This window comes from Heptranchias perlo, chromosome 27, assembly GCF_035084215.1.
Source record: "Heptranchias perlo isolate sHepPer1 chromosome 27, sHepPer1.hap1, whole genome shotgun sequence".
NCBI classification, from domain to species: domain Eukaryota; kingdom Metazoa; phylum Chordata; class Chondrichthyes; order Hexanchiformes; family Hexanchidae; genus Heptranchias; species Heptranchias perlo.
In genome coordinates, this window is record NC_090351.1 from 28,705,589 (window position 1) to 28,777,677 (window position 72,089).

A 72,089-nucleotide genomic window follows, 5' to 3' on the forward strand; every position below is an offset into this window, starting at 1 on the left:
CAACCATTTAGAGCCTTCCCGCCCTTGTATACCGAGGGGCTGCAATCAGGGAAAAACCCCCCTCGGGCAAAATGTAAAATTCAAATATCTGTAATGTACCTGTAATGAATCTGTAATCAATAATCTGTATTGAGTATAATGCAATGAGACACCCCAGAATGTCATGAACTGTAATTATGTACAATGTGTTCATTGAACTGTACTTGATGTAACCTGCAAATTGTATAATCTGTCTTGTGTAGGTTTGGAATGTGATATGACAACTGTATTGTATGTTTTGCTGCAAATTTTATGAATAAACTATATTTTTTGAAAAAAAATCTAACCAAATAGCATGTCATGCCCAACACAGCTGTGCTTTTATTATGTCAATGCTGTTTGACTTACATAATTCAGCAACTTGCAATTGTTAACCTGTTCTTGCCATGTGATATGCAAGATGGATCTCAGGTAGTGCAGGTGAAGCTAGTTGGGCTCGCAACCAAATTAATAACATACACAGAAATCTTTAGCTTACATTTTTATCCAATCTTTGGATTGTCTCCTGACCCAGCTGCTGACAACTCACTTCTTCTCCTCAACTCAATCCACAAGCACATCAATAACTGCTCCCTCCGCTCAGGCATTGTTCCCCCGGCTTGCAAAACGACTCTCCTCATCCCCTCTTTAAAAAGATCCTGAACCCCCTCATAATCTCCAATTATTGACCCATTTCTAACCTCTCTTTAAATACCTTCAACCTGATTTCCACCTGCCCACAATACTGAGACTGTCCTGGTCCTACGTGATCAAGGTCAACGATATCCTGTGTAACTTCAATCATAACACATTATCTTTCCTGCTCCATGACCTTTGATACAGTCAACCACTCCATTTTCTTCACTCCGATTCCTCCATGGCCAAACTCTGTAGCCCACATTTTCATGGTTCTATTCCACCTATCCCAATATAGCCTGTACATCGCCTGCAATAGATTTTTCTCCCATGCTTATTCTGGTGTGCCCAAGGTTCCAACCTTGACCCCCACCTGTTCTTTGTATACATGCTGCCTTTGAGAAACATTATCCATAAGCATATATAACTATACCCAGTTTTACTGTGTGCCCGCACCCCCCGCACGGAGGACGTGGAACTAATGACAGGTTGTGATATTTGGTGTGCATACCCCTCAACAGAACAGTTCTGTTGAAGGGTATACAACTAAAACGTCATAAACCTGCCTTTTCTCTATAGATGCAGAGGGATCTAAAGTTCTATTTATAAACATAGAAATGTTCCCATGAAGGAAAAATGTATTGACTTTACAGTATTCTTGACTTGGACTTAAATTTAATTTTTCACGTGGGTGCTTCATAGTATTTTAATGCCAACTTCTTTAGACAGAGCATTCCTATGCTAGAAGGAATTTTTGTACATGCACTGCCTGTAGCAAAAGTAAGAGTCAGTTTTGTGCAGAGCTCAACTGCTTTAGTGCCAAACAACTGAGCAAGACAGTCAGTGTAGAACAACTTTTAATGGAAAATGAGTATAGCACCCCCTGTTGTTCATTTTCCATAACCTTATATTATGTTTACTATTTTTGGTGCCAAATTCTATTCAGGGTTTGCATCTGATGCTATTTTACAAGTGACTGCACTTCAAAAGTACTTCAATGGCTGTAAATCGCTTTAGAACGTCCTGAGGTCATGAAATGCATGATATAAATGTAAGTCTTTCTTTTTATGGGTTTTCTGCATTACAACTTAACATTTGTTTAACACTGTAGAAAGTAGGATTTGACCTGAGAAAAAAAGCATTTATTAAATTAATGTTATCTTAATTTTCATTTATAATTGTCATGGTTCTAAACATATTTATCACAAACTAAAAAAAGCCCTTTCTAGTTCAAGTTTCCTGAAACTTACAGCTACTTTATCTTTCTTACAGTGGCTCATTGAACACATGTCTACGCACGCACAATGTTACAGAACCTTCTCAATAAACCTGTAATTTTACTTGTCATATTAAATAATTATTTTTATACCTTTTACAAATAATAGCAGCATTGTTCCATAGTGATGACATTACAATGCCTCAATCTTCAATCAAGATAAGTTTGATTGTAATTAAGTTTCAACTTATTGAGCCCATAAGATTTATCTCAAACAAAAATCTTGGAATTCAGAAGATATCCCTACACCATTCAATCTATACTCTTGTTTATATCACCCTAACTTAGTCATATCACAGACCCCAAGCACACATACATAGATATTACCTAAACGATCTTGTATGGCAGAATTTGGGCTTTATTTACTTCAACTTGGAGAATACTTTGTCTAAACTCCCTCCCAGGCTTTAGAACAGTCAATTTTGGTGTACAGCTTGAAGTCAAAAGAAGATATTCTTAAAGCAAAGGCTGTGAGCAAGGACTATTCTAATTAAAGGTTTTAATTAGAATAATTACCTTGTTGAATGCCTGCAAGGTCAGCAGTTGCAAGTTAGAGGATTCAGGGAAGTTGTGTGCACCATGTTATTATTAGCTTGTGACCTTTATGACATCTGTCCAGGTTTGTCATGAGCTGATCAAGTTTTCTTTTGTGGAGCTGCAGAAGCAATTTTTTTTGTGCTGCTGATTCTCCACAATGCTTATGGTCAGGATGTTGCTATGGTTACAGCTGGCATTCACTGATGGTGAGTGCGAACACACAGCTGTTGGGTTTATTTTTAAACTGCAGGCCACTTGCAGTTGGATTACTTTCGCATACATGGAATGAATTCCTTATTCAACATACACAATATGTTTTGGGCCACATATGTTGTATACTGTGGAATTTCTTTCCCTTTAAGAAGTACGTTCTGATGACACAACAGCTTCCTCACAATGCCATAAATAAATTTAACTGCCTTTACTTACTCATAACTTCAATGCAGTTAACATTGACTCTTAAATAATTTTACCAGTTTGTCTAAATGTGGTCTTCTGCAATAGAATAAAATTGGTATTAAAAATGTTTCCCACTGTGACCCTGTATTTTAGCAATCAACTTTATACAAAGTTAGTCCAGTTTTCAATTACAGCACAAGCTTTTCATACCCACTGTACGATTAATAATTCAGAAAGATCAAGATGCCAGTTAAAATTTTAAACAGCTACAAGCTTATTCTCAACTTTCAGTAATATGATTTACATAAACATTTCTAGTCTTCAAACTGTGGTCTATAAATACCAATGGCCCAAAGTTCTCAAAATTGTCAGTTTTGTCTTGACAATAGCATTTCTTGCTTGGCCAGAGGTAGTAAATTCTTAAAGTAATGCCCAGTAGTTCAGTAATTAAACTTGGTATTAAATTCTTTGATGCAAAAGAACTGCTTTATAATGAAATATTACCTGCCATAGCAAAGTTTCTTTACAGCATGAGTCACCTGAATGACTAATCCAGATGGTGATTTGTTGAATTTCATTATAACTGTCCAACAATGTTCCACCGCACCAGATAACTTTCATCACTGCAATCACGATAGTTGAATTATCAGCAACATATACTTTTATTTTTGCATATTCTAATCATCCCAATTACTTTTTTTTCCCCTGCTAACCTACGTATTGTAGGTACAATAAAACCATATGGAGGTCATGATTAAATGCAGACTCTGTGTGTGTGTGTGTGTGTGTTGGACGGGGGGGGGGAAGGTGGGGAAGAGTTGTTTACTGCACCACAGATTCTGAAACCAGAAGATTTATCATGCTAAGTTGCACTGAAAATATTCTCCCTATTATGAGGCTGGATAAAGACCTGTTGCTAAATCTTCAGGTCCTCTGCAGTCTTACCCATCAGCAATATTTTAAAAAATAGATCAGCTTCTCTATACTCAATGTTCACAATGGAGGAATAAAAGGAATGGAATCATGGAGACACCCAGCCTGATTTTTTTGGGTGTGTAAAATTGAATCTAGTTAATTAACAGATTCACATCAAAGAAAGCAGATAAGGCAGAAAAAAAGTGACAAATCAGCACAGGAGACTCTCACATACCTCCCAGCAGCTGGATTATATGATACTGTATAAATGCAAGTGAAAAACAAACCAAACATGCCCAATCAGCTCCAGTTTGATCTCCACCTAATTGTCAGCCACAGCTCAGTGGTAGCACTCTTCACCTCGGAGTCAGAAGGTTGTGGGTTCAAGTATCACTCTAGAGACCTGAGCACAGAGTACCGTCGGGTACGGTAGCATAGTGGTTATGTTACTGGGCCTGGACTAAAATCCAGAGTCATGAGTTTAAATCCCGCCACGGCAGCTGGCGATTTTAAATTCAATTAATTAAATTCAATTAATTAAATAAAAATCTGGAATTAAAATACTAGTATCAGTAATGATGGCCATGAAACTACCGGATTGTCGTAAAAACCCAATCTGGTTCACTAATGTCCTTTAGGGAAGGAAGCCTGCCGCCCTTACCCGGTCTGGCCTACATGTGACTCCAGACCCACAGCAATGTGGTTGATTCTTAATTGCCCTCTGAAATGGCCTAGCAAGCCACTCAGTTGTAAAATCTCGCTACGAAAAGTCATAATAAGAATAAAACCGGACGGACCACCCGGCATCGGACCACTAGGCACCGGACACGACAACGGCAAAACACCAAGCCCAGTCGACCCTGCAAGGTCCTCCTTACTAACATCTGGGGACTTGTGCCAAAATTGGGAGAGCTGTCCCACAGACTAGTCAAGCAACAGCCTGACATAGCCATACTCACAGAATCATATCTTTCAGCCAACGTCCCAGACTCTTCCATCACCATCCCTGGGTATGTCCTGTCCCACCGGCAGGACAGACCGACCAGAGGTGGCGGTACAGTGATATACAGTCAGGAGGGAGTGGCCCTGGGAGTCCTCAACATTGACTCTGGACCCCATGAAATCTCATGGCATCAGGTCAAACATGGGCAAGGAAACCTCCTGCTGATTACCACCTACCGTCCTCCCTCAGCTGATGAATCAGTCCTCCTCCATGTTGAACACCACTTGGAGGAAGCACTGAGGGTAGCAAGGGCACAAAATGTACTCTGGGTGGGGGACTTCAATGTCCATCACCAAGAGTGGCTCGGCAGCACCACTACTGACCGAGCTGGCCGAGTCCTGAAGGACATAGCTGCTAGACTGGGCCTGCGGCAGGTGGTGAGCGAACCAACACGAGGGAAAAACTTACTTGACCTCGTCCTCACCAATCTACCTGTCGCAAATGCATCTGTCCATGACAGTATTGGTAGGAGTGACCACCGCACAGTCCTCGTGGAGATGAAATCCCGTCTTCGCACTGAGGACACCATCCAACGTGTTGTGTGGCACTACCACCGTGCTAAATGGGATAGATTCAGAACAGATCTAGCAGCTCAAAACTGGGCATCCATGAGGTGCTGTGGGCCATCAGCAGCAGCAAAATTGTATTCCAGCACAATCTGTAACCTCATGGCCCGGCATATTCCTCACTCTACCATTACCAACAAGCCAGGGGATCAACCCTGGTTCAATGAGGAGTGTAGAAGAGCATGCCAGGAGCAGCACCAGGCGTACCTAAAAATGAGGTGCCAACCTGGTGGAGCTACAACTCAGGACTACATGCATGCTAAACAGCGGAAGCAACATGCTATAGACAGAGCTAAGCGATTCCACAACCAACGGATCAGATCAAAGCTCTGCAGTCCTGCCACATCCAGTCGTGAATGGTGGTGGACAATTAAACAACTAACGGGAGGAGGAGGCTCTGCAAACATCCCCATTCTCAATGATGGCGGAGTCCAGCACGTGAGTGCAAAAGACAAGGCTAAAGCGTTTGCAACCATCTTCAGCCAGAAGTGCCGAGTGGATAATCCATCTCAGCCTCCTCACGATATCCCCACCATCACGGAAGCCAATCTTCGGCCAATTCGATTCACTCCACGTGATATCAAGAAACGGCTGAGTGCACTGGATACAGCAAAGGCTATGGGCCCCGACAACATCCCAGCTGTAGTGCTGAAGACTTGTGCTCCAGAACTAGCTGCGCCTCTAGCCAAGCTGTTCCAGTACAGCTACAACACTGGCATCCACCCGACAATGTGGAAAATTGCCCAGGTATGTCCTGTCCACAAAAAGCAGGACAAATCCAATCCGGCCAATTACCGCCCCATCAGTCTACTCTCAATCATCAGCAAAGTGATGGAAGGTGTCGTCGACAGTGCTATCAAGCGGCACTTACTCACCAATACCCTGCTCACCGATGCTCAGTTTGGGTTCCGCCAGGACCACTCGGCTCCAGACCTCATTACAGCCTTGGTCCAAACATGGACAAAAGAGCTGAATTCCAGAGGTGAGGTGAGAGTGACTGCCCTTGACATCAAGGTAGCATTTGACCGAGTGTGGCACCAAGGAGCCCTAGTAAAATTGAAGTCAATGGGAATCAGGGGGAAAACTCTCCAGTGGCTGGAGTCATACCTGGCACAAAGGAAGATGGTAGTGGTTGTTGGAGGCCAGTCATCTCAGCCCCAGGGCATTGCTGCAGGAGTTCCTCAGGGCAGTGTCCTAGGCCCAACCATCTTCAGTTGCTTCATCAATGACCTTCCCTCCATCATAAGGTCAGAAATGGGGATGTTCGCTGATGACTGCACAATGTTCAGTTCCATTCGCAACCCCTCAGATAATGAAGCAGTCAGAGCCTGCATGCAGCAAGACCTGGACAACATCCAGGCTTGGGCTCGTAAGTGGCAAGTAACATTTGCGCCAGATAAGTGCCAGGCAATGACCATCTCCAACAAGAGAGAGTCTAACCACCTCCCCTTGACATTCAACAGCATTACCATCGCCGAATCCCCCACCATCAACATCCTGGGGGTCACCATTGACCAGAAACTAAACTGGACCAGCCATATAAATACTGTGGCTACGAGAGCAGGTCAGAGGCTGGGTATTCTGCGGCGAGTGACTCACCTCCTGACTCCCCAAAGCCTTTCCACTATCTACAAGGCACAAGTCAGGAGTGTGATGGAATACTCTCCACTTGCCTGGATGAGTGCAGCTCCAACAACACTCAAGAAGCTCGACACCATCCAAGATAAAGCAGCCCGCTTGATTGGCATCCCATCCACCACCCTAAACATTCACTCCCTGCACCACCGGCGCACTGTGGCTGCAGTGTGCACCATCCACAGGATGCACTGCAGCAACTCGCCAAGGCTTCTTCGACAGCACCTCCCAAACCCGCGACCTCTACCACCTAGAAGGACAAGGGCAGCAGGCGCATGGGAACAACAGCACCTGCACGTTCCCCTCCAAGTCACACACCATCCCGACTTGGAAATATATCGCCGTTCCTTCATTGTCGCTGGGTCAAAATCCTGGAACTCCCTTCCTAACAGCATTGTGGGAGAACCGTCACCACACGGACTGCAGCGGTTCAAGAAGGCGGCTCACCACCACCTTCTCGAGGGCAATTAGGGATGGGCAATAAATGCCGGCCTTGCCAGTGACGCCCACATCCCGTGAACGAATAAAAAAAAACATAATCTCGGGTGACACTCAAGTGAAATACTACGGAAGTGCTGCACTGTCGGAGGTGCCGTTTTTCAGATGAAACGTTAAACCGAGGCCCCATTTGCCCTCTCAGGTGAAAGTAAAAGGTCTCAAAGAAGAGCAGGGGAGTTCTCCCTGGTGTCTTGGCCAATCATTATTCCTCAACTAGCAGCAGAAAAACAGATTATCTGGTTATTATCTCATTGTTGTTTGTGTGACCCTGCTGTGTGCAAATTGGTTGTCGTGTTTCCTACAAGCGACTACACTTCAAAAGTACTTAATTGGCTGTAAAGCACTTTGGGATGTCCTGAGGTTATGAAAGGCACTTACATAAATGCAAATTCTTTCTTTCTAATCTCAACTGATCATTCTTTTCTTTGTGATGTTTGTGTTCATTTTTGCTAACTGTATTCTTTCTAAGGTTCTCCATTTCGTAGAGGTATTCACTACGGATAGTGATACCTAAACATATAATGAGCATCAAGGTCATTATCACAACACTATTTTTATTAACCCACAACTACTCCGCCTCTGTATAAAAAGGATAGTTAAAAAAGCAGCATCTTCAATAGTGTGAACATAATAAACAATAAAAGCTTCATGCGTAGTGTAAATAAAATATGCGGGATAGTGATGAAGGAATAAACTTGTGATGTGCTGATAACATGGGACCTATGGTGGTATTTTTGTTTCATGGGTCACTGGTTTCTGAAACAACCTCAATAAATCAGCAATTAGCTCAGTGCATCATCACACCAAGACCTTTTTCAAAGATATTGCTAAATTTATCTCAATCCAACTGCCATTAAAGATTACCTAAAGGAGTTGTGTGTATTTTGTCATACAACTTGTGTTATACCAGGACTCCTAATGTGAATGGATCCGATGGACAGATACCAGTGTATTTACATAAGCACCAGGGATATTACGAGTGACTCTCTAAAATGAATCTATAGATTCATTCTAATAGAAGCAATAATTTTACAAATTACTTCCAGTTCATGCCCATGTGTAAAAGGGAAGCCCATTTTTAGATTCGGTCACATTGGTGGACCAGTGCTGTTTGATCCACACCATTGGCTTTTGCTAATTATGTGGTTCTACTGCTTTAATTTTGAGCCCTGTAATACACATGCTTGCATAATACAGCAGGATAGTTCCTTAAAACAATCTAAGAAAGTATACAGAATATATGTAAAAACTGACAAATTTATATCATGTTTTTAAAACCTTTTTTTAATCCTTTTCTTGCTCACCCTAAACATAATGTGAAACATGAAATGTAAATTACATAGTAGCGGGGATCAAAATTCACAGTAATCCAGTAGCTCCAGGCTACTAAAATGTTTCTCAAGCCACTAAATCATGAATATCAGAAGTCCAGTTGGCTACCCATTTCTAATGCACGACAATCTATTGAACACTCATTCCCATTTCTACAAGCCAAAAAAAAGACATCTTGATTATCTTACTAATACTCTGCTCTGTGGTAAGACACAGAGCAGAACTAAGTGGGTGCACACATGTTCTTAGATCTTGATTGGGGTGGGGGGGGAGGAAACAGAAATTTGGAGTGTTATGAATGATTCCCCCCCACTTTCTCTACCACTGCAGATATTTCTACTTTTAGACACTTGGGTTTCCCAATGATACCCCTGTGCGATTACTCCTCAACTCGGTGCAGTTTCGAAGATGTAACACGGTTATAGAAAAAGGTACAAAAGAAGGATTTTGAATATTACATCTTCTTCTTCTCACGGTGTGTCTATGTCCTTATCTAAGCTGATCGTGTGGTGTAGAACCTGATGGTCCCAGCCTGCTGTACTGAGTAGAGCAGAATTCAGAGGTGACCAGCATACACTACGAACAAAGTCCTTGTGCGATTTATCCCGAAACCTAAAAATAATTAAAACAAAGGATCAATTCTCACGTTCTACTTAATTTATGGACAAACACAAGAATCTTTTGTTGCTGCCAGTTAAAGACTATAATTTCAATCACTTACACTTCTGTGAGGTTGGTGTCAACAACAGCCAGCGTACAGTCCTCACTGACTGAAGCCAAAAGGGGAGAGCTATAAAATAAAATGTGAAACATCACTCACTATCAGACAAAAGGGATCCCCTTTTTCTCTCAAGACTTTAGCTGATGAGTAACCCTATGTGTATTTAACATCCTCTGCAAGCTTTGATAAATATTTTCTGTCAAAGGTCTGGAACAATAATTTTCTGTGGATTTATAAAGTGAAAGATTAAATAAATTGGTCTAATAGCACATTAATTATTTTAGCAGGAGAACACTCACCATTATTTAGGAGGAAAACTGCAGGCTTAAGGGATATTACTATAAGCCAAGTATTTACTATTTTGATTTACTCACACCTTGCTTTAACTTAGATGAGGAGAGAAAAGCCAGTGGCTCAGTTTTCACCATGACTGGTAATTCAGCAAAATGTGGCAATATCTTCTGACATCTGCTCTCCCAAATAAATTGAACAAAAATGACTTCAGCTTTGCTCTTGTGCTGCACAAATCAGACCAAAGTACTGATTCAATAAGTCCCATAGATTGTTGTGATGCTTCTATTATTCGTTAAGACAAAAACTGACAACCACAGATAAAGGGCAAAGAGGGGGAGGAACTCCTGAAAGAGGTGACCAGCATACACTAAAGAAAGTTCTTTTGAACTTTCTGGAACAGTGTGTTTCCAGCCCAACCAGAAAGGAAACAGAGCTGGACCTAGTTCTGGGGAATGAAGTGGGGCAGGTGGAGCATGTTTCAGTGGGAGAGCATTTGGGGAACAGTGATCATATCATTTGGTTTAGAATAGTTATGGAAAAGGACAAGGAACAAACAAACGTGAAAATGTTTAACAGGAGGAGGGCTAATTTCAGCGAGTTAAAAAGGGATCTTGCCCTTGGAATCAAAAATTGGTAGGCAAAACAGTAATTGAACAATGGAAGGCCTTCAAGGAGGAGTTGGTTCGGGTACAGAGTAGACACATCCCTACGACAGGGAAAGGAAAGGCATCCAAAGCTAGAGAGATTAAAATGAAACAGAAAAAGGAGGCTTATGACGAATGTAAAATTCATAATAAAGTAGAGAACCAGGCTGAATATAGAAAGTACAGAGGAGATCTTAAAATGGGAAAATGAGGGGCAAAGAAAGATGTGAGAATAGCGGCTAACATAAAAATCTTTTATAAACATATAAATAGTAAAAGGGTAGTCAAAGGACGGGTGGGACCGATTAGGGACAAAAAAAATCTTCTTGTGGAGGCAGAGGGCATGGCTGAGGTACTAAATGAATACGTCACATCCGTTCACTAAAGAGGATGCTGCCATTGTAGCAGTAAAGGAGGAGATAGTAGTGGTATTGGATAGGATAAAAATAGATAAAGAGGTATTTAAAAGATTGGCAGTACTCAAAGTAGAAAAGTCACCCAGTCCAGATGGGATGCATCCTCTGTTGATGAGGGAAATAAGGGTGGAAATTACGGCGGCTCTGGCCACAATCTTCCAATACTCCTTATGGGGATGGTGCCATAGGATTGCAAATGTTACAACCCTGTTCAAAAAAGGGGAGAGGAATAAACCAGACAATTACAGGACAGTCAGCCTAACATCGGTGATGGAGAAACTTTTAGAGACAATAATCCGGGACAAAATTAATTGGCATTTGGAAAAGTATGGACTAATAAATGAAAGTCAGCACAGATTTGTTAAAGGAAAATCATGTTTGACTAACATGATTGAGTTCTTCGATGAAGTAACTGATAGGGTTGATGAGGGTAGTTTGGTTGATGTTGTGTATATGGATTTTCAAAAGGCATTTGCTGAAGCACCACATAATAGACTTGTTAGCAAAATTAAAGCCCATGGGATTAAAGGGACAGTGGTAGCGTGGATACAAAATTGGCTAAGGGACAGAAAGCAGACAGCAGTGGTGAAAGGTTGTTTTTCAGACTGGAGGGAAGTATACAGTGGTGTTCCCTAGGGGTCAGTATTAGGACCACTGCTCTTTTTGATATAGAGGGTATAATTTGAAAGTTTGCGGGTATAATTTCAAAGTTTGCAGACAATACAAAACTTGAAAATGTAGTGATCAATGTGGATGATAGTAACAGACTTCAGGAGGACACAGACAGATTGGTGAAATGGGCAGACACATTGTGATGCATTTTGTAGGAGAAATATCAACGGGATTAGACAAAGTCAACATGGATTTATGAAAGGGAAATCGTGTTTGACAAACCTACTGGAGTTTTTTTTGAGGATGTAACTGGTAGAAAAGATAAAGGAGAACCAGTGTATGTGGTGTATTTGGATTTTCAGAAGGCCTTTGATAAAGTCCCACATAAGAGGTTAGTGTGCAAAATTAAAGCACATGGGATGGGAGGTAATATACTGGCATGGATCGAAAATTGGTGAACAGACAGGAAACAGAGAGGAGGAATAAATGGATCTTTTTCGGGGTGGCAGGCAGTGACTAGTGGGGTACCACAGGGATCAATGCTTGGGCCCCAGCTATTCACAATATAGATCAATGATTTGGATGAGGGAACCAAATGTAATATTTCCAAGCTTGCTGACGACACAAAACTAGGTGGGATTGTGAGTTGTGAGGAGGATGCAAAGAGGCTTCCAGGCGATTTAGACAAGTTGAGTGAGTGGACAAATACATGGCAGATGCAGATGAAGTTATCCACTTTGGAAGGAAAAACAGAAAGGCAGGGTATTATTTAAATGGTGATGGATTGGGAAATGTTGATGTACAAAGGGACCTGGGTGTCCTTGTATACCAGTCACTGAAAGCAAACAAGCAGGTGCAGCAAGCAGTTAGGAAGGCAAATGGTCTGCTGGCCTTCATTACAAGGGGATTTGAGTACAGGAGCAGGGATGTCTTACTGCAGTTATACAGGGCCTTAGTGAGACCACACCTGGAGTATTGTGTGCAGATTCGGTCTTCTTACCTAAGAAAGGATATAGTTGCCATAGAGGGAGTGCAGCGAAGGTTCACCAGACTGATTCTTGGGATGGCAGGACTGTCGTATGAGAAGAGATTGGGTCGACTAGCCTGTATTCACTTGAGTTTAGAAGAATGAGAGGGGATCTCATTGAAACATATAAAATTCTGACAGGGCTAGACAGACTGGATGCAGGGAGGATGTTTCTCCTGGCTGGGGGGGTGTCTAGAACGAGGGATCACAGTCTCAGGATACAGGGTAGAACATTTAGGACTGAGATGAGGAGAAATTTCTTCACTCAAAGGGTGGTGAACCTGTGGAATTCTCTACCACAGAAGGCTGTGGAGGCCAAGTCACTGAATATATTTAAGAAGGAGATAGATAGATTTCTAGACACAGAAGGCACTAAGGGGAGAGAGTGGGAATATGGTATTGAGATAGAGGATCAGCCATGATCATATTGAATAGTGGAACAGGCTCAAAGGGCCGAATGGCCTACTCCTGCATCTATTTTCTATGTTTCTAATGAGGACAGGCAATATAAACTAAATGGTACAATTTTAAAGGAGGTGCAGGAACAGAGACGCCTGGGGGTGCACATACATATATCTTTGAAGGTGGCAGGACAAGTTGAGAAGGCTGTTAAAAAAAGCATATGGGATCCTGGGCTTTATTAATAGAGGCATAGAGTTCAAAAGCAAGGATGTTATGCTAAACTGCTATAAAACACTGGTTAGGCCAGTGCTATAAAACCCTGGTTAGGCTGAAGTATTGTGTTCAATTCTGGGAACCACACTTTAGGAAGGCCTTGGAGAAGGTACAGAAGAGATTTACTAGAACGGTACCAGGGATGAAGGACTTCAGTTATGTGGAGAGATCGGAGAAGCTGGGTTTTTTCTCCTTAGAATAGAGAAGGTTAAGGGGAAATTTGACAGAGGTGTTCAAAATCATGAGCAGTTTTGACAGAGTAAATAAGGAGGCGTGGCAGAAGGGTTGGTAATCAGAGGACACAAATTTAAGGTGATCGGCAAAAGAGCCAGAGGCGACATGAGGAAACAGTTTTTTATGCAGTAAGTTGTAATGATCTGGAATGCACTGCCTGAAAGGGTGGTGGAAGCAGATTTAATAGTAACTTCCAAAAGGGAATTGGATAAATACTTGAAGGGAAAAAATTTACAGGGATATGGGGAAAGAACAGGGGAATGGGACTAAATGGATAGCTCTTTCAAAGTGCCAGCACAGGCATGATGGGTTGAATGGCCTTCTCCTGTGCTGTACCTACTATGATACTATGTGAATTATTACCAGTTATTTTAAGAGCCTGTTATCTTCCAGGTGGACCCCTTATAACAGGGATTATTCTCTCTTAAAATAAACAAAATTTCTTGACACTAATCGGCTCCAGCCATCCTTTCACTAGCGGTCACTGGCGCAGTAATGTTCATGCGTTATGAATCTATTACACTTATGTTGTCAATGAGCTATCCAATATTTATCAAAGTAGCCGTTAGGTTACCTGTGTGAGGAAAACTGCAGCCCAGTAACACTCCGTGAATGCACCGCAGATGTCTGGATGGAATCAGCCTGATTCTGTAAGCTTTTTACACCGACGATTCCATTTTCAGATCCTGTTAAATTAACATAATATAGATTTAGAGCAGCAACTAACAGAACTAAAGAGTTGCGTTCTAATTAGTCCCCATCTTGTTATCTACACAGTGTAAAACTAAAATGGGGTGTTAAAATACGCTGGTCAACATGTACTTTATTTTTCTTTTTTTTTTAGTTGCGCAACAAACAAGGGTCTTTTATAATAAATAAACATAAGGGTGTATATAGTATTACAAAGCAGAACAGCCTATTACCATTAACTTCCTTTACATATTAAATTATGAGTTCCATTAAATATAGAAGCAAAGTGATTTATATTAATCAACTATAAACCGGACTACATTCTAATGGAAATCAGTGCATGATGATGCAGATTAAAAACTCACGTCTAAAACATGAATGACTCAATGAGATACTATAATGGCAGATTATTGCAGAAAAAAACTGATCACTTTACAAGCTGATATTACCCCAATTAAATCAAGTTTCAACTGTGGTAATTCAACTCTCCGGAGAGATTAAAGAGAGTGAAGGAGAGTGTAAATTCTGGGAGGTCTTTGGAAACTACAGGCTTGATGGTCTGAGTGGCCGTTTTTGTTCCATATTTTCTTGTATTCTCAAAATTAGCCTTTTAAAAATAGTTTTGAACATGGATTTGTTTCTTCTCATAAATGCAATAAGAACTCATTCAATTACATAATTTAGTGAATTAACACACTATAAAACAAATTCCATGTCAGTTACAAAGTCACAAAAATAACACAACAATGAAGAATGAAAATATAAAGTGAACAATTTAAACAGAAATGCACATCTTCATCAGCGAATAGCAATAATGAATTTAACAGTGTGTGTTCACAGAGAGTCAAGTACATCAGGGTCAGTTTACCAGTAGCTTCTCCCCTTTGTTAAATTTCACCCCAAAAGCTTACCTTTTTGATTGCCTAACTGACAAAGGTTGATGTTGAAAAGAAATAAACAAGCACAAACAGTAGATTCAGAATCACATTACCAAAAGCAATGACTTGGTCTTTCTGCGAATGCCACGTAACGGTGGTAGGAGAACAGCACAATAATCCCGTTTCTGAAACCAGATTGAACATTTAGCAAAACATACAACTGTCACGAACTGTAATAACAGTTAAACTTAGAATATAACAGAACTCCTCTTCCCTGTGTTGAAATCAGCCTTCTATCTGATTCATTCCTTCCAAGGACATCAGAACTGAGAAACTCCATACCTTTTTCACTCTTCCTTTCTTTTCAAAACCCAAGCTTGAAATTAACTAATCAGTACTTCCCAACTTATCCTCCTTCTCCTTTAATTTGTACCATAAACATTGGCCTTTTCTCAAGGATCTCAATAATAAAGTAACAACCTGCAAATCGAAGACCTGCTTAAATCAGTGTCTCTATATTTTATTTAGAATCAAACTTGTCTAGTCCCAATCTATTCATGATGAGAGATTATGGATATTAACCAAGTATCTCACAATAGTGTAACGAACTATATTATAGTCAATCTCCACTTCAGTTGAGGAAAACAGTACAGCTATTATTTTATCCAACTACGGAATTCTGCAATTTCTGCAGTCCTGATAGTTTGTATTAATGGCTTCCGAATTGCAAATATTAGTAACCAGGGATGGAGGAGGCATTTTCAAGTTTCTACATACATGACCTAGATACTACAACATCCCAGCCTGTCCTTTAGACAGTACGGACTAACATGAAATGCAGATATCAAGCCTGGAAGTAGAAATTACTATTGATCAAACACAGTCATCACTAAATGGAGGCAAGATACACACCAATCCGCAAGGCTGGTTTGGAATTTCTTCTGTCCCATAGTAAAAGTCTCCTGTCCTGAAAGAGGAAAATCAGTTGAAAAAGAGGGAATGTTTTATTTAAAGTACTTGCTGAGTTATATCTCAATTGGCAGATAGGGTTCAACTAAAGCAGGGGTACACAAATAGCAGACCAGAATTCAAACCTCCAGTGTTACAGGTTTTATTAGTTGAACATCCAAAAGTTTCAATCCATAACACAATCTTTTTATTTGTATTTATGTTTTTAAATTTATTTTATTTACTAAGCATAGCTTCAAGTACTAAATAACATAATGAACTTTTTACTTGGTGGGTTATTAGATGCCATTACTATATAATTCTACTGTACAATGTCTATGGATCTCAAATAGAATCTCTTAGCAGGCAATCAGACAATTTGTTTTTTGATACAGGAGTTGACATGCAAACTTAAACCAGACATTAAATCAGAAAATAGAGTCATAACTCAGTTTGTATTAGCCCTCATCATGTTAGAGCAGCATAACATATTTCTGTCCAGCACTTATACTGTTGGCTGTTACATCTCAACAGATATGACAGCATACATTACCAAAATGCCAATTAAACTATTATAGCCTGCTTATAATTCCCATCCAAAAGCAGTTATGATTCAGAATCTCAACTCATACTGCTTATGTTTTCACACTAACTTATATTTTAAGTACCAAAGTGGGATTTTAGCAAAGTTAAAAATGCAGACATAAGCACAAAATTAAGCTACAACTTTTGCCAAAACACAGTGGCAAAATTTCTCCCTTTTGAACAGGAACACTCAATGACCAAAATTCTTTTTAAAGCCATGTTTTATGTATTGCCTCAATATACACTCATATTGACCAGGAGGATCCCAAGTCCACACTGAGTTACATATGTCAGCCATGACACCAGTGAGTACACTAATATTGGCCTCAGCTTTCCAGGTCTGAGGAGGGGAGGGAGGATGAAATAATCTAGGGTGCTCACTTCTGAGTGCTACCGAGCAATCCGTACTAGTGAGAGGGAACTAATTAAATGTTTGTGAAGAGGCAGGCTGGTTGGACAAGGACAGATTCATGCTCAGCTTTGATATCTATCATGATTAAATGAGCTGCCAAAACTTAGTCTTTGCTTACACACAAAGAATGGCCAGATGCTTGAGGTACCAGAAGGCTACCAATGCCAGAAATCATACTACAGTTCGAGTCACTGCTTCAGGAGAGGAGAAAACAAAAGGAACCTGGGAACAGGAGTAGGCATTCAGCCCCTCGAGCCTGTTCCGCCATTCTATTAGATCTGTACCTCAACTCCATTTACCCGCCTTTGCTCCATGTCCCTTGATACTCTTACTAACATAATTCTATCGATCTGTGTCTAGAAAATTTCAATTGACCCACAATCCACACTCTTTTGGGGGAAGAGAGTTCCAGATTTCCACTACCCTTTGTATGCAAAAGTACTCTCTGATTTCACTCCTAAATAGTCCAGCTCTAAATTTAGGATTATGCCCCTAGTTCTGAATTCTCCCACCAGAGGAAATATTTTCTATGTATCTACTCTACTGAATCCTTTGATCATTTTAAAGACCTGAATTAGATCACCCCTCAATTTTCTAAACTCAAGGGAATACAAACCACGTTTAACCCTTTAATTCCCAGTATCATGTTGGTGAATCTGCACTGTACCCCCTCCAAGGCCAATGTATCCTTTCTGAGGTGTGGTGCCCAAAATTGAATGCTGTACTCCAGTTGGGATCTGACTAAGGCTCTGTACAACTGAAGCATAGCTTCCTCACTTTTGTATTCCAACCCCCTTAAGTTTGTGTAAGTTCTCTCTTTTAGCTTGATACAGTTTCTTATTTTGTTTGTTGACCATGATTGCTTAATTACACAAGTGGAGCCTTTGCCTTGTTGGGGTATGTACTGGTTTTGTACAGTATCAAATAGTTCTTTAAATACTTCTCACTCTTGGTTTGTAGGTTTACCCATTAATAGTTCAGCCCAATTTATTGTAGTCAATTCATTGCTCATCTCTTAAATTTAAAACCTTGGTTTGTGATTTTCCCTTCTTCCTCAAACCTAATATCACATTTAATCATATTATGACACTATCTGCAAAGTAGTGGGGGGGTCAGGGTAAATACAATAACTTGTCTGTGCACATTCTCTGTCATGAGCACATTGCTGGCTGCAATTTCTTCTAAGCGATGTACAGAAGATATGATTAAATTCACTCAGCATCCATGCTGGAAGACAGAAATATCATTTTTTTCTGCACAGTGGGAGCCTACATGGACAATTACAATCCCAAATGTGCACCTGTGAGTGCAGAGGGGAAGATCGGGCCCCATGAGTTATAAAGTTTGTTGTATAGATTTATACAACATAACAAAATTTGAATGCTCCAAAAAACATTCCATACTTAATATGTTGTTCTTGTTTTAAGGGAACATTTCTACTTGACTAGTAGGCAGATTGACTTTAGTTAATACTTTTAATTTTACCTGAGCACAAGACAGGAAGAGATTCTCATTGGTGGGGCAGGCAGATACACACGTCACAGAGCCTGAATGAGCTGTATTTAGAAACCAGTCAATAATCAGTTAATAGGCAATGAACAATTGTACTAATCTTACCGAAATCAGGAAATACTTTATATATTTTTGTTGGGTACATTATCCAGCAAATTATGCTTTTATCATGCACTGACAATTGTGCATGATTAATATGTCTTTTGTCTGATGGGCTTTGCAAAGTCTGATATATAATTAACACACTCACTTTTGTTTTGTGCATTTCATTTATAGTGTCACACAGATACAACATGTTACCTATCATAGAGATATCAGCAATACTCAAAAATACTACTCAATATTCAAATACAAGTTCAAGAACTGCTTCAGAGCGACAGAATTGCTCATGCCATACGTGCTACCCCTCACCTTGATAAGAGTTCAGCACTGTCTTCTGTTCTAGGTCCCAAACCTTCACACTAATAAAACAAAGGTCATGGTTACTACAGGTAAGCTAAAACTTAAAGTATATCCAGACTATCTTCAATGTTTAATGTCAGTCACATTCAAATTTTCATGCTTAAATGGAAGGAATAAAAGTTAATCATAGCAAATTATACAAGAGACCTTTTTAAACTTACTGGCTTACCTATTATAGTCTTGTGTACTGTGAAATAAAGACTGTAAAATATCATGCTGGTTCTCATTCTACTGTAGATTTCTGAATCTACACATTGATTTGTTATGCACGTGTAGTAACAAGATTCCACAAAGTTAATGCTGCGAATGCATATTATATTTATATAAAGTTTGATTTCTCTTAAGTAATGCAATATGCAAGACCATTGCATCATCAACTACTTGCTCCAAAAAAAGACGAGTGCTAATGGATTTAAGCACTTATTTTATATAAAAACAGGAAAGGAGCTGGGATCAGTGAAAATTTCAAGCCCCAAGCATTCTTCATTCATGTGAGACCCACAAACAAAGTGTGATAGTGAGGGACAACTGTAGCAGCAAGATACATGTTGAGAAAACAAGGTTAGATGCTGTGAGAAGGGTGATATCACAAACCTGCAATCTAGACTGCCGCTAACCGCCTGTGTTTCACCAGAGAGCACACTCACTTTAGTAACAATATCATCGTGTTCATATTTACAGAACTTGTTCACCATCAGTGCCTCACTCTCAGCCACCTCCCACAATTCTACAGCACCTGCAGAAAGAGTAAAAAACAGGAACATTAAATGAAGACTAAACTTCTAACAGATGGCTCAAACTGCATGATATTTGGGGTATTAAACATCATGTAATACCCCAAAGTGGCTTTCTATGTTAAATGCAATAGTGTTTACTCACTATAATAACATAATCCTGAAACAAAACACGATATAAAACTCTCAAGTCCGCTTAATTGTCTGCGCACTCCTGAAAAACTCCTTTCTACAGTTTACCAGCCATAAGATTTCCATATCTCTGCCACAAAACTCAATCAAATTAGAATCATTTTTGGAAAGCATATGAATACTTATGGCCAATCAACGAAAATGACACTGATTATGGTTAAAATTATTGCACAAACACTTAGATTTGTGAGGAAATATAACTTGTAAACCAAAAATTATATTTTTCAGAGCTCAATTAATCAGACCTTTTGTTTTAGTATCTATAGGTTTACACTGAAATCATGTAGAGCAAGCAGCGTGTGCAAAAATTAAGTCAATACCATTTTTTAAAAAAGGCATTACTGTTCTATTGGCTAATTTACCAAAACGACAACTTGCATTTATATAGTGCCGTTAATGTAGTAAAATGTCCCAAGGTGCTACACTCACAGGAGCATTATCAAACAAAATGTGACACCGAGCCACATACGGAGATATTAAGACAAGTCCTAATGTGGCTCTTAGACTTGATCTAAGAGGTAGGTTTTAAGGAGTGTCTTAAAGGAGGAGAGATAGGTGAAGAGGCAGAGAGGGTTAGGGAGGGAATTCCAGAGCTTAGGGCATGGCTGCCAATGGTGGAGTGATGAAAATCTGGGATGCGCAAGACACCAGAACTGGAGGAGTGCATAGATCTCGGTGGGTTGTAGAGCTGGAGGAGGTTAGAGAGATAGGTAGAGGCGAGGCCATGGAGCGATTTGAAAACAAGGATGCGGATTTTAAAATCAAGGTAGAGGCGAGGCCATGGAGCGATTTGAAAACAAGGATGCGGATTTTAAAATCAAGACGTTGCCGGAATGGGAGCCAACATAAGTCAACGAGCACAGAGGTGATAGGTGAACGGGACTTGGTGCGAGTTAGGATATGGGCAGCAGAGTTTTGGATGAGCTTAATGAAGGGTGGCAGATGGGAGGCCGGTCAGGAGAGCATTAGAAGAGTTAAAACTAGCGGTAACAAAGGCATGGTGAGGGTTTCAGCAGCAGACGAGCTGAGGAAGGAGCGGAGACGGGCAATGTTACGGAGGTGGAAATAGGCGGTCTTGGTGATGGAGTGGATATGTGGTTGGAAGCTCATCTCAGGGTCAAATAGGCTGCCAAGATTGCGAACGGTCTGGTTCAGTCTCAGATAGTGGCCAGGGAGAGGGATGGACTCGGTGGCTAGATAAGTTTGTGGCGGGGACCGAAGACAATGGCTTCATATACATGTAAATTTTAAATATTTTCTTCACTTTCTAGAAAAAATGGGTTATTAACAAATTTGTATTCTCTTGCATGACTTGTGTTTCAAATTTGTGGATTTGCATGCTAGATATTTAATTAAGAGGTAGACTGTGTATTTTGACCAATAGATCAAATGGGAAAAGTTTCTGGGATATAATCAACAGCATGCATCCTTCGATCTGAAAGAAATATTGCTTCAGTTCGAAAGTTGCCTGCTGTTGATCGATAACATCTGTTGTCCAAATATGTCTTGAGTGTGTAAGTATGTCTGGATGATGTAAATCACCAGACAAAAATGCAGTAACGTGATATATATACCGTGCGTACTAGAATTCAAACAGGAATCGTTGCTTTTCTGTTTGTGAAACCATCTCAAAGCCTTCTCATGTGCTAATTGGATAGCATGAGTCATTTGATTTGGCCTCAGATTTCCCACAACAAATGGTTAAAATTAATAGGTTAAAAATTGTAGTTCTTTTGGTTGACTTGTTTCCCCCCCCAGAAATTGTGCTTCATGATCAAATGAAAAACTCTTTCACCCCAGTCTGAGCGTTACATTACTATACAATACATTATGTCCTTAAAGAAAGTATTATATGAAGACGAGAACTACAGAATTTACTGCTTTTACGAAAGGTAATTGACCAATAATAGAATTTTCCATTTTATGTCTGATTATGTAAATCACCAGTGACATCCCATGACTGCAGCGGTGTCAAGACTGAAACCATGAAGTTGGGCTCGGCAGCACTAATCTTCTCACAGCCGGCTCCCTCTGTTCCTCTCGATTACTGCTTATCCCTCAGTATCTCCATTCCACCATTGCAGGCTATTGTGCCCCTGATTTCTGGAACTTTCTTCAACGCCACTTTGTCTTGCTGTCTTTCTCCATGCCTTCAAAGGCCTCCTAAAGATTTATCTCCTCCACTATACATTTGGTCTCCTTTCCCACTATCCCCACATCCTTTACTTTCTGCTGTGTTCACGTCTCTCGTGTGTAAAGAATTCAGAAGTTATTTCATCTGAGCAAAACTATATAAATGTAAATTATTTATATATTCTACCTGCACCCGCTTTGTACCTGCATCTCTAGAGTTCTCTATTCCTCCACTCTGTTAAGAAGCTTAACACTGCAGGAAAGGGTACAGCAAAGAGTCATTATTATACTATGAATGAAACATCACAGCTAGAAGAAAGGCTAAAAAAAAAAGGGGCTAAGGGAGATCTAATAGAGGTTTTCAAGATTATGAAAGGCTTTCACAGGATAAATGGTGAAAGATTGTTTCCATTGGTTGTCAAATTGGTAACTAGGGGCAATAAACTCAGGATTATCACTAAAAGATTGCAGTGGAAAGTTAGAAGCCTTTTTTTATATAAGGTTAGAACATGGAATAATTTGCCACAAATGGCTATTGAGGCAAAGACGATAATATCATTTACAATGCAATTGGGTAAAAATTGAAAAGGAAGAAGATAAAATGCAACAGGGAAGGGCAGAGAAATTGGATTACGCTAGACAGCACCAGTTGAAGTACCAGCACTGGTAGAAGCCCCAAGAGCCAAATGGTCTCTTGTGCTATCATTTCCATTACTCAATAAAGTACTTAAAATCCAGCCTTACCAGAATCAGATGCTACAAGGATTTCTCTGTCAGAAACCCAACATGTATCCACCACCCCTGCCTGTGTCTGGACACCAACCGTGCAGAACCCTTCATTAGGAGCCTTGAGTGGGTCTTTGAACAACCAGATAGAGCCCAGCCAACTGCGCCCAGATAATGTAGAGGCTCCAAGTAACAGAGCTCCATCTGTAATCAAAAACAGATAAAGCAATTTAATTAGGTCTGAGAATCAAAAGCATATCTGGCAATTACTGTGCTGCAAAAACAAATGCATGAATAATGAAACAAAAATATTAAGTGCTGTAAATACAAAGATTAGTTCACATATGGAAAGGGAAAAAGACAAATTAATGTTTGAGGCGCAACACTTGTTCACAACTAAAGACTGAGTGGGGGGTGGGGGGAGGTGGGCGGAGGGGGAGGGGGAGGGGGAGGGGGGAGCTGAAAGAGGGAACAGGTGCTGCAATCACAGTGAAAAAGTAATGGATTCAACGACCTGCAAAATTCTAAATAGAAAGCTGTTAGGTGGAATAAAAGATCAGCTCGGTAAAAGATCATGCAAATCACAAAGTTGTTAAAAAGACCCGAGAGAGGTCCACGCAATGAAAAATGCAAGAAAATGGAAAGAGCAAAAAAGATGCAGGAAGTCTGAAATGAAAATAGAAAATTGACAGAAAGATGCAGTAGGCTCACCAGAAATGAAAAAACACGGTTAACAACCAGTGCACATATCCCTTACAAGAATTGTGTTCTGACTAAGGTCTATACTTGAATGTCAACCTGCACCTTGGTGGCGGCGGGGGGGAAACGAGACATAGAATTTGAAATTACTAAAGCCAGCCTTCACAAGATAGATTAGACCAGAAGGCTGCAAGATGAGATAGTGTTCCTGAAGCTTGCACTGAGCCTGGTTGGTACAGTGTAGGAGGCCAAAGATGGAGAAATAAGAATGAGGATGGGAGGGGGAGTGAAAGTGACAAGTTACAGGGAAGTCAGCATCAAACTTACAGAAGACACCATCCACTGTTAACCCTAAACTCAGATAACTTAGCAGACAGACAATGAAACCTGGGACTTTTCTGATTTATATCGCTCGGTACAACAGCACAGAACACTTTAATCACTAGGCCAGGATGTGTACAGGAACTGTACATACAGCAATATATACATATATTTTGAGTTCATAAGCTGTTAACTATAGGCTAGTGATTGCTTGTTTCACTTCATGTCAAACAATTACTAGCATGGTAAATTCCTTTCATTCATCATTGCACAGATGCTGCATAAAGTATATCCTAGCTTGTAAAGTAATTTTAATGAACTTTACTAAACATTTTTTTCTGAATTATCCAATCACTACAAATCTTTATACTCAACATTTAAAAAGTTAATTTAAAGACCATGATGTCAGGTGGCAGGGATTGCTGACTGTTACTGCATTTAGAAAGAAATCATCACATTCCTGATCAAGCAGGGAATAGACGGATGCAATTTCAGTGGATTAGCATCGAGACAGGTGAAAATAGTATGTGGGATTTCTGTGCGGTCCCTGAATGTTCACTAATTCTCCTGCATCCCAAAATCAGTGCTTAGTCCCCGGTTAAAACCCACAAAAAGTATGTCATCGATTCCTTTCACTATCCATCAATGGTGAGCGCTCCACAAATTAAGCAAACATTTTCCGAACAAACACTGGGATGAAACATTTCCATCTGAAGTCTGACAGCATAACCCCTGAAATAAGAGCAAGTGAGAGTTAGAGGGTGCTAAGAAACAAAATGAATCAGAGGGGGCTGAATGATCTTTTCTCGTCTTAAATACAAAAAATGTAACTTGAGAGCAAATCACTTTTTGTGACTGAAAAGTGATATTACGTTGAAGTCAAAAGAGTTCCACAAAAAGGTGAAACTTTAAAGCTAATAAACGGTGCAGATTATTCATTTTGTCAAAAATGCGAGGTTTTATTTTGGTGCAGTCGAGACCCACTGACTTAAAATGATCTGATCAAATCTCAGTCAGTCAGTCAGTCGTACCCACCCCTCCCCCTCCGATTTGGGGCGGTCGGCGCAGTAGTCGCAGCAGCAAAATTTTACTTTTCTTAAACGCAGTTAAGATCAGCATCTTATTTTCTAAAGAGCCAGGGAGATTCTGTCCCCCCACCCCCGGCGTTACCTTTCCGGTAGTGAAGCGAGTCCAGGTACCTCTCCATGCAGGCGGGCGCATTGGGCGGGATATCCCAGCGATTGTCCATCACCGGCGGCGCTTCTCTTCTCTTCTGTCTCCGAAACGCCGCGCCGGCTCCGCGTGCTTCCGCTCGAGCCGCTTCACCCCTGACCCCCGCGCGCTCAGCCCCTCGCGAGACCTTGCCGCGCTTGCCCGGTGTGCTTTGCGCTCGTCACCCTCCCTCCCCTTTCGATCGTAGCCATTTTGGGCTAGAGGTCGGCGGTAGAGGGAGTTAAAGCCGCCGGGAATCTTTCTCCCCTTTCCACTCCATCTCGTTACAGGACCGGGATAATTAACAGTAACAACAACAAAAAAGAGAGGCGCGCATAGGACCCGAGAACATGCTGTCCCGCGTCGTGCTCGCCTCGGGTAAGGGAGAACCTGTGGGGTAGGGAGGAGGAGGAGGAGAGAACACTGGCTGGTTTGGTTAGACAAGGACATGGAGCAAAGGAGAGATCCAGCTCTGAGGGCCCTGATTCACTTGATGCCAGGTCGTCCCGTGGTCCAGTGGCCGCGAATCGCTGCTTAACTGAGCGGACGTGCGGGTGAAGAGTCCTTCTTGCTGAGGCCTGGATGTTCATGTCCACCAAGCAAAGTTAGCCACATTAATCAGTACAGTACCGAGCTTAAGGTCATAAAGCGGCCGCCTTCTGCACAAAAACATCCTTACTAGTTAAGTAAATATTTTTGTACCGAGTAGTAAAATTAGGTTCGTCTAATTTTCAACACTTAATGAAATAGAATCTCAAAATTTTACAGCACAGAAGAAAGAGTTAGCCACTTAATGTACTGTTTTGGTCTCCTTACCAAAGGAAGGACATACTTTCCTGAGAGGTGATGCAACGAAGGTTCACTGATTCCTGGAATGAGAGCGTTGTCCTATGAGGAGAGATTGAATAGAATAGGCCTATATTCTCTGGGGTTTAGAAGTGTTATGAAGCGATTAAAATTTTTAGAGAGCTTGGGAGGGTAGATGCTGAGAGGCTGTTTCTCCTGGCAGGAGAGTCTAGAACTAGGGGGCATAGTCTTAGGATAAGGGGTTGGTCATTTAGGACTGAGAAGAGGAAAAATTTCTTCACTGAGGGTTGTGAATCTTTGGAATTCTCTACCCCAGAAGGCTGTGGAAACTCAGTCATTGAGTGTATTCAAGGCTGAGATCAATAGATTTTTGGACACTAAGGGAATCAAGGGATATGGGGATAAGGCAGGAAAGTGGATTTGAGGTAGATCCACCATGATTTTATTGAATGGTGGAGCAGGCTTGAGGGACTGTATGGCCTACTCCTGTACCTATTTCTTATATCCCATTCCCCTGCTCTTTCCTCATACTCAAGTTGATTTTTCTAGATATTATCCAGTTCCCCTTTTAAAGCTATTGTGGATTCTGGTTCCACTATTTTCTGGCCAGGCATAGGTGAATGGGTGATATAAATGTGTCTTTTGAGGGAACTGCATGGATCATGGAGATGGGAGTTTGAAAGCTTGATACCTGCTAGTGAGTGTAAGCAGGAGCTGGCAAAGCACTATATGCATCACAGGCTTCAAAGCCAAAACAAGGGTATTGGAGCAAGTTTAAATACTTGTCAGATTGTACTGTCAGTTCTGTATGGTAATGAAACAAGATTTCAAATACTAAAGGAGGAGAAAGATCCTGATTACAGTATGAAAATATTGGTTAAAAGCCATCCTAATCTCTGCCTGGATTTGTGAGATTGAATCCTAGAATTAGGATAGGGATCCAGAAGTAAACCCAATGTCAGCCCATGCACTGAGGAAATATTTTACCGTTTTAAGAAAAACTTACATTAACACTCTATCGTTTCACCTCTGGATCGTTGAATTGAATCCACCTTGCACTGAGGTTAGCATCTGCTATCTGCTGTCTGAGGGTCCCATGTGAAATGAGTTTAGACAATGTTGACCCAGTTTCTAGTGGGTGTGAGCTTGCAAAAAATTCTTCAAAAATACATTTTTATGGTTCAAAGTGATGGACATCAACACAACAAATGCAACCTCCCCATTTCAAGCACTCAGTGGCAGTATCCAGTACTCTCAAAATCTGAAGAACCCTTATAGATTCAGTCTGCCATTTCCATTTCCCACACCAACAATCCTTGTGGAGTAAATGAGATTGCCAATTCAGATATACCAAATGAAAAAAAAAATCTTATTTGTTAATGTGTTTACCCTGATTTGCTCTAGTCTTATGCATTTATGTATAATTTTTTCAGGTTCTGCTCTGAAGACATCGGCACCTATCAGTGCCAGGTTAGTAACAGGAGTTTCTTGCGTAGAAAGTGTCTATTATTGTTGAGGTTTATCAAAATGACATTGGTTTATGAAACAATGCAATCAATTGGATATGACCATGCAAAAAATTGCAGTACTATAATTGTTGAATTTCCTTGCATTTCTTATTTCAGTGTACCAGTTTTCACACCTTTTACCATCAAACTCCATATTGTGGCAGTACTATTCTAATTTGGAAAAAAGAGTAAATGCTGAGGCTGCTGCTTATTTTCTGAAGGAGCAAGGAGGAGTAATTGTCTCAAATCAGGATTTCAGACTTGATAGAGTTTATACAAATCAAAAGTATTATGTGTTACTGCACCCAGGGAGCTATCTCAAACATAAAATATAAAAGTGTAACTTCTATGCTGTGGTAATTTGCTAATATCTGTCTGAAATCTGGAAACATGCAACATTTGATTCTTTTTCTAGTTTGTTGCCAGTATCCAGGACTTTTCATACTAGTCATCAGTCTCAGGCACCAGTGCCACCCCTTCCTGAGGAAGGAGGCAAAGTGCGCCATGGTCTGGTTCCAGAAGAATTCTTCCAGTTCTTGTATCCCAAGACTGGGGTAACAGGTCAGTGCAGAATATCTTTGCAAATTAGGATGGTGTATAGTAAGTTCCTCTGTTTTCAAAGTTGCTTTATTCATCCTTTGGATGATACATTGAAATATTTTAGAATTTTGAAATACAGGCAGTTAGCATTTGTCAAAAAACAGTCTTTGTGAATGTTTTATTCTTAGATCATGACTGTAAAGTCAGTAGTCTAAATTTGTATTTGGAAAAGTTTTCTTGCATAAGTGAGCATTAGAGGTATTTTAAATGTGTTAATACAGCAGGCGTACTTCCAAATTCAGTAAGTACCTGCAGGTTTGACTGAGAACTTCATCCAAAGTGTAATTTAACACTAAAGTGATGGTTGTGAAAGTATTACTTAATGATGTGGAGTTGAAAATGTTCAACTATTATTACAGCTAGCACTGAATCGGTTTTGGACTTAATGTTCTATTTCGTGCAACGTTTTATAGAAACAGAATTAGTGTGTCAGTTTAAGCTTCAAACAGGAGTCTGTCAAGCATTAAATCTGAATTAACTTCTACAGATAAATTGTGTTCTAGTTATTGTAGAATATTAATGACCAGAAGGAAGTTTTCTAACTTTGGTCACTTTTAACATAATGATTTTAGGACCAATCGTTGTACATACACATTTGTTTTTGTTTCCTGTAGGCCCTTATATGTTTGGCACTGGCCTATTGACTTACCTTCTATCAAAGGAAATTTACGTTATTAACCATGAAACACTTGTAGCTGCATCTGTTGGCATTGTTATCCTCTATGGTATCAAAAAGTTTGGCAAGGACGTGGGAAAATTTGCTGACAAATTGAATGAGGTAAGAGTAATAATGAGATTTAATGCCTGGGCTTGGTACAAAAGCTGGGTGTCTTTCCAAGGTTAAATTCTGTTCCGTTGTGATGCTTTAATCTAGAAAAACATATCAAATGCATTGTCGTTTGTGTAAAAAGGGAATTCTACAAGCACATTTAGGCTAGTGGTTAAAGATAAGCTAGTGGCCTCGACAGCCATTGGTTAAATGTTGCTACCTCCAAAATAACTTTCTTGTACATATCCCTTTTCCGAAGTTCCTCTAAGAAATATTCTGTGCAAATTCTAACTATATATAACCTTTCACAAAATAACTGTGATGTATTTATGATTAAGCTGCATTCTATATAGACTATTCTGTTTGACAATAACAGGACAAAGTTGCAAAAGCACAAGAAGTGAAAGACATAGCCATCGATAGCCTGGAAGAAGCTATTGAACAGGAGAAAAAAGAGCAGTGGAGAATAGAAGGGCTTCCTCACCTCTTTGATGCAAAGCGGGTACGAATGCATTTTATTGGTCCATAGTATGAAACGTTCCAATGATCCTTTTTCTGCTCCAATTTTAATTATTGGCATTGGTTTATTTGGCATAAGGTTCTTATGGTAATAGTCTTGTCACTTGCGACGGTTTTGAATTTGGTAAATGAATGATGTTACTAGTCCCCCTGGTGTTGTGGCCAATATTTATCTCTCACTGAACATTACTAAAACCGACTTGCTAGTCATTTATCTTGCTGTTTGTGGGACCTTGCTGAGTGCAAATTGGCCGCTGCATTTGCATACACTACAAGAGTGGCTACACTTCAACGGTGCTATATAAATGCAAGTTCTTTCTTTAAAAGGAAAGGCGCACCTTAAATTATTAAGTGGTAGTAACAGTTTCATTAGAGCTCTGTCTTCATTTATTACAAGGGTTATGTTGGAGATCAGATCAGCTCCGAAATTGCCAAAATGTACTCTCTGATGTACAGTAAATCGCTGAACTCAAGAGTGGAACAAAGAAATCCTGAGAGTAGTTTGACTGAAACTTCCTGCTGCACTCATCTAATATAATTTCATACAAATGTGAAATCCCACTTTTGCTGATCTGGTAGATGCAGAATGAGCCCAGATTTTCAAAACAGGACTTTGTTTTTAGCAATCAAGGTCGTTCCATTGGTCTTCCAGTACCAGCACTGCGGGACTCTAAATGGAAATAACTGAGAGACCCTCTCCCCATGAGCACAGATACATGGGAAGAACCCGCCCCCCGAAATCCTCACTATTTCTCTTCCTCCCCCCACCCCCCAACTTGAGCAGAAATATGATTATCCCCACCCCTATTGAGCAGTACCCAGGAGTTTGGAGCCAACATGCTCCTTCCTCCCTCACTGACTATCGCTTTGATGATCGGAGACCCCTCACCTCGCCTGAGTACATCTCCCTTTACACAGACCAGCCATACAACCCTCACCCCTGACCGTTGTTTGAGACTAGAACCCAGCTCCTTACACATTTTCTTTTGCATAAGATTCCTAATAAGGATGTTGTTTAAAGCAGTAGAATTATCTGCAAAAGTTTTGGATACTCTGTGATCATAACTCGTGAACTCTTGGCACATGAATTACCAAAATAAGGTCTACCTCTTTTTTATGCATCTATATCAATAGACCAAGCAAAACTTAAAAATTTTCCTTCTTCAAAAATGCCACAAGCCAGTTGCAGTAGGCATCATCTCCTTGTTACTCAAAATGTCATTAAAGCACCTCATTACCTCCTATATAGGCTTTTCATATTTCATGCTATGCTTCCATCTTGAACAAGGCTCGACTTCGTGGAATGTTTAGGATAATTTATTCTGTAAATACACACAATCTTTAAACCAGATTAAGTAAATAAAACTCATTTCACTTCTACAGCAAGAAAACTATTAGTTATTATTACCCCATGTAATTCTAACTTCTATTGATCTGCAGTTCATTAGCCATGCATTTCCCATCCTGCATATTTCACCTGCAGGTGTAGTTCTTACATAGGTATCATAGGTCAGTTAATATCAGGGCCCCAAGAATTTTGCAGCATGTCAAAGCCAGTTTCTGCAGCAGGCACAAGCAAGAGAACATAGATTCTGTAGCAAATCTATATTCTGAAAAAAGTGCTAAACTGATTCCTTTTGTTTACACAGACTGAGCATTTTAAACTGTTTAAAAGTAGCATTCTGTGTTTAGCTTCGAGTATCCGTGTTCTGCTTTGAGTTTACAGTAATAACTACCACGTAACAGCCAGCTGTCTCACCTGTTTGTCCTTTAGCCAGGCGAGTCAAAAAAGCACTAAAAGTGGCAAGTAATTGGTAGCAGGTGTAGAAATGAAATGACTGGAATATGCAAATACTGCCTGATCTGTGAAGAGAAAGGGCAAGTGATATTTCAGTTGTAACCCTTTGTAAGAACTACACCTGCAGGTGAAATATGCAGGATGTGAAATGCATGGTGGCTAATGAATTGCAGATCGATAAAAATTAGAAAATTAGTGTTAATGGGCACCATTCTGATTCAGAGCACAAGTATTTTGTTTACATTTCTACCTGCTTTATTAACCACCTCCTCAGCTATTTATGCATTCTGTGTCTTGTAAATTTCTTTGACTTCTCTCCTATTGTGCTAATATCAATTCTGTCATTTAACCATCTCATAATTTCCACTTAAGCACTTTACAGGTCATTCTATTTTTCCTTGTGTGGTTTTTTCCTCCTCCTTCCTTCTCTTTGTTCTGTTCCACTTCAAATGCTGTTTATCTGTAATATGTTCTAGTTCTGATGGCGTCCATACCTGAAATGTTCTCTTGTCTCAGATGCTGACAGACCTGCTGAGTGTTTACAGCATTTCTCCTTTTTGTACCAAGTTATTGGTGTTGATACAACAGACATTCATTCCAATACAAAATAAAGGGGAAAACTGAGATGAAAAACATCAGGAGCAGGGAGTGGCAGGGGGGAAATTCTGTAGTGATTTGCGAAGAATGGAGCACTAGGTACCCTGGCTAAGATGTATATAAAATTATGGATATCTAACGTTGACTACAGCATAGTGTTACAAATGAGATAAGGAACATACCTGCAGGTAGTTTAACCAGTTTTTGTTTGTTTGTAGAATAACGTTGCAATGATATTAGAAACCAACTATCGGGAACGACTGCACATGGCATATAATGCAGTAAAGAAACGCCTGGATTACCAAGTCAGTTTTCAGCATCTACAGCGAAGGCTTGCACAAGAACATATGGTTAACTGGGTGGAGAAGAATGTAATCCAGAGCATCACACCACAACAAGTAGGTGGAGAAATGAGAGATATTGTTTTTTATGCAAACCAATTCTGTTGGTTCTGTTAATACATGAGATCATAAGTGCAGATACAAAATTACCACCTCCACTGTTAGTATGTAAAAGCATACATTGGTGCACCCATCAATTCAAGATTTGTACAGAACAGCTGTAGAGTCTATATGGGAGCAATTACAGACTTGCCGATCCTATCTGTGGTACAAGAGGACCATCCATGTGCCTGGTTCTTGACATTTACTCTTTTATAGAGGTTCCATAGTTTACCTAGTTTACACCATGTGTGTACATGAGCTGATAAGTCACAGCATCCAACACAATTGAAATTGTCAGCTTTTATTTAGCGTTTACCAAATGCAACTAAATAATGTTTGTGGGAGATTGTGTCCTAGTCGACTATTGGTCTGGTCACAATATTTTGCCGATTTTTCATTTTTCTAAAATTGAAAAGAAAGGTACTCTTTTTCGATTTCTCCAATCTTCATTCTGATTTTTCTGCCCTGTTCCATCTCTCCTGAAGAGGAGGCTTATGTTGGGCTATAGTTCTACAGCACTTCTGGTATGTGCACAACTCTCCACATGGGAAGTTGAACTGTGAGCATCAGAGAGTTAATGAAACATGGGAGCCATTATGATCATCTGGCATTCAGATGTCCAACATTTGTTACGAGATGAGTGGGAGCTCTGGCTTCCCCCCCCCCCCCCCCTCTTTCTCTAGACTAGGGGTGCTGAGGCCAGTTATTTCTCTTCCACTCCCAACCCCCTCCCCCCTTGCCACCTGGCTGGGATTTGCTAACTCAGAATGGACAGGGATCTTTCTAATCACCATTATGCCACACATTTTGTGTATGCACATGAATTCATAAGTTGGATTTTTAAAATTTTTGTTCACACAAGGGCTTAGAATGTGATTTTGCTAACATTTTGCTTTTCTCTCCATAGGAAAAAGAGAGCATTGCCAAATGTATCTCTGACCTCAAGGTACTGGCCAAGACAGCTCAAGCGCAGGTTTAGCCTTGATCCAGAACTACTATTCACATACAACCTATTTAGAGACACATATGTGTAACTTTGAAAAGAATAATCTAATTTCCCAATAAACTGCACTGACTGAAATGTTCTTGTAAACTGAAGGAAAAACATTAAATGCAGTGTTGATAAATCTACACTTGATAACCCTCCTTTCACTTATTTTTCATAACTGCTTGTTTCATGAGTTCATTGGTATCTGTAGAATATTTTTAATCCTTTTTCTAATGTTTTTTTTAATTCCAAGAGCACTTATTGACAAGTGCAATATCAGGCTCAATTGCTAGTAGTGGTAACTGTTTTCTGAGTTGAAGTCCCGTTACTGAACCCATCTATAAAGCTGCTCAAATCTTGGTATGCCTTTTTTTAATATATATTGGCTCCTCTGCTCTGGTGATCCAAAAGCTTACCACGTGCATATGCAGGAGTTGCTACTAATCCACAGAATGGCAGCAGTTGGGAAGTGTCATGGAAATTGACTGTTGAGCTGTCAAGAAACTTATTGGAAGTGTAGAGTAGATCATGTCACAGTAGATGGCATCTAGAGGGATTTCTCCAATTAAAAACCAGGCAAAAATATCTTCCAAAACTGGTTTGCCTGCCTGACCTAAATGTGTGAAAAAAGATTGAGGATATCGTTAAAATCATGAATATTACATGCTGTTTCTGGCAATATATGGTCCACAATTCAACCTTCCAAGTGTTCTTTAGTACAATTCCAAATTTTCCAGTTTGACCAATGAAATTTTATAAAAGTGCCTTTTTATGTTAAGTGCCAACTTAGCTCAATGGTACCATTCTCACCTCTGTCAGAAGATTGTGTGTTCAAACTCCACTCCAGGATTTAATCACATGATCTAAGCTGATATTTCAGTGCAATACTGAGAGGGTGCTGAATTGTCGGAGGTGCCACCGTCTTTCGGATGAGCCGTTAAACCAAGGCCCCATCTGTCTGTTCAGGTGGGGGTAAAAGATTTGATGAGTGCACTCAATGTCCTGGTTACCATTTATCCCTCAACCAACACTACTAAAACAGGTTAACTGGTCTTTTATCTCATTGCTGTTTTGTGGGACCTTGCTGTGCACAATTTAGCTACTGCATTTGCCTACATGACACCAGTGACTATCTTTGTTTGTGCAGCTCTTGGGATGTCTATTTATTCTATATGACTGATGCAGTGCAGCGTTACAGAAATCAAATCTTGGCAGAAAGGTAGTATGCTATATAATTTCTGATAAATTTTCTTTCATTTACAATTTTTAATATTCTCAACAGATTGAGAAATAGAAACTTCACTGGAAAAGTGATTCATCTGTGGCTAACTAAGGAAGTTAAGGATAGTATTAGATTAAAAGACCAGGCCTATAATGTTGCAAAGAAGTGTAGTAAGCCTGAGGATTGGGAGAGTTTTAGAAACCAGCATAGGATGACCAAAAAATTGATAAAAAGGGAGAAAATAGAATATGAAAGTAAACAAGTAAGAAATATGAAAACAGATTGCAAGAGCTTCTACAAGTACGTAAAACGGAAGAGAGTAGCAAAAGTAAATGTTGGACTTTAGAGGCTGAGACAGGAGAAATTATAATGGGGAATAAGGAAATGGCAGAGACGCTAAACAAATATTTTGTATCTGTCTTCACAGCAGAAGACACAAAAATCATACCAGAAATAGTGGGGCACCAAGGGGCTAATGAGTGAGGAACTTAAAGTAATTAATATCAGTATAGAAAAAGTACCGGGGAAACTAATGAGATTAAAAGTCGATAAATCCCCTGGACCCAATGACCTACATTCTAGGGTTCTAAAAGAGGTGGCTGCAGAGATAATGGATGCGTTGGTTGTGATCTGCCAAAATTCCCTAGATTCTAGAATGGTCACAGCGGATTGGAAGATAGCAAATGTAACCCCATTATTCAAGAAAGGAGGGAGAGAGTAAATGGAACTACAGGCCAGTTAGCCTGATATCAGTCGTCTGGAAAATGCTGGAATCCATTATTAAGGAAGTGGTAACAGGGCACTTAAAAAATCATAATATGATTAGGCAGAGTCAACATGATTTTACGAAAGGGAAATGGTGTTTGACAAATTTATTAAGAGTTTTTTGAGGCTGTAACTAGCAGGATAGATAAAGGGGAACCAGTGGATGTAGTATATTTGGATTTCCAAAAGGCATTCAATAAGTTGCCACATAAAAGGTTGTTACACAAGATAAGGGCTCATGGGGTTCGGGATACTATATTAGCATGGATAGCTGATTGTTTTCTGTCCGTTAACCAGAGAGTAGGGATAAACGGGTCATTTTCAGGTTGGCGGGCTGTAACTAGTGGGGTGCCACAAGGAACAGTGCTTGGGCCTCAGCTATTTACAATTTATATTAATGACTTGGATGAAGGGACCGAGTGTAATGTATCCAAGTTTGCTGATGATACAAAGCTAGGTGGGAAAGTAAGCTGAGGAGGACAGTGTCTGCAAAGGGATATAGACAGGTTAAGTGAGTGGACAAGGAGGTGGCTGATGAAGTATAATGTGGGGAAATGTGAGGTTATTCAGTTTGGTAGGAAGAATAGAAAAACAGAATATTTTTCAAATGGTGAGAACTATTAAATGTTAGTGTTCAGAGAGATGTGGGTGTCCTTGTACAAGAAACACAAAGTTAGCATGCAGGTACAGCAAGCAATTAGGAAGGCAAATGGCATGTTGGCCTTTATTGCAAGAGGGTTGGAGTACAAGAGTAAGGAAGTCTTATTACAATTGTACAGGGCCTTGGTGAGACCTCACCTGGAGTACTGTGTACAGTTTTGGTCTCCTTATCTAAGGAAGGATATACCTGCCTTGCAGGCGGTGCAACAAAGGTTCACTAGATTAATTCCTGGGATGAAAGGGTTGCCCTGTGAGGAGAGGTTGAGTAGAATGGGCCTATACTCTCTGGAGTTTAGAAGAATGAGAGGTGATCTCATTGAAACATACAAGATTCTCAGGGGGCTTGACAGGGTAGATGCTGAGAGGTTGTTTCCCTGGCTGGAGAGTCTAGAACATGGGGTTGGCCATTTAAGACTGAGATGAGGAGGAATTTCTTTACTCCAGAGGGTTGTGAATCTTTGGAATTCTGTATGCCAGAGAGCTGTGGATGCTGAGTCGTTGAGTATATTAGAGGCTGAGATAGATAGGTTTTTTTGGACTTTAGGGGAATCAAGGAATATGGGGATCGGGCAGGAAAGTGGAGTTGAGGTTGAAGATCAGCCATGATCTTGAATGGCGGAGCAGGCTCAAGGGACCGTATGACCTACTCCGATCTCAAGTTCTTATAATCATGGTACCAAGAATGTGCTGTTGGACAATTTTCAATTATATCAAGTACGTAATCTATCGATGGTGATACTGACAAAATTAGACAAAGTTAGCTTCCAATAATGGTTATATCTTTATCCCCAATTAAAGCTCCAGATGACTCAGAATTGTAGCCCCAATTTATGTAGACAAATTCTATGTATTTGATTCTGAATATAATTTTACACATGTTAAGGGATTTTCACAAGTGTATCAAACAACTTGTGCTTTTAATCAGACTCGTGCATTGTAAGCTTTTCTTCCGACTACTTGCAATTATCAAGCTTGTACACTAATATGTTCTGCATCTTAGTGATTAAACTGGATAGAGAAAGAAGGCTTGTAAAAACAACCTTGCATTATATTCTGATAAAATGAAAACAGCTAGAGTGGGAACAGTGGAAGAATTAGTGGATTTTTGATGAACTGCATACTGTATAAAATGGTTGAGAATTTTGTTAAATCCTTTTGTGTCCTGATCCTTTGTCAAAATTCCAAACGTGGCAACGATTTCATTTATTTTATTTTGCATTTGTCAAGTGCTGTAATTCAAAAAATCTGAAAACATTATAAGGGTCCAAATTGTGCAACTTGGAGTCTCCAGTAGAAGTGTTTGAAAGCTCCTGTAAGAGTTTGAAATACAATTTAAAAAAACTTGTGCACAAATTACATAAGAGCAAAGTAGCACTCTTAATTTACTGGTATGGAATAACTGCAATTTGTTGAGATATCAAGTATGAGGGGATTATTAGTCTAAGTTATAGGATGTTGTAAGGAAAATTTGCATTTGATGTACAGTTTATGCAGTTTTTTTTTTGATCAGGTGTAGCAAATGGCAGAAAACAAATTCTCTTCTCTAGATTGAGCACCCCATGACTCCAAGAAATGTTTTGTCACTAATCCTGCAGCTAGAAGCATAGATTCTACCATGGATGATTGGGGGGAGCTATCCTTTTTTTCCTGTAGGGGGCGATCGTTTGTTGTGATCCACATGTTTTAAAATCCATAATTTGAAAAACAGCTGGAGAAGGGGCTGATACAGAAATGAAGCTACATATATACAAAGGATTAGACCAGAGATGTCCAGCCTGCAGCCCCTGATCCCTGGCAACTCAGTCTTATTTGCACTTATATTTCTTTGCTGGTTTGTCCTGTTTTTAAATTTAGTGGCCCTGGCATTTGGTAAGAGCTGCTGTTAGTGCTGTTGCTTCAGCAGTGGATCAAAATAGAGGTATTGGCATATGCAAATTAATGAGAACAAGTACCCCTCTGCAGTCCATAAGAGACCAATTCTGCTCGTAAAGAGAGAAGTTTGGACCCCCTGGCTTAGATTACATTGTGTGCTCCTTAGCAGTACAACATAATGTACCCAAAGTATGTTGCTGTAGGCTGGCTATGCTCCTCGAATTAGCTATTTTTATTCCTAAATTCTTTATCCTTTAATGCCAAAAGTACCAGACTAGCCACACATTTTGGCATTGTATCTCACATCTTTGAGAATAGATGTTCAAACAGAATTGCAACAGTATTTCCTTTTTTTTTAATGATGTGGAGATGCCGGTGATGGACTGGGGTTAACAATTGTAAACAATTTTACAACACCAAGTTATAGTCCAACGATTTTATTTTTAATCCCACAAGCTTTCGGGGGCTTTCCCCTTCCTCAGGCAGTGTGGTACTTTTTTTTTTAAGAAAGAGAAACTTAGAAGGAAGTCATTTTAGTTCTTAAATATATAGAATCATAGAATGGCTACAGCCCAGAAGGAGGCCATTTGGCCCATCGAGCCCATGCCGACTCTTTGTAAGAGCAATCCAGTTAGTCCTGCTCTTTCCCCGTGGCCCTGCAGCTTTTTTTCCCTTCAAGTATTTATCCAATTCCTTTTTGAAAGCCACGATTGAAGCTGCTTCGACCGCCCTTTCAGACAGTGCATTCCAGATCATAATTACTTGCTGTGCTTAAAAAAAAAGGTTTTCCTCATGTCACCTTTGGCTCTTTCGCCAATCACTTTTTAAAAAATTTGTTCATGGGATGTGGGAGTTGCTGGCGAGGCCAGCATTTATTGCCCATCCCTAATTGCCCTTGAGAAGGTGGTTGGTGAGCCGCCGCCTTGAACCACTGCAGTCTGTGGTGAAGGTTCTCCCACAGGGCTGTTAGGAAGGGAGCTCCAGGATTTTGACCCAGCGACGATGAAGGAACGGCGATATATTTCCAAGTCGGGATGGTGTGTGACTTGGAGGGGAACGTGCAGGTGGTGGTGTTCCCATGTACCTGCTGCTCTTGTCCTAGGTGGTAGAGGTTGCGGGTTTGGGAGGTGCTGTCGAGGAAGCTGTGTCCTCTGGTTCTAGAACCTTCCGCCAATGGGAACAGTTTCTCTTTATTTACTTTATCTAAACCATGATTTTGAACACTTCTATCAAATTTCCTTTTAACCTTCTCTGCTCTAAGAAGAACAACCCCAGCCTTTCCTGTCTCTCCATGTAACTGAAGTCCCTCATCCCTGGTACCATTCTAGTAAATCTCTTCTGCACTCTCTAAGGCCTTCACATCCTTCCTAAAGTGTGGTGCCCAGAATTGGACACAATACTCCAGCTGAGGCCTAACCAATGTTTTATAAAGGTTTGGCATAACTTCCTTGCTTTTGCACTCTATGCCTCTATTAATAAAGCCCAGGATCCCATACACTTTTTTTAACAGCTTTCTCAACTTGTTCTGCCACCTTCAAAGATTTGTGTATACACACTCCCAGGTCTCTCTGTTCCTGTCCCCCTTTAAAATTGTACCATTTAGTTTATATTGTCTCTCCTCATTCTTCCTACTAAAATGTATCACTTCTCACTTGTGTTAAATTTCATCTGCCACGTTTCTATTCATATCACCAGTCAGTCTATCACCCTATGAAGTCTGTTACTATCCTCCACATTGTTTACTACATTTCCGAGTTTTGTGTCATCTGCAAATGTTGAAATTATACTCTGTATACACAAGTCCAGATCATTAATATATATCAAAAATAGCAATGGTCCTAATACCGACCCCTGGGGAACACCACTGTATACTTCCCTCCTGTCAGAATAACAACCGTTCACCTCTGTTTTCTGTCCCCTAGCCAATTTTGTATCAATGCTGCCACTGTCCCCTTAACCCCATGGACTTTAATTTTGCTTACAAGTCTATTATGTGGTATTTTATCAATGCTTTTTGGAAGTCTATATATACTACATCAAACTCATTACCTTCATCAAAGAACTCAAGTTAGCCAAACTTGATTTTACTTTAACAAATCCGTGCTGACTTTCATTTTTCAGCCCATACTTTTCCAAGTGCCAATTAATTTTGACCTGGATTATTGTCTCTAAAAGTTTCCCAACGACTGATGTTAGTCTGACTGGCCTGTAATTGCCGGGTTTATCCCTCTCCCCTTTTTTGAACAAAGGGTGTAACATTTGCATCCCTCTGGCTCTGCCCCCATATTTTTTTATTCATTCATGGGATATGAGCGTGGCTGGCAAGGCCAGCATTTATTGGCCATCCCTTGAGAAGGTGGTGGTGAGCCGCCTTCTTGAACCGCTGCAGTCCGTGTGATGAAGGTTCTCCCACAGTGCTGTTAGGGAGGGAGTTCCAGGATTTTGACCCAGTGATGATGAAGGCACTGCAATTTATTTCCAAGTCGGGATGGTGTGTGACTTGGAGGGGAACGTGCAGCTGGTATTCCCATGCCCTTGTCCTAAGTGGTAGAGGTCGCGGGTTTGGGAGGTGCTGTCGAAGAAGCTTTGGCGAGCTGCTGTAGTGCATCCTGTAGATGGTGCACATTGCAGGTACGGTGCGCTGGTTGTGGAGGGAATGACTTTAAGGTGTTGGATGGGGTGCCAATCAAGCGTGCTGCTTTGTCCTGGATGGTGTTGAGCTTCTTGAGTGTTGTTGGAGCTGCACGCATCCAGGCAAGTGGAGAGTATTCCATCACGCTCCTGATTTGTGCTTTGTAGATGGTGGAAAGGCTTTCGGGAGTTAGGAGGCGAGTCACTCGCTGCAGAATACCCAGCCTCTGACCTGCTCTTGTAGCCACAGTATTTATGTGGCTGATCCAGTTAAGTTTCTGGTCAATGGTGACCCCCAGGATGTTGATGGTGGGGTATTCGGCGATGGTAATGCCATTGAATGTCAAGGGGAGGTGGTTAGACTCACTTGTTGGAGATGATCAGTGCCTGGCACTTGTGTGGTGTGAATGTTACTTGCCACTTATCAGCCCAAGCCTTGATGCTGTCCAGGTCTTGCTGCATGTGGACACAGACCGCTTCATTATCCGAGGGGTTGCGAATGGAACTGAACACTGTGCAAACATCCCCACTTCTTACGATGGAGGGAAGATCATTGATGAAGCAACTGAAAATAGTTGGGCCTGGGACACTGCCCTGAGGAATTCCTGCAGCAATGTCCTAAGGAGGTTTGGAAGACTGTGGCCAGAGCCTCTGCAGTTTCTACCCTTCCCTCAGTAACCTAGGGTGCATCCCATCTGGACCGGGTGACTTTTCTATTTTGAATACTGCCAACCTTTTCAGTACTCCCTCTTTATCTATTTTTATCCTATCCAATACGGTTACTACCTCCTCCTTTATTGCTACATTGGCAGCATCCTCTTTAGTGAGGATGGATGAAGTATTCATTTAGCACCTCAGCCATACCCTCTGCCTCCAAAAGAAGATCTCCTTTTTTTTGTCCCTAATTGGCCCCACCCTTTTGACTACCGTTTTACTATTTATATGTTTATAAAAGACTTTTGGGTCCCCTTTTATGTTAGCTGCCATTCTAGTCTCGTACACTCTCTTTGCCCTTCTTATTCCCTTCTTTAGATCTCTGGGCTTTCTGTATATGGCTTGGTTCTCTATTGTATTATGAACCTTATATTTGTTATAAGCCTCCTTATTCTGTTTCATTTTAATCTCTGCATCTTTATTAGTCATCCAGGGAATCATAGAAAGTTACGGTACAGAAGGAGGCCATTCAGCCCATCGTGTCCATGCCGGCCGAAAAAGAGCTATCTAGCTTAATCCCACTTTCCAGCACTTGGTCTGTAGCCCTGTAGGTTGCAGCACTTCAAGTACACATCCAAGTTCTTTTTAAATGAGTTGAGGTTTCTGCCTCTACCACCCTTTCAGGCAGTGAGTTCCAGACCCCCACCACCCTCTGGGTGAAAAAAATTCTCCTCAGCTCCCCTTTAATCCTTCAACCAATTACTTTAAATCTATGCCCCCTGGTCACTGTCCCTCTGCTAAGGGAAAAAGGCCCTCCCTATTCACTCTATCAAGCCTTGTCATAACTTTATATACCTCAATTAAATTTCCTCTCAGCCTCCTTTGTTCCAAAGAAAACAACCCCAGCCTATCCAATCTTTTTTCATAGCTAAAATTCTCCAGCCCTGGCAACATCCTCGCAAATCTCTGTACCCTCTCTAGTGCAATCACATCTTTCCTGTAATGTGGTGACCAGAACTGTACGCAGTACTCAAACTGTGGCCTAACCAATGTTTTATACAGTTCTAGCATAACCTCCCTGCTTTTATATTCTATGCCTCAGCTAATAAAGGAAAGTATCCCGTATGCCTTTTTAACCACCTTATCTACCTGTCCTGCAACCTTCAAGGATCTGAGGACATGCACTCCAAGGTCCCTTTGTTCCTCTACACCTCTCAGTATCCTCCCATTTATTGTGTACTCCCTTGTCTTGTTTGCCCTCTCCAAATGCATTACCTCACACTTCTCTAGATTGAATTCCATTTGCTACTTTTCTGTGCACCTGACCAGTCCATTGTTATCCTCCTGCAATCTCCAGATTTCCTCCTCACTGTCAACCACATGGCCAATTTTTGTATCATCTGCAAACTTCTTGATCAAACCCCCCTCACATTCAAGTCCAAATCATTAATATGTACCACAAAAAGCAAGGGACCTAGTACAGCCTTCCAGTCGCAAAAACACCCATCAACCATTACCTTTTGCTTCCTGCCACTGAGCCAATTTTGGATCCAACTTGCCACTTTCTCTTGAATCCCATGGGCTTTTACTTTTTTTTGACCAGTCTATGTGGGACCTTGTCAAAAGCCTTGCTAAAATTCATGTACACTACATCAAACGCGTTACCCTCATCGACCCTCCTTGTTACCTCCTCAAAAAATTGAATCAAGTTGCTCAGACATGACCTTCCCTTATGCTGACTGTCCTTGATTAACCCATGCCTTTCTAAATGACAATTTATGCTGTCCCTCAGAATTGATTCCAATAATTTGCCCACCACCAAGGTTAGACTGACTGGCCTAGAATTACTCTTATCTTTTTCTCCCTTTTTAAACAACGTTACAACATTAGCAGTCATCCAATCCTCCGGCACCATGCCTGTAGCCAGGGAGGATTGAAAAATGATGGTCAGAGTCTTTTGTGAAGGCAGATGCAAAGTATTCATTAAGAATCATACCCACATCTTCCACCTCCACACACAGGTTACATTTTTGGTCTCTAATAGACCCTTCTCTTTCCCTAGTTGTCCTCTTGCTCTTTATGTATTTATAAAACATTTTTGGGTTTTCCTTAATTTTACTTGCCAGTATTTTTTCATTCCCTCTCTTTGCTTTCCTAATTTCCTTTTTTAATTTTACCCCTGCAATTTCTATACTCCTCTAAGCTTTCTGCAGTATTGAGCTCTCAGTATCTGATATAAGCTTCCCTTTTTTGCCTTTTCTTACCCTGTATGCTCCTTGTCATCCAGGAGGCTCTAGATTTGGCAGTCCCACCCTTTTTCTTTGTGGGAACATGTTTACTCTGAACCCCTTAAATCTCCCCCCTGAATGCCTCCCACTGCTTTGACCTTCAAGTAGCCATTTCCAGTCCACTTTTGCTAAATCACTTCTCAGCCTAGTAAAATTGGCCTTTCCCCAATTTAGAACTTTTACTCCTGTTCTACCTTTGTCCTTTTCCATAACTATGTTAAATCTGACTGAATTATGACCACTACCACCAAAATGCTCTCCCACTGATACTCCTTCCACCTGCCCAGCTTCATTCCCTAAAGCTAAATCCAGAACTGCCTCCCTTTTTGTTGGGCTTGTTATGTACTGGCTAAAAAAAGTTCTCCTGAATGCAATTTAAGAATTCTGCACCCTCTATACCTTTCGCACTGATTGTATCCCAGTTAGTATTAAGGTAGTTGAGATCCCCTACTATTACTGCCCTATTTTTGCATTTCTCAGAAATTTGCCCACATATTTGTTCTTCTATCTCTCACTGACTGGGGGTCTACAGTACACTCCCAGAAGTGCAACTGCCCCTTTTTTGTTCTTTAGTTCAACCCATATGGCCTCATTTGATGATCCTTCTAACATATCATCTCTCCTCACAGCCATAATTTTTTCTTTAACCAATATTGCCACTCCCCTCCTTTTTTATCTCCCTCTCTATCTCATCTGAAAACCCTGTAACCAGGAATATTAAGCTGTCATTCCTGTCCCTCTTTAAGCCATGTTTCAGTAATAGCTAAGATATCAAACTTCCACATGCCTATCTGTGCCCTTAACTCATCTGCCTTATTCGCTATACTCCTTGCATTGAGGTATATGCCATTAAGCACTGCCAAACTCCTTTGTTGCCTATTTTCTAGCCTTTGTTTCCTCTGCCTTCCAAACTCACTTTCTAATTTTCTGCCTTCCATTTCCAGCTCTATTTCTCTCCCTTCTGAATCTACGCTCAGGTTCCCGTCCCCCTGCCAAGCTAGTTTAAACCCTCCCCAACAGCACTAGCAAACGTCCCCACGAGGATATTGGTCCCCGGCCTTGTTGAGGTGCAACCCATCCGTCTTGTACAGATCCCATCTCCCCCAAAACCGGTCCCAATGCCCCAGGAATTTTAAGCCCTCCCTCCTGCACCATCTCTCCAGCCATGCATTCATTTGCTCTATCCTCCTATTTCTATACTTGCTATCACGTGGCACCGGGAGTAATCCAGAGATTACTACCTTCGAGGCCCGGCTTCTTAATCTCTTTCCTAACTCCTTAAAATCTGCCTGCAGGACCTCATCCCTCTTTATACCTACGTCGTTGGTACCGATATGGACCAGGACCTCTAGCTGTTCCCCCTCCCCCTCCAGAATGTTCTGCAGCCGCTAAGTGACATCCTTGACCCTGGCACCAGGGAGGCAACATACCATCCTGGAATCACATCTGTGGCCGCAGAAATGCCTGTCTGCTCCCCTAACTATAGAATCCCCTATTACCATTGCTCTCTTGACCTTTCTCCTCCCACCCTGTATGGCTGAGCTACCCAGAGTGCTATGGTCTTGGCTCTGGCTGCACTCCCCAGGGGAACCCTATCCCTCACCATAATTCAGAACTGAATATCGGTTAGAGAGCAAGATGCCCTCAGGGGACTCCTGCACTACCTGCCTGGTCCTCCTTGTCTGTCTGGCGGTCACCCAGTCCCTCTCTGCCTGCACACTCTTAAGCTGCGGGGTGACCACCTCCTGAAACGTGCTATCCACGTAGTTCTCGGCCTCGCAGATGCACTGCAGTGACGCCAGCTGCCACTCAAGCGGGAGCTTTAGCTTTGGGTGTCCTTCCTTTCCCCCTCGTGGGAATGTGTCTACTCTGTACCCTTACCATTTCCTCCTTGAAGGCCTCCCATTGTTCAGTTACCGTTTTGCCTACCAATTTTTGATTCCAATCCACCCGGGCAAGATCCCTTTTTAACTCACTGAATTTAGCTCTCCTCCAGTTTAGTATTTTTACACTTGATTGTGCCTTGTCCTTTTCCATAACTATTCTAAAACCAATGATATTATGATCACTGTTTCCCTATCCTGTCTAAAGCCTCACTGTGTTGCAACATATTGAGCAATAATTCAGAAATTTTTTCCGTGATAAATTTCCTCAGTCCGGAAAATTGTGAAATGCAACCGTAAGTAAATGATCAAAAGCAAAATCTGAGAATTGCGAGAATGCTGGTCTAAACTTATGGACAGAATATGGATTTTAAGGCTCTATTGCTATTGATGTTTATATCAGGTAAGGAAATAAAGATTGTAGTGTTAAAACAGGGAAAGGCAAACAGCCTACCAATTTTAAAACTTCAAGGAGAAAGTTTTCCTCATTGTTCAGCTTATAGTTTTTGTGAGTATGTTCTGGTTACCAGTGAGAGAATCAGGAATTATTTTTTCCAAATTCACTTTTTTTTGCCTTTATAAATCAATATAAGCCAAGCTGGCAAAATTAGCTCTATTGCTCTCTCAGCAAGAATATGATCTATACTTTGCCTAAAGGTAAGGGATAACACGTCAGAAGGTAGGAAATGAACTAAATAAATATAATTTTCATTTCAGTCTTCTAGAACTCTTCAGAGAAATTAAAAATGAAGCATACAGATTGTTTTCTGAAATAGTGGGTATATCTTTTATTAGGATTGGAACTTATGACAGGATTTCAATGTTTATCCTATTAAATAACACTTGCAAAAATTCACCAACACATCTTTCCCCCTTCCCCCTGTTGATTTGTGTTGTAAACCTGTCTCCAATTCACATACCAGCAGGTTCATGTACACTAAGAGGACCACCGGTGATCAATGGAACTCTAGCAGAATCGGTCACTGTGCACTTACAATATGACCAAGCAGATGAAGATTATACAAAAACCTGGTGTAAAGTGATATACGGCTTGTGTGTTAACATCACGGATACTGCTGGATATGTGAATAATCTGTACTTGGGTAGAGTATCCATCACTGATGATAAAAGTACCAGAACGATTTCCATAACCCTGCACCAGCTAAAAAAGGAAGATGCAGGACAATACCTCTGTGGAATACTTCTGTCTCAGCTGAACTATGCAACATTTGAGGTAGAACTAAAAATTTTAGAAGGTAAGGTGATACATAAATGACAACAGCAGTCTGACCAAACACATAAGACACTAATACATGGTAAAAGTCCATACTCTGAAAAGGATTTATCGACACACCATACAAATGTTTCAACCTGGCATGTAAATGTAAGCAACGGTTTTGGTTTTTCATACACCAATTAGTTTCCGGAGCCCCTGTTTCAGCATAAAACCTGTCATTGATTTTGCCATATTAGTATCAACTGTATAATGTAGGCTGATGTGGACTGAAGCTTGAAACACATATTGCTGTTGTAATCACTGACTAATGATTGCAAAATAGCAAAGCTGTTAAACAAGGACAACTATTAGCCAAGCCCTACTGTTAGTATCCTGGTCCTTGTATGATGCTATTCACTCTTTTTCTAAGCATCAGGGAAGCTATACAATTAATCACCATTACCAGTGTCTTTCTGAAAAACATTTGGCAGTTTTTTATTTGGTGTAGAAGAGCCGTAAATTATTTGTTATCTACAGAGGGCACAACTACATGTTCTGATGTGATTGATGCTGTAATGTTTGTAAGCAAAGAAAATGTGAACCCATAAAGACAGTACCTCTTTGATCAGCCTAACATATTACAACTATTACTAGGTAACTTAATTTTCTTGTAAGCCAAGTGCGAATTACAGTTTCAAAAGTAAGAAATACCAACATCAACTTGCATTTATATAGTGCCTTTAACATAGATCAACATCCCAAGGCACTTCACAGAGCCATAATCAGACAAAAATGGATGCTGAGCTAAAGGAGGAGATATTGGGAGGAGTGACCATAAATTTGGTCAAACAGGTGGATTGTAAGGACGGTTCTAGAGGAGATGGGGTTTAGGGAGGCTGAAGGCCGATGGAGGGAGGCACAAGAGGTCAGAGCCAGAGGAATGGAGAGTTCTGGAGGGGAGGGAGGTGGGGGCGCGGGGCTGGTCACTTGTCGGGCAGGAGTGTGTTGCAGAGATAAAGAGGGAATGAATCCATGAAGGCATTTAAACACAAGGAGGATCATTTTAAATTTGAGGCAAAGCAGAAGGATACAGTTCTCACATGGCATATGCAGCAGTTAAATCTGATTTAACCTAATTTCTACTGATCTGTTATTTCTACAGATCTGGGTTACCTCCACTGATATCAAGATTCAGTTATGTCTTTATGCCAATTAAAATAGTTAGAAATACCCTGCTATGGCCAGCATCTTAAATCTGGACTAGCACTTAAAATTTGATATTGTTGCTATTAATTTTAACTTAGTCCTTATGATTTCTTTGTAATTTGCCATAAAATATCTCAAAAAATTCACATCACAAGAAACAAGAGTGTCTGGGTCAAAAATAATTCAATCATATTGCATTTGAAATGGAAACCTGGTTGAGTCCAGTGACATGAGTAGAAACTCCATTTTGCATGGCGCGGTGAAAGTATTAATCAAAGATTACATTACAATACTACTCCCAACAGCTACTTTCATTTATATAGCAATTTAATGTAAAAAAAAAAGCGCCAAGATGCTTCACAGAAGGTGCATGGAAACATGAGTCAAGAAAGAAGAGATTAGGAATGGTGCCAAAAGCTTGTCGAAGAGATGGGATTTTAGAGGGGGCGTAAGAATGGAATTCAATCCAGAGAGAAGGATTAAATACACCCGTAATCTGGGCGCAAACAAATTATGTCATTTTAAAAGATCGATGAATTTTGGGCTTCTGTGAGTTACCTGTGTAACTACAATACACCCTGTCTCCTCGATCTTTTACGTCTGTGCATCAAATCCTCTCCAAATGAAACTCCGCCCACAAAATTGACCACACCTCCGACTCGCAAATGCGAATATCCTCCAATTGCGCTTGTCCACAGGGTGTCTCAATATTGTGACCAGATTTTCAGGCGCAACAAGAAACTATCATTTTTCTGGTCTTTTAATTGCAATTTTCTGAGTGTTTAAAAAAATTTATCGTCACTGAGACCTGCTCTATATTTTCTATTTCTTTTAGTGCAGTTTGATGGCATAAGTACAAGTCACATTAAAAATGGAAAATCTTCACCAATTGCAGGTTTTTAAACATGCTGTGCCTCATGTACATGAATGATGGTTAAATGAGTTCAAACTTAAATTTTAAGACTCATAGAAGAATTATACTGGTGCGGGTTCAGCGTTTTCTTGGGGCCCAGATTGTTTAAGCCAGTTTATGCCCATTTACGGCCATTTTAATTTGGGTGTATTCTAATGAGATTAGGACGATACTTGGGTGTAACTTGACATCAGCAAAATGGGTGCGACATTGGCCGCATTTTCAGGTTTAACTTCCGGGTTGCACACTCCAGGCCTAAATGTTTAGAAAGGGGAGACTTGCCACACTCTCAAATATTTAAATAGTCTGTTTATAAAGTGTTTTGAGGGGGAGATGTCCAATACTAAACTTGCAGAGTGTAATGAAACTGGAGAATTACATAATTAGCTTCACAAGTAGATAGTTGAATGATTGAATGTCACTTTATCGATGAAGTATGTAGAAACAGCATTCTTCAAATTGGAACAGTTCTGGCAGTGAGCAGGATTGAGCTTTTCAGTGTCTGTGGTTTCAAATGTATCAGATTATAAGTGAATCATCAGTTACATGACAATCCATGTTGATGACTATATTTACTTCAACAGCTTCTCCGACATCAGCACCAAATCCAATGTCAACAAACCTTAACACTGAACTAAGGTAATGCTTTGTGTGCGTTTACATCAGCAGATAAATCAACAACAAATAAAATGACGCTAAGTAAACTTAAGACTTGTTATTACAATTTAAGGGAACAGAATTCCTGGTGCTTGAATCACATACAGTAACATATAGAACTCTCATTGTTTATTTGCTAAGTACTTACATTGTATTTAACAGGAATAAAATAAATTGCACTATTCATTACATGACTATTATTAAGCACTAAGTGATATCAGTGAACTGTAAAGTAAAGGGTATTTTTCAGTGAAACGCAAGAGCAGGAAATAAGCAAAAAAGCTGGAAATCTGAAATAAAAGCTGAAAATGTGGAAACTGCAGGTCAGTCAGAATCTGTGGGAAGAACAGATAAGCTGATAGTTCATGTGTCAGAACTGAAGGGCATTACAGATGAACAGCATTTAAAAAGGAACAGAACAAAGGGAAGCGGGTGCAGTCTCCTCAGGGAGTCCAAAGGTGGATTAGGTTACCGTTCTGTGTGCAAGTGGGACCTCAAGCTCCCTGTTGCTTGCTCTTTCAATTCCCTGTCCTACTCCCATTCTGAACCCTCAGTCTTTGGATTTCTAGAATGTACCAATGAAGCTTAATGCAAGTGCAAGGAACAGCACTGTATCTTTCTATTAGGCGCTTTGCAGCCACCTGGCCGTAATATTGAATTTAATAACTGCAGACATTAACTATAACTCCCACTTACTCTTTGGCAGAAAGTGCTGGCAATAGGGGATGGGTGCCCCTGTGTTTCGGAGTGGGGAGGGAGAATGGGTTGGTGTTTGGGGGGGACCCTCCATCACAACACCATGCTGGCAGGCAGTCTGCTTTTTTCTCCTCCTGGGCCAGTGAAGCCTGTTCTGCTTTGCCAAGCCAATTTTTCGTCCTTCCATTTCTGCCTGCCTCACCCCTCCTCCTCAGCTCACATGTGTAACAGATTCGGACGTGACACCAAATGGTAATCAATGTCTCATTTATTAATAGTCAAATCAAATATGTAAAAGTACTTACTATTAAAAGACAATAATACAGAAATTAAAACAATATTACCCCATTTGATCTCTGGGCAGAGTTCGTAATTAAGTTGGCGGCGTGGTCGTTTTGAGTTTTCTGACCGCTAGGTGTCCTGACAGCTGTTTTTGCTTCTCTGGATCCTCTGCCCCGAGCTCAAAGGCTTTGGGTTTTTAAAGCCCCCACCATGTATGGAGAGACCTTTATAGATTAACAAAGTTGTTTTTCAAAGAATTCAAGATGGTCAGCTTGTTTTAACATTACTCATCTAATCACAAGTCCATTTGCAAGGTTGTTTTTCAAGGTGGTCAGTTTGTTTGATCGCACTAATCTAGCTGTCTCATCATTATCCTATCCTTTTTGCTACCTTTAGATGGTCATTCTGCTTTTTGGGTCATTGTTTCTCTTAACCACATAGCTGTCTGCCTCACCATGGGGTGATAAGGTTCAGTCATCATTCAAAGGTCAGTATTTTACAATTCAGCAAAATAGGCAACTTGCTCAGCAAACCAAGCAACACAACTTGCAGAGCATGATGGTTAATAGCATTAAGAAAAAGATGTCAAATTTGTCCCTATTCCCATTATTCTTACACATGTTCTCTGTACCTTGTAAATATCTTTAATTTCTTTGATTTCTCTCTTTGTACCTCCTATTGTCCCATGCTAATATCACTCCTGCTTTTTAACTATCACCTGTTTTCCACTTAAGCACTTTACAGGCCATTCTGTCATGCGCATGCATGTATGTGTTTTCTTCCTTCCCCTTTGTTCTGTTCCTTTTTAAATGCAGTTCATCTGTAATATCTTCCAGTGCTGATGTAGGGTCTGCACCTGAAATGTTAACTTGAGCAGGAAATAAATGCTCAGTAGATGCATCTAGAGAATGCTTAGTGGTGAAGAAAATTTTGACTGCAGCATTTTTGCAGAATTTGATAATATCTTCAGAACAGTTCATTACAATGGCACGTGTTATTAACTGGCAAAATAATTTTATTTCACTGGGCATTTCAAGGGCCATCCCATTAAGTGACATTCATGAAGATTAGAGCAGACTCCACAAGTCTTTTTGGAACAATTTCAAAATATGATCTAGATTTTGAAACTTCATGAACGTCTGGCTACTGGATGAAACCCAAGTCCAAATTGGTCCATGGAGTTTCGTCAAAGAAGAACCAGTAACTTCAGTTTAGTCCTTGTACCAATTTGTAAAATGTTGCAATCTTCATATAGTGTTGGTTAAGATCAGTTTTTTATGTTAGTCTTGCTTGTCTGGGTCTCAAGTTTATTGTTAGTGAAAATGAGTTTGTGCTGTGTTTCTAAATTGTACCTTGGAAATAGCTTTTATAAAAACACCATCAATCTTACTTTTTAATTTGCAGTCCTAAGCAAATGAAATGGAACTTTGTCTTCTTAGTCGTGGTCCTATATTTGTCCTCGAAACTTCTGGCTGCCGTTATTATTTTCTGCGTGTTACTGAACAAGCACAGAGTCAATGGTGAGTTACAGTCACTAGGCATCAAATATGCAATCATTTACTGATTTTACAATATGCAATAAAAGTACATTAACACAAACGGCTGAATAAAGTGCTTCTACATAGTGCAAGCTGAAGTGTAACATTTACAATCAACCAAAGTGAAATTTTGGATATTTTAGTACAAATCCTTTTTTCAATTTTCTCTCCTCTTCTCCTGAAGGTACTGACTCTTGCTGTGTATTGTCCATGGACACCAGCACCTCTTCAGTACCTTGCCCAAGTGGCCAATTTTAGCACTCCATGTTGCGATCCACCAACTCAACACAGACTGAGGTCTTCCTGGTCTTTATGACTTGGTACAACATTAGCCAGTGTCTCTACCCATCATCAGAGAGCCATGTAAATTAGTTTAAAAGTGCTGAGATTAATACAGTGAATCTGCTTTTACTTTGTAACTCATTAAACTATTTAATTCCTTTAAGGTGAAACTGCAAAAAGTGATTGAAAAAAATTGGGCCCCATCTGTCGGGTAAGAACATCAATCAATAGATTATCTCTTGCAAGCAAGTGTCCATTTGGGTTTGAAATCTTATATTTCAAATTCTCCCCACAAGTGTAATAAGTTGTGAATGGTAAACTGTTATTTAACCATTGTTCGACACTAGTTTTGCAGTATTCCTGATTTTACTCTGGATGCTAAAATAACATATGTTTAGGGTTTATAAGCTTGTAATCAGCTGTTAAAAATAAATCCTGGTCCCCTCATGTAATGCTCTGCACTTTCAATTGCAATATCACAATTAGTAAAATTAGCATTGGCCTATTCAGAAATTAAATTAACTGTAGTCTAAGGCTGACAATTTTTTGTTAGACTATCATTTTTACAATGCCTTTCCGCCCAACTGAAAATATTAATGGTTCAAAAATAGACTACAGTCCAAACACAAATGGTCACCTTACGTCTGCAGTGTTTGTGGTAGCACTCTTGCCTCTAAGTCAGAAGGTTGTGGGTTCAAGTCCCACTCCAGAGACTTGAGCACAAAATCCAGGCTGACAGTGCTAGAAATTATTGTTGATAATAATAGCATCTCAATGCATTCATATCGCATTATTTTAACAGTATTAATTGGTTGATTTTAAAGACTATTTTAAAAATATTAATATTTAAAAATATAAAATATTGCTACCTGTCCAGAATAAATTATTTTTGGCTTGAAAGGCATAGTTACAAATATGCCAGAAGATGCACCAAATAAAGTGTCAAAAATCAAAACTTTCTGAGGGGTGGGTATGCCCACAGAGTCCCTAGAAAAGAAATGTCTCGGGCCGGAAACTGCGCTGAGTGGTGAACACACATCGCCTGCCACTGATAAGTAACTAACCCACAAACTTTTCGCGGTCTTCTGGGCATCAACTTGCTTTAATTGAGATCTGCAAGAAATACAGCGATCGTTTCCGGGCTTCTCTGAGCTGTGAGAGGAGGAAGCCACGCCGTGAGAACCAGGAAGTGAATCTCATTCACAAACCGCGCAAACTAAGAACCAGGAAGTGCCAGATAAGATTAGTAAATGTACTATAATATCAGATAGAGAAAGTGAAATAAAGAGAGGATAAGATTAAACACTGAGATAAAAGAGACCGAAAGAAAAAGTAAAAAAAATACTTAAATTTTAAAAAAAATATCCAAGAACTATTAAAATCAGGAGGAATAAGACTTCACATTTGAAAATTCTGACACCCAACTCTCAGACTTTTTAAACAACTCTCTGACAGCTAAAAAGCTCCTTCCGGCTGAATCCTGGCTTCATTAATTCAGATCACCGGTGAATCAGGAAGAGCAAGTTCCAGATTTCTGCATTTGACTGCGTGTGTGCGATTGCCGGAAGTTGCCCTTCGATTTGCCCATTAATGACGGTGAACGATGTCAGGCTCACCATTATTTTACAAGCAATTTCCGGCCCCATGTCTTCAGCATTCACAGCCCCTTTAGTAATTTTGGACTGTTCCTGATCTGTCAGCTCTTTTGAAGCTGTTGGTCAACATTTGCTAGTTTTCTAGATTGGCACGAATGTACCCCATCCAGCAGGCTGTTCCTATCGTACACTTCATATGATCCATATGTTTGTGATATGTGGAAGCGTTGTCAGCCTTTGACTGCTGTCTGACAAGGAGAAGTTCCTAATTTAAAATAGATGGTGATTACCAACAGCAATGTTGGAAAATATTTCCTCTTCAGGGAGAAAATAACCTGGATGATTTTAAAAAGTCCACTCCTACCTTTTCCCTGTGTTTAGACTTCAGCTCGAGACATGTGAATAGAAGCTCTTGACCTGCAGACTCATGGCCCCATCCTAGAAAACAAATTATCGTCACTGTTCTATTGGGAAAGGAGGTGGTAATTATGGGTTCTATGAACATATAATACAAGTAGTTCAGATAGTGATAGCCACTAAGGACAAAAACTTTTGCTGTTCTATTATCTGAACACCCTTTTTAAAATTCTCCCTTTCTGCTGGTTGCGGGGGTGTGGGTGGGTAGGAATGTTTGGGTCTTAGGCCTTGCTATATTTGTCATCAGTGCTGATCCCTGATCTGATTATCTGGTGTATTGGGCATCAGATTTGCTTCCCTTGAAATTGATGTTCACATGAGCAGTAAATAATCCAAAATCAGAAATTGACAAACACTTCTGTGTGTTGTGTGATGTAAACATGTCACAATGTGCAAAGAAAACAAACATTATAGCTTTAATGTTGATTGTGAATTGCTGCTATTCCGATTAAGAGTTGTGGCAATACATTACCAATTAATCTTTATTTTTCAGAGCTTGCTACAAACATTGCTGTGTGGTACTTTAATAAAAGCTGGAATGGCAAATACCTTGTATTCTTGTGCAGCTTGTTTCCATTTTATCCACGGCCCTCGTGTTTTGGAAGCAGTAGAATATTGTATAGTTGAATGTGATGGTTTTCCAGTCCAGAGGTGTTCCACATGTTCTTGTGAGCCACATGTGATTCTTTGGGCTGAAATGCAACTCTATTAATGATTTGTTTAGCCGTGCTGCCCATGTACACAGTCCGATGTGAGGGGTGTGAGAATAACAAAGGACTTAATCAGGAAGAACCTTCACTAATGAAGTTGGGCATCCCAAAAAAACAAAGCTGTTCTTTTTATCGTCAACTTATTTCTTATGAAATAGATTTCATGTGTATATGTATCCCCCATGTTAGTGCTGGATCAGATAGCTTTTTTAATAGAGTTTAATGTGTTAATTGCAATATTTTACACTCATACAGAGGGCCATCTCCCTGGTTGCGGCAAGTGTGCATGAACTGTTTGTAGGTTGTAGCGAAGCAAACCTTTTGCTTCATGGGTGTCTTTCAATTGAAAATTGCTATTTTTTTTAGGAGAGGAAATGGAAGAGAAACTAAAAATAAAAGTTGAAATATGATGACAGTAACCAAAATATGCATTGGGCCTTTGTTTCAGGAAAATTATTGGTCACTGGAGTTGTTGCATTAAGAATGTTTTGGTTCATATTTATGCTGTAAAATAAGCTGGTTTATCTGTTTGTGGAATCAATTTTTATTCTAATTTTAACCTGCATCACCACATGGGGGGAAGGGCTACCACACACACCTAGCCCTGAAACAGTCAGTTCCTCTGGAGCTTGAAAATGGATAAAATGCGGAGTACTGTCTCTCCTCCCAACACAAGCACAGATCTTTGGTGCAAATGCAGCAGAAAGAAAATCGTATGATGTTACCTGCAGGATAGGTGCCACTCAGCTTTCAGGGACTAAGCTTTAAGGGACACTGTTGATAATTGTGTAAAACAAAAGGAATACAGCTACCTTGATTACACTTCCTCCCGCCCCGCTTACGGTAAAGACTTTATTCTCTTCTCCCAGTTTCTCCGTCTCCGTTATCTCTGTTCTGATGATGCCACCTTCCACACCAGTGCTTCCGATATGTCTTCCTTTTTTCTCAACCGAGGATTCCCCTCCACTATAGTTGACAGGGCCCTCGATCGTGTCCGTCCTATTTCCCACACTTCTTCCCTCACCCCTTCCCCTCCCTCCCGGAACCATGATAAGGTCCCCTTTGTCCTCATCTTCCATTGCACCAGTCTTCACATTCAACGTATTATCCTCCACCATTTCCGCCATCTCCGCCGTGATCCCACCACCAAACACATCTACCCCTCCCTTCCCCTTTCAGCATTCTGAAGGGACCACTCCCTCTGCAACACCCAGGTCCACTCTTCCATCACCCCCAACACCCGTTCTCCTCCCCATGGCACCTTCCCATGTGAGCACAGGAGATGCAACACCTGCCCTTTCACTTCCTCCCTTCCCACCGTCCAGGGCCCCAAACACTCCTTCCAGGTGAAACAGCGATTTACTTGTACTTCTTTCAATTTAGTATACTGTATTCGCTGCTCACAATGCGGTCTCCTCTACATTGGCAAGCCCAAATGCAGATTGGGTGATTGCTTTGCTAAACATCTCCACTCAGTCCCCAAGCCTGACCCTGACCTTCTGGTCCCTTGCCATTTTAATCCCCCGTCCCACTCCCGCTCAGACCTCTCTGTCCTCGGCCTCTTACACTGTTCCAATGAAGCTCAACAGAAGTTCAAAGAACAGCATTGTATCTTTCGATAAGGCACTTTACAACCTTCCGGACTCAACATTGATTTCAATAACTTCAGACCACAACCACTGTTCCCAATTTTCTAGGCAGCAAGTGCTGGTAATGGTTCTGGTGTTGCCGTTTACAGCTCCTCTAGACCCATCTTTTGTTTCTTTACTTGTCCCATTACCTCCCTCCTTGCCTTGCACCATCATCCCATTTGTCATTTAGTCACTCCTGCCCTCCACTCTATCAGAGACCTTCCCTTTTGTTCTTTCCTCCCCCCTTTCCCTGGCTCTGTACTTGCTTGAAAACTGTTTAATCTTCAACTTCTTCCAGTTCTGATGAAGGGTCATCAATCTGAAACATTAACTCTGTTTCTTTCTCCACAGATGCTGCCTGACTTGCTGAGTATTGCCACTATTTTCTATTTTTATTTCAGATTTCCAGCATTCACAGTATTTTGCTTTTGAGGAATAGAGGAGAGTGGAGAAAGGAGGACGGAATAGACAAATGAGAGAGATGGAAATGAGGGAAGGAGAGAAGAAAGATGTGCATTTATATAGTGCTTTCCATGACCTCAGGATGTCCCAAAGTGCTTTGCAGCCAATGTAGTACTTTTGAAGTGTAGTTGTCATTGTAATTTAGGAAACGTGGCAGCCAATTTGCGCGCAGCAAGGTCCTACATACAGCAATGAGATAATGACCAGATAATCTGTTTCAGTGATGTTGGTTGACGGATAGATATTAGCCAGGACATTGGGAAGAACTCCCCTGCTCTTCTTTGAATAGTGTCATGGGATCTTTTACATCCACGTGTGAGGGCAGACAGGACCTCGGCTTAACATATCCTAAAGACGGCACCTCCAATAGTACAGCACTCCCTCGGTACTGCACTGGAGCGTCAGCCTAGATTTTGTGCTCAAGTCTCTGGAGTGGGACTTGAACCCACAACCTTCTGACTCAGAGGCAAGAGTGCTACCACTGAGCCACGGCTGACACCAGGAGGAACAAATGAGAGAGGTAATGTTGAGAAAGAGGGGATAAAGGGAATGAGGAGGAGACAGTGACCTCCTAGCATTGTAGAGGTGATGTATATTCAGATGTTAACTGTGGAAGTACTTATACTTGTTCATTTGTAAGCTTGCGTGTTATAATATTTTGACTGCCTGTAAATTGTGTTAAATGATACAGCTATCTATCCAATATTAAACCTGCAAAATCTCCTGTCAGTGATTGACTATTCACTTTCATCTTGATTCAGTTATTCAGTATCAACAAACTAGTGATCTCAATTTACTTGGGCATTTTCACAAATGAGTCCATTACTGAATACTCCCTGAAATAAAATCTAATATCAAAACATTTGGGATTAAATAATTGAGCAATTACATGTATTATTGTAATGCATATCATTGCTCAACAATTTAATCCCAATTGCTATTCAACAAGACTTTCAACATGTTAAAGCTGCTGAGTAAAGGACACAGTTAGCAGTTATGAGAATATAATTTGAGTTAGGTACAATTTACAGCACAGACGCAGGCCATTCAGCCCAACTGGTCTATGCTGGCATTTACGCTCCACACAAGCCTCCTCCCACTCTACTTCATCCTATCAATATATCCTTCTATTCTTTTCTCCCTCATGTACTTATCTTTCTTTTATATATTTGTTCTCTTGATGCTGGCAACATTGGCATGGCTGCATTTATTGCCTATCCCTAGATGCCCTCAGAAGGTGGTTGGCCTTCTCTTTAAACCATTGCAGTCCTTGTGGTGAGATGAATGTGTTGAAAGTTTTCATCCCTACATCTCACGTATTCCCATTAAAACCTTTGTTCAGTTTCCCTCTTCATTATCAACTCTGGTTATTCCTCTTGAGTATCAATATCCTGTAATAAAAAGTAAAATTTCAGTAGAGGCAGACTCCCGTTAGACACTGGTTTTAGTGTGAGCTCCCTCTAGTGATTTTGCGTCATGTTTCTATCTAATCAATGAAAACAAAATCTTCACCTACATGTGATAACATAATTTATCACTAGATGGGGCTATAATGTAAGTAATCAAACACAGCTCATCTCTTCAGACAAATGTATTTGCCTCTGTATTAATTTTATTTGCAGAATTGTTTGATGCAATAGGTAGATTGTACTGAATATGAGACAGTGAAAACATTCTAGTTGCAGAACAGAGATGACACAGGCATGATGCACCGAATGACCGCCTCTGATGTATGATTCTTTGAACACAACTCAATCTAAATATTGAGCACTGGTTAAGCTATGTAGGGCACCAGTCAATTTAGATGTTCAGAATAGTTTATTTTAAAGTCAAGTAGGATTTACATAAAGAGATCATAGCAGATTCACCAGAATGCTACCAGGGCTTCAAGGGTTAAATTATGAGGAGAGATTACATAAACTAGGTTTGTATTCCCTGGAATACGGAAGGTTAAGGGGTGAGTTGATTGAGGTTGTATAGATTTTGACAGGAATTGATAGGGTAGATAGAGAGAAACTTTTTCCGCTGGCGGGGGAGTCCAGGACAGGGAGACGTAACCTTAAAATCAGAGCCGAGTCATCCAGGATAGAAGTTAGAAAACATTTCTTCACACAAAGGGTGATAGAAGTGTGGAACTCTCTCCCACAAAAAGCAGTAGATGCTAGCTCAATTATTAATTTTGAATCTGAGATTGATAGATTTTTGCTAGCCAAGGATATTAAGGGGTATGGAGTCAAGGTGGGTAAATGGAATTAGGGGACAGATCAGCCATGATCTCATTGAATGGCGGAACAGGCTCGAGGGGCTGAATGGCCTCCTCCTATTCCTATGTTCCTACAAGTAAATTGAAGATACACAATAGTGTTTGGAAGTTTATATGCAGTATTTTCTGTCCATTGACGATGAATGAGTGGAAAATCTAGCCCAAATTAGCCATAATAAGGTAAAGCTTAACTCATCTGATACTGTATATCTGTACGGCAATGGATAGTAGTGACAGAACTCATTCACTAAACGGGTTGAAGAAATTGTTACGTATATCTAGATCATGTCAGAGGCTGGTATCTATTTTCAGACCTGCATCCAAGAGTTGTGACTCCTTGGAACCAGCACTTTCTCTTAATAGTGGGGTTATCTTGCTTATTTGTCAGTATTTATGCTGCACTACCACTGCTGGCATCTGAAGGAAAGGAACTAAAGAGATATGGAAAAAAGGTGGCCACATGGGATTAGGACTACTGCTCATGGTGGATGAAAAACACCAATGAAAACTGGTTGGGCAGAACGGTCTGTTTCCATGTTGTAATTTCAATGTAATGGTATGTAATCTCTTTAGCGGCTAACATAAAAGGGAACCCAGAAGTCTTTTACATATAAACATATAAATAGTAAAAGGATAGTAAAAGGGTAGTCAAAGGAAGGGTGGAACTGATGAGGGACAAAAAAGGAGATCATCTTGTGGAGGCAGAGGGCATGACTGAGGCACTAAATGAATACTTTGCATAGGTCTTCATTAGAGAAGAGGGTGCTGCCATTGTAGCAGTAAAGGAGGAGGTAGTAGCGATATTGGATAGGATAAAAATAGATAAATAGATAAAGTGGAGGTACTTAAAAGATTGGCAGTACTCAAAGTAGAAAAGTCACCCGGTCCAGATGGGATGCATCCTAGGTTACTGAGGGAAGTAGAGAGGAAATTACCAAGGCCCTGGCCACAATCTTCCAATCTTCCTTAGATATGGAGATGGTGCCAGAGGACTGGAGGATTGCAAATGTTACACAAAAGGGGAGAGGGATAAACCTGGCAATTACAGGCCAGTCAGCCTAACATCGGTGGTGGAGAAACTTTTAGAGATAATAATCCAGGACAAAATTAATTGGTACTTGGAAAAATATGGGCTAATAAATGAAAGTCAGCACAGATTTGTTAAAGGAAAATCATGTTTGACTAACTTGATTGAGTTCTTTGAAGTAACTGAGAGGGTTGATGAGGGTAGTTCGGTTGATGTTGTGTACATGGATTTTCAAAAGGAATTTGCTAAAGTACCACATAATAGACTTGTTAGCAAAATTAAGGCCCATGGGATTAAATGGACAGTGACAGCATGGATACAAAATTGGCTAGGGGACATAAAGCAGAGAGTAGTGGTGAAAGGTTTCAGACTGGAGGGCATTATACAATGTTTCCCAAGGGTCAGAATTAGGACCAATATGTTGATATATATTAATGACCTGGACTAGGGTATAGAGGGTATAATTTAAAAGTTTACAGATGACACAAAACTGGGAAATGTAATAAACAATGTGGATGATAGTAACAGACTTCAGGTGGACATAGACAGATTGGTGAAATGGGCAGACACATGGCGGATGAAATTTAACGCAGAGAAGCGTGGTGATGTATTTTGGTGGAAAGAATGAGGAGAGGCAATGTAAACTAAATTTTGAAGGGTGTGCAGGGACAGAGAGATCTGGGGGTGTACATACACAAATCTTTGAAGGTGGCAGGACATGTTGAGAAGGCTATTAAAAAGCATATGGGATCCTGGGCTTTATTAATAGAGGCATAAGAGTGCAACAGCAAGAAAGTTTTACCTTTAACACTGGTTAGGCCCCAGCTCGAGTATTGTGTTCAATTCTGGGCACCACACTTTAGGAAGGATGTCAAGGCCTTAGAGAGGGTATCAAACAGATTTACTAGCATGGTGCCAGGGATGAGGGACTTCAGTTATGTGGAGAGACTGGAGAAGCTGGGGTTGTTCTCCTTAGAACAGAGAAGGTTAAGGGGAGATTTGATAGACGTGTTCTAAATCATGAATAGTTTTGACAGAGTAAATAAGGAGAAACTGTTTCCAGTGGCAGAAGGGTTGATAACCAGAGGACACAGATTTAAGGTGATCGGCAAAAGAGCCAGAGGCGGCATGAGGAAACATTTTTTTAACGCAGCGAATTGTAATTATCTGGAATGCACTGCCTGAAAGGGTGGTGGAAGCAGATTCAATAGTAAATTTCAAAAGGGAATTGGATAAATACTTGAAGGGAAAAAAATTACAGGGCTATGGGGAAAAAGCAGGAGAATGGGACTAATTGGATAGCTCTTTCAAAGTGCTGGCACAGGCACAATGGGCTGAATGGTCTCCTCCTGTGCTATACCTATAATGATACTATGATAATCTGTGATCGGTAGGCAAGTTCCATACCTCTCTCAAAGCTTCATGTCATTTTGGTCATCTGACAGCCTTGTCATTGCCTATTGGTCTTGGGTTCAACACCTAGGGGTCTCATTAGGTACTCAAACCTCGAGATGGACACTGGGTGGTTCCTCCATTAGATGCGTTCAAGGCCCATGTAGGATTATCTGACATTCAGGCCTACCGGGAACAGGTCAGTGCCATCACTATCCGTATGATTGATGCCATTGATGTGTGATAATATTACACAAGACATTTAAGGATAATAACCTGACTGCAAACCCACAAAAAATGAACGCAGTGATTACAGGGAAATCTAAGGCCATTGTTTATTGCTATGATGTTACTCACAGTGATTGGTAGAGGGCCCTTACAATGTAATTCAGAAATTTATTCAACTGTATGGGTGGAATTTGATTCCTGAGGACATAAATAGGTGCCATCACTTTTCCCACTTTTTGGATAGTAGATCTGCCAAATCCAGTGACCTTTCACAAAACAAATTAGACCTTGAAGGTGGTGCTTTGTAATTGAAATCTTAACATATGTCGTATATGTTAAGATCTCTACCACCTAGAAGGACAAGGGCAGCAGGTACATGGGAACAACACCACCTGCACATTCCCCTCCTTGGAAATATATCGCCGTTCCTTCGTCGTCGCTGGGTCAAAACCCTGGAACTCCCTACCTAACAGCACTGTGGGAGAACCTTCACCACACGGATTGCAGCAGTTCAAGAAGGCAGCTCACCACCACCTTCTCAAGGGCAATTATGGATGGGCAATAAATGCTGGCCTTGCCAGCGACACCCACATCCCATGAACGAAAAGAAAAATTGGATTTTCAAAGGGCATTTGATAAGGTGCCACATAAATGGTTGTTATACAAGATAAGGGCTCATGGGGTTGAGGGTAATATATTAGCATCGATAGAGGATTGGTTAATGGACAGAAAACAGAGAGTAGGAATAAATGGGTCATTTTCAGGTTGGCAGGCTGTAACTAATGGGGTGCTGCAAGGATCAGTGTTTGGGCCTCAGCTATTTACAATCTATATTAATGACTTAGATGAAGGGACCGAGTGGAATGTATCCAAGTTCGCTGACGATGCAAAGCTAGGTGGGAAAGTAAGTGGTGAGGAGGACACAAAGAGTCTGCAAAGGGATATAGACAGGTTAAGTGAGTGGGCAAGAAGGTGGCAGATGGAGTATAATGTGGGGAAATGTGAGGTTATTCACTTTGGTAGGAAGAATAGAAAAACAGAATATTTTTTAAATGGTGAAAAACTATTAAATTTTGGTGTTCAGAGAGACTTGGGTGTCCTCGTACAAGAAACACAAGAAGTTAGCATTCAGGTACAACAAGCAATTAGGAAAGCAAATGGAATGTTGGCCTTTATTGCAAGGGGGTTGGAGTACAAAAGTAAGGAAGTCTTACGACAATTGCCCTTGAGAAGGTGGTGGTGAGCCGCCTTCTTGAATCGCTGCAGTCCGTGTGGTGAAGGTTCTCCCACAGTGCTGTTAGGAAGGGAGTTCCAGGATTTTGACCCAGTGACAATGAAGGAACGGCAATATATTTCCAAGTCGGGATGGTGTGTGACTTGGAAGGGAATGTGCAGGTGATGTTGTTCCCATGTACCTGCTGCTCTTGTCCTTCTAGGTGGTAGGGGTCGCGGGTTTGGGAGGTGCTGTCGAAGAAGCCTTGGCGTGTTGCTGCAGTGCATCCTGTGGATGGTACACACTACAGCCACTGTGCACCAGTGGTGAAGGGAGTGAATGTTTAGGGTGGTGGATGGGGTGCCAATCAGGTGGGCTGCTTTGTCCTGGATGGTGTCGCGCTTCTTGAGTGTTGTTGGAGCTGCACGCATCCAGGCAAGTGGAGAGTGTTCCATCACACTCCTGACTTGTGCCTTGTAGATGGTGGAAAGGCTTTGGAGAGTCAGGAGGTGAGTCACTCGCCGCAGAATACCCAGCCTCTGACCTGCTCTTGTAGCCACAGTATTTATGTGGCTGGTCCAGTTAAGTTTCTGGTCAATGGTGACCCCCAGGATGTTGATGGTGGGGGATTCGGCGATGGTAATGCCATTGAATGTCAAGGGGAAGTGGTTAGACTCTCTCTTGTTGGAGATGGTCATTACCTGGCACTTGTCTGGCACGAATGTTACTTGCCACTTATCAGCCCAAGCCTGGATGGTGTCCAGATCTTGCTGCATGCGGGCTCGGACTGCTTCATTATCTGAGGGGTTGCAAATGGAACTGAACACTGTGCAATCATCAGCGAACATCCCCATTTCTGACCTTACGATGGAGGGAAGGTCATTGATGAAGCAGCTGAAGATGGTTGGGCCTAGGACACTGCCTTGAGGAACTCCTGCAGCAATGTCCTGGGGCTGAGATGATTGGCCTCCAACAACCACTACCATCTTCCTTTGTGCTAGGAATGACTCCAGCCACTGGAGAGTTTTCCCACTGATACCATTTTACTAGGGCTCCTTGGTGCCACACTCGATCAAATGCTGCCTTGATGTCAAGGGCAGTCACTCTCACCTCACCTCTGGAATTCAGCTCTTTTGTCCATGTTTGGACCAAGGCTGTAATGAGGTCTGGAGCCGAGTGGTCCTGGCAGAACCCAAACTGAGCATCAGTGAGCAGGTTATTGGTGAGTAAGTGCTGCTTGACAACACTGTTGACGACACCTTCCATCACTTTGCTGATGATTGAGAGTAGACTGATGGGGCGGTAATTGGCCGGATTGGATTTGTCCTGCTTTTTGTGGACAGGACATACCTGGGCAATTTTCTACATTGTCGGGTAGATGCCAGTGTTGCAGCTATACTGAAACAACTTGGCTAGAGGCACAGCTAGTTCTGGAGCACAAGTCTTCAGCACTACAGCTGGGATGTTGTCGGGGCCCATAGCCTTTGCTGTATCCAGTGCACTCAGCCGTTTCTTGATATCTCGTGGAGTGAATCGAATTGGCTGATGACTGGCTTCTGTGATGGTGGGGATATCGAGAGGAGGCTGAGGTGGATCATCCACTCGGCACTTCTGGCTGCAGATGGTTGCAAACGCTTCAGCCTTGTCTTTTGCACTCACGTGCTGGACTCCGCCATCATTGAGGATGGGAAAGTTTACAGAGCCTCCTCCTCCCATTAGTTGTTTCATTGTCCACCACCATTTTGAGTAGAATGGGCCTATACTCTCTGGAGTTTAGAAGAATGAGAGGTGATCTAATTGAAACATATAAGATTATGAGGGGGCCTGACAGGGTAGATGTTGGGAGGCTATAACCCATGGCTGGAGAGTTTAGAACTAGGGGGCATAGTTGCAGGATAAGGGGTCGACCGTTTAAGACTGAGATGAGGAGAAATTTCTTCACTCAGAGGGTTGTGAATCTTTGGAATTCTCTACCCCAGATGGCTGTGGATGCTGAGTAAGTTGAATATATTCAAGGCTGAGATAGACTGAATTCTGGACTCTAGGGGAATCAAGGGATATGAGGATCAGGCAGAAAAGTGGAGTTGAAATCAAAGATCAGCCATGATCTGATTGAATGGAGGAACAGGCTCGAGGGGCCATGTGGTCTACTCCTGTTCCTATTTCTTATGTTCTTATGTTCAAATGCAAAACATTTTCCCTGCCCCAGTTATTGGGAAAAAATTTTTGCGACGTGAAGATGCTGGAATCCTTTATAATTTTACTTACGCCTGGCAGAAGATTAATTTCTTATTCACATTCTGTCTTCTATGCACATGGCTATGTTGCAATGGATGGTTTTGAGGAAGGGCTGATTGGGGGCATCAAATTGTGGAGGAGGAGTGGGCAGATATCTGCTTGATAGTTTCCACTCATTATTTGTAGCTTTCCGAGGGAGAGAGAACTGAAAATTCTACATTATGCTCATTTAATGCTCCAGAACTGGAAACTCATCTATATCTTGAATAAGTGGCAAGTGCTGGTAATGGTTCTGCTTTTGCCATTTACAGCTCCTCCAGACCCATCTTTTGTTTCTTAACTTGTCCCATTATCACCCTCCTTGCCTTGCACCATCATCCCTTTTGTCATTTAATCACTCTTGCGCTCCACCCTATCACAAGACCTTCCTTTTTGTTCTTTCCTTCCCTCCCCTCCCTCCCCCCATTTTCCTGGTTCTGTACTTGCTTAAGAACTGTTAACTCTTTCAGTTCTGATGAAAGGTCTTCGACCTGAAACATTAACTCTGTTTCTTTCCCAACAGATGCTGCCTGACTTGCTGAGAATTTCCAGCATTTTCTGTTTTTATTATATATTGGAGGAGTTGCCGAGAAACTGGGAAATCCTACACATTTTTTTACCTGCTCCCAGGTACTGACTCCCAGGTACTGTCTGCCCTTTCAGGTGGACACAAAATACCCCATGGCACCATTTCAAAGAAGAGCAGGGGAGTTCTCCCTGATGTCCAGGTCAATATAACCAACACCGAAGAACAGTTTATCTGGTCATTATCACGTTGTTTGTGGGACCTTGCTGAATGCAAAATGTTTCCTACATTACAACAGTGACACTTAAAAAGTAAGTCATTAGCTGTGAACTGCTTTGGGACATCATGAGATCATGAAAGGCGCTATATAAATGCAAGTCTTTCAAATTACATGGTTCTGTCACAGTAAATATCCTTGGGACTCCTTCCTGCAGCTGACTTAGATGCCCTAATTATTGTATCTGAACTTTCTCTAAGTATTGATATTAATGCAATTGCTTCCAACACTGTTGTAGATACTGTAATGTATGTTCCAATATTTGTTCTATTGTATATGCATTGGTTTTTGATGGATGTTTATTGAAAAATCAAATGCATTTCCAAATATTTAATCTTTGGAGGCATTATGTAAAATGTCTGTATATTTCAAAAGCTGAAAAATTCTTCAGCTCTTAATGACAAATGTCAGACATGGCTCACTCTTGCCTTTGAGTCAGAAGGTTGTAGGTTTAAGTCACTTCAGAAACATAAGTACATAATCTTGGCTAATAGCTTTATGCAGTACTGTGGGAGGGTTGCATGGTCAAAGATGAAGTATTTTGGATTAGGCGCTAAACCAAGGCTTCGTATGCCCTCTCAGGTGGGCATACAAATCCCATGACACTACTCAAAGAAGTGTAGGAGAGTCCTCCCGGTGTCCTGGCCAACATTTATCCCTCAACCAACTTCATTAATGAGGGTTATCTTCTCATTTATTTCTGCTGTTTGTGGAAACTTGCTGGCCTAGAAATTCGATGATTTGCCCATTTGACAGGCTTAAAACAGGTGCCAAAGAGTCCAATATGGCAGGCAGCGTAAGTGCACACATCCTGTGCCAGAAGTGCACTACTTGCCATATTGGTATAGGTATCAAGAGAAGCATCCAAGGCTTGCACCTGAAACAGGCATTAGGCACCTTGCAGATGCCTCCTTTGCCAAATTGGTTTGCCCCGAACATAGCTGGCGTCAGGTCTACTTGTGGCCTAACCGGCTGGGAGGAATATTCCTCCTAGCTCCACATTGAAACTGCAGGTCACTGCTGACCAACACTTGCCTCCCACTGCCCGCCTCCTGATTGCTACCTCGACCCCCCCCCCCCAACCCCCTCCCAGTTGCCTTCCGCCCAATCAACTCTTGCGAGACCTACTAGTGTTGCATGACCCACTAGTGTCGCCAGCAGCAGCCTGCAATTCAAATGATCTTCGCCGACAAGCAGTCATTTTCAGCTCGCAGGTCTGATGTCAATAAGGCCCAATATCGGGTGGGCCTTGGGCCTACAGTTAGCGCCGGCATGCCGGTATGAAATGATTTATAGGCTGCTGTGCACAAATTGGCTGCTGTGTTTCCCTACATTACTGCAATGACCATATTTCTAAAGTACTTCATTGGTTATCAAGAGCTTTGGAACGTCCTGAGGCCATGAAAGATGCTATATAAATGCAAGTTCTTTCTTTCATGACATTACACATCAGAAGCTTGCAATACCTATGATTTTTCAGATAAATTACACTTGGGTACTGACACTTGCATTTTTTCCCACATGTATCTAGTTTCCACTGCAGCAATAACTAGAGACCTTGGACTTGGGTTGCTTCTGGATAGTGGACAGATGTCAAAATCTTGTTTCATAGGGGTGGATTTGCATAAATATGAAAAAGCAGAAACATTCCGAATATTACCACATGACAACCTGGAACCTGAAAATGACACCATCAAAGGCAATTGCAAATGCGCTCAACTGAAAGGAAAAAGAGGAAGCACCACACCTCTGTTCCAGAAAACAGCAAGAAACACCCATCAGAAGATTATATAAATCAGCATTGTCGCATGGGAAATGACCCAAAAAAAAAGCACTTCATAGTAGATGCAATTATTGTGGAGCAATTATGAAACTACGTCAGAAGTGATTGGAATGTTGAGGAACAAATCGGTTTACATGTCCTTTGGCAAAATGTAAAACACAGTAAAAATACCATCATCTACCATAAGAAGTATTGGCCAATAAACTGCTGCAGGGTTAATACGGCAATTACTTGTCTTGTGACCAAAATCTTTCTCCTGCAGGATCAACCCCTTCATCAGAAGGGATTTTACCCTTTTATATTTTTAGTCTTCCAACACTACCAGTAAGCAATCAACTTCATCTCCCGTTCCTTGAGGATATCTTGAATGACCTTTCAGGAATTCCTGTCGTCTTTCAGAAGATTACAAGCTTAAATCCTTCTTATTAGGGCAAGTGATTTGGAGTGGAGTGTTTTCCATGACGAATTTCTACGCTTATTGCATGCACTGCAATTTGTAACTCAACGACCAGATTTTAGCAACAATAAAAGAAAGAAATACTTGCATTTATATATAGTGCCTTTCACGACCTCAGGACTTCCCAAAGCCCTTTACAACCAAATAAGTGTAGTCACTGTTGTAATGTAGGAAACGCAGCAGCCAATTTGCGCACAGCAAAGTCCCTTAAACAGCAAAGTGATAATAACCAGATAATCTGTTTTTAGTGATGTTGGTTGAGGGATAAATATTGGCGAGGACACCGGGGAGAACTCCCCTGCTCTTCTTTGAAATGGTACCACGGGATCTTTTACGTCCACCTGAGAGTTTAACGTCTCATCTGAAAGACGGCACCTCCGACAGAGCAGCACTCCTTCAGTACTGCACTGGAGTGTCAGCCTAGATTTTAAAGTGCCAGAGGGAGTGAAAATGAGTTCCAGAGAACTAACAAATCATTTCCTTCAACAAATCAGTTGTTCTACTTATTATATAAAATAGCAAGTAATTGGGAAGGACATAAAATTAATTTAAACTCAGAAGTTGAACAGCTGTCTAAACTGCTCACACTTTACTGCTGCAGTTTATGAGTCCCTTGATTCAACAGCAACAATGGGCCAGGAAAGCAGAGTGATTACAAGAAAATAATCTCAACAAAGAGAGCAAAGTCATAAACCACAGTTTACTGTCACCTAAAACTAGGGATGAGATTTTTTTTCACAATGTAATATGATAATATTATCTTTAACTATGAAAGTCAAATTGGAAATACAAACTGGTTAAAAGGAAGGAAATAGAGAGTAGGAGTTATGGGCAGCTTCTCAGAGTAGTTGGAAGTGGGTAGCGACGTCCCACAGGTTCTATTCTGGGACTGCTTTTGTTCATTGTGTACATTAATGGCTTGGATATAGGGCAAGAGGGAGTTGTGTCCAAATTTGAAGACGATACAAAAATAAGAGGCATAGTCAATAATTCCAAGGATCAAAGGAAGCTGCAAGGGGGTATGGAATGGGCAAAAAAATGGCAGATGAAATTCAATATCAGTAATTGAGGTGGTACATTTTGGTTAAAAAATAAAGTCTATGGGAGGCCTGCCCAAGTAAAAGATGAGAAAATGAAAGAGATGGAAAACTCAGAAAGCCTGCAGCAGATTAGGTTTGAAACTAAAACAGAAATACTGGTAAAGTAGATCCATCAATGCCAAGAAGAGAAAGAATAGGCCAGCACTGAGGGCACAGCCTCTTCTTCTCCCACCAACACTGCATCCTGACAAACGGTCGACACCCCCCCACACCCCGCACTCAAACACCAACCCGCCTCATTCCACCCAAACACACAGATCCACCCCACATCACAAGCAAGCTGTGCTGCAAAGAAAATGGAGGATATAACTAAATTCTAAAGAGGGCTGCACGATGCCCAGGAAAAAGATGACATACTGGCGAGACTTCCAACTTGCACTTAAAACAGACACAAAGTGAGTAGGGTGACCTCGTCAGTCGCCCGAAGATGTCAACTTGAGGCACAAACCCTTTTCAGGTCAGTGCAAATCATGCTGGTAATTTGACATTTCATCCATTGGGGGGAGGCATTTTAGACAGGTCCAACATCAGTTCCCGGTGGCTTACAACTCTTAAAGGGGAGGTCGTGTCCTCATTGTGGAGCTTAACTGAAGGCTGCTTGTGTATGGAAAGGCAAAGAATGTCAGCTGGGAGAGTGCCCAGATTCTACAGAAATGCCCTGGAGGCGCTACTAGAGGAAGTAATGAGAAGGAAAAATTCCTTATTTCCATCAGATAAGAGAAGCATGCCCCAACACATGGCCAGGGAAGGATGGCCTGAGGTGACACAGCATATAAATGCTAGAAGTATAGGCCCTTGGACCTGGAAGCAGTGCCAAAAGATGTTAAATGACCTGGCCCGGGCTGCTACGGTAAGAATCCCATCCATAGTCTTGTTGCCATTGTCAGCACAGTCCTGCACCACTTTACTGTAACCACGTCAAAGAAAATGTTGATCTAGCCCGCTTCACATTCATCTCATCTAATCATTGCAACACCTTTCAATGGTCCTCCTCCTGTTGCCACTTCTAAACTATGCCACTGCTCTCATAATTAACGCCCTCTCTTGTGCACACCTTATGCTTCTTCTTCATAGCTGGATGTTCAGTGAGTGAAGCCCCTTCCTGTTCATGCAGACTCCAGGCTCTTCTATACACAAGGCTATGTGTGTGCAGTTGGTGATATCCTGCATTTGAAAGAAGTCTGCAATCCAGGCAAAGGCCAGAGCTCTGTTTTCCTGCTTTGTGGTGTCCAAGGGGAAGGCTATGAAATCAATGGCTTTGGCAAAAAGTGTATCCATCACCTGACAAATGCAGACCTGCACGGTTGGTTTCCTGATATTACGGATAGGGCTTTAAACAAATAAGATGGGGGGAGGGTTCAGGTGAGGGTAGATTTATAAGTCTAAAGAGAAAAGTCAAGGCTGGAGACCAGAGTAGGGATTTGGGTAAAAACAAGCAGTGTCAGGAAGGGACAGAGAGTTTAACAAAGGTAATAGGGCATTAGTGACTAAGGTCACATCAGGGAAAAATAGTAAAATGTTAAAATTAAAGGCACTATATCTGAACGTACAATGCACTCGTAACAAGCATTCGTAGTATACAAAGCATTTGTTTCACTGCTTTATTTGCTCTCTAATTTAGGGCAGGGGTTTAAATTAAGAGCTGAGAAAATATACCTGCTATTAGTTTATTAAATTAATAACTTAATCCACCTTAACTAATTAATCAAACTAGAATTAATAGATTGAATAAAAATTTTAACTAATTAATTAAAAAAAGGTTAGATAGGGATGGCAGGGCAGGTGAATCAAATAACTAGGGCTGTGGATAGGGATTTAAAGTAAAAAAGGTGAGGGGAAATTTAGAAATCTAATGAGAAAAGTCAAGGCAACAGAATAGTGTGGTGATTTGGGTAAAGATAAGAAGAGTGTGGCAGGAAGGGACAGAAAGTTTATCAGTAACAGTGCATCAGCAAGTAAGGTCAAAGCAGGAAAAAACAGTAAAAAGCCAATACTAAAGGCTCTTTATCTGAATGCACGGAGCATTCGTAACAAGATAGATGAATTAGTTGCACAAATAGAGATAAATGGGTTTGATCTAATAGCCATTACAGAGACATGGGCCCCGATTTTAGCGGTGTGGGGGGGTGGTGAATGGGCGCGTGGGTAACCCGACCAATAAAACATGTCCATTTCCCACACAATCGCAATTGAATTGGTGCCACTTAACGTGGCTTCCGAGTTTCCCGTCGGAAAGCTGCGCAGCAGGCGGACTGCGCACCCGCATCACAGGCTGTCAGCTGGAGGAGCTCTATTTAAAGGGCCATTGCTCCAAAGGCTTTTGCTGGAGCAAAGACCCAGAAACCACAATGGAGCAGCAGAGGGGCAAGGCTTCTCGAAAGGTTCAACGATGCCTCACTCCAAGTGCTACTGGACGGGGTGAGGAGGAGGAGGGAAGTGTTTTACCTAGCGGATGGAAGGAAGTGCCCTGCCTCTGCCACCAAGAAGGCCTGGTTTGAGGTGACAGAGGAGGTCACCAGCAGCAGCAACATCTCCCAACAAGTAGTGGTCCTCACAGACGCGGAGCAGGAGGCGCTGGAGCTCAGCCGCACACTCGAGTGCCTGTCTGTCGGTGTCGGCGAGACTGGCACCCCACAATCGTCTAGTGACAAAACTTTAACATTCATCACACACAATATGAATTGATGTTAACAATGTTTGCCATCTTCAATACCTCAGTATGCTCATCACAATATGACACATCTGTAATGATGCTCAATATTGCCTTCTGTTCTCCTACAGGGCCTTTAGCAACCGCAGTGAAGGCAGTGGGCGATTCCTCAGAGGACCTGCCAGCCTCTGAGGGTGCACCGTCACATCTTAGTGAGCTATCCACCAGTGCAGATAGAAACACACCTCGGTGGGTCCTAGTACTCAGTTAGTTGGGTTGGCACCTGGTGAGTCACCACACGCAAGTGAGTACAAGTAGACACTGGTGGCAGGGGCAGCCGCGGAG

The 72,089-nt window shown here is 41.1% G+C and overlaps 3 protein-coding genes across 4 annotated transcripts; 2 read left to right on the forward strand and 1 right to left on the reverse strand.

Annotated features, from left to right (window-relative positions):
• Positions 1 to 8,740: 8,740 nt before the first annotated feature.
• On the reverse strand, positions 8,741 to 25,062 carry wdr77 (WD repeat domain 77). The gene is made up of 10 exons (XM_068007533.1): positions 24,901 to 25,062; positions 22,729 to 22,914; positions 19,520 to 19,661; positions 18,875 to 18,924; positions 18,437 to 18,507; positions 15,919 to 15,973; positions 15,120 to 15,191; positions 14,013 to 14,124; positions 9,537 to 9,605; positions 8,741 to 9,427 (listed from the first exon to the last, which is right to left on the reverse strand). Exons 1-10 carry the CDS (start codon positions 24,977 to 24,979, stop codon positions 9,286 to 9,288), a joined length of 978 nt encoding a protein of 325 aa, XP_067863634.1. The 5' UTR covers positions 24,980 to 25,062; the 3' UTR covers positions 8,741 to 9,285.
• A 64-nt stretch (positions 25,063 to 25,126) lies between these two features.
• On the forward strand, positions 25,127 to 33,114 carry atp5pb (ATP synthase peripheral stalk-membrane subunit b). The gene is made up of 7 exons (XM_068007534.1): positions 25,127 to 25,320; positions 27,183 to 27,219; positions 27,673 to 27,818; positions 28,472 to 28,635; positions 29,003 to 29,128; positions 31,759 to 31,938; positions 32,891 to 33,114. Exons 1-7 carry the CDS (start codon positions 25,293 to 25,295, stop codon positions 32,960 to 32,962), a joined length of 753 nt encoding a protein of 250 aa, XP_067863635.1. The 5' UTR covers positions 25,127 to 25,292; the 3' UTR covers positions 32,963 to 33,114.
• Positions 33,115 to 45,247: 12,133 nt separating this feature from the next.
• LOC137344718 (CMRF35-like molecule 8) lies at positions 45,248 to 57,280 on the forward strand. Of its 2 annotated transcripts, none has more exons than XM_068007848.1 (6): positions 45,248 to 45,349; positions 45,870 to 46,202; positions 48,866 to 48,920; positions 51,321 to 51,436; positions 51,901 to 51,947; positions 56,491 to 57,280. In XM_068007848.1, the coding sequence occupies exons 1-5, from the start codon at positions 45,310 to 45,312 to the stop codon at positions 51,921 to 51,923; spliced, it is 567 nt and encodes a 188-aa protein (XP_067863949.1). In that variant the 5' UTR covers positions 45,248 to 45,309; the 3' UTR covers positions 51,924 to 51,947; positions 56,491 to 57,280. The 2 variants fall into 2 exon arrangements, with proteins under 2 accessions (XP_067863949.1, XP_067863950.1); XM_068007849.1 differs by having other exon boundaries at positions 45,873 to 46,202.
• The last annotated feature ends 14,809 nt before the right edge of the window (positions 57,281 to 72,089 follow it).

Coding starts and splice junctions, on each gene's coding strand:
- wdr77 (XM_068007533.1), bottom strand. CDS start 24,979: ATGGACAATCGCTGGGATATCCCGCCCAATGCGCCCGCCTGCATGGAG. Junction 22,915..24,900: donor CTCGCTTCACTACCGGAAAG/GTAACGCCGGGG, acceptor TTTTGATTACAG/ATGGAGCTCTGTTACTTGGA. Junction 9,606..14,012: donor CTGCAGTTTTCCTCACACAG/GTAACCTAACGG, acceptor TTTATTTTATAG/CTCTCCCCTTTTGGCTTCAG.
- atp5pb (XM_068007534.1), top strand. CDS start 25,293: ATGCTGTCCCGCGTCGTGCTCGCCTCGG. Junction 25,321..27,182: donor CCGCGTCGTGCTCGCCTCGG/GTAAGGGAGAAC, acceptor TAATTTTTTCAG/GTTCTGCTCTGAAGACATCG. Junction 29,129..31,758: donor ACCTCTTTGATGCAAAGCGG/GTACGAATGCAT, acceptor GTTTGTTTGTAG/AATAACGTTGCAATGATATT.
- LOC137344718 (XM_068007848.1), top strand. CDS start 45,310: ATGGATTTTAAGGCTCTATTGCTATTGATGTTTATATCAG. Junction 46,203..48,865: donor AGAACTAAAAATTTTAGAAG/GTAAGGTGATAC, acceptor TTACTTCAACAG/CTTCTCCGACATCAGCACCA. Junction 51,437..51,900: donor GAACAAGCACAGAGTCAATG/GTGAGTTACAGT, acceptor AATTCCTTTAAG/GTGAAACTGCAAAAAGTGAT.